This window comes from Macaca thibetana, chromosome 3, assembly GCF_024542745.1.
Source record: "Macaca thibetana thibetana isolate TM-01 chromosome 3, ASM2454274v1, whole genome shotgun sequence".
Classification (NCBI taxonomy): Eukaryota; Metazoa; Chordata; class Mammalia; order Primates; family Cercopithecidae; genus Macaca; species Macaca thibetana.
This window is the reverse complement of record NC_065580.1, coordinates 173,738,253-173,810,341: the sequence shown is the minus strand read 5'-3', so window position 1 is coordinate 173,810,341 and position 72,089 is coordinate 173,738,253. Positions and strand designations below refer to the sequence as shown.

Here is a 72,089-nt window from a genome sequence, read left to right as displayed (position 1 = left end):
ATTTTATTATAGATTTTGCTCTTGCATTGGATAATTCAGTTTTCTTATTTCTGAAATGCATAAACTAACCCCAACTTTATTAGGTGCATATAATTCTATGAAAATCAAACAAGATTAAGAAGACTTGTAATTCTGCATTCAAAAGTTAAAAGTATCTAATCCCAGCACTTTGGGAGGCCGAGCTGGGTGGATCACGAGGTCAGGAGATCGATACCATCCTGGCTAACATGGTGAAACCCCATCTCTACTAAAAAAAATACAAAAAAAATTAGCTAGGCGTGGTGGTGGGCATCTGTAGCCCAAGCTACTCGGGTGGCTGAGGCAGGAGACTGGCGTGAACCTGGGAGGCGGAGCTTGCAGTGAGTCCAGATGGCGCCACTGCACTCCAGCCTGGGCGACAGAGTGAGACTCAGTCTCAAAAAACAAAAAACAAAAACAAACAAACAAAAAAGTTAAAAGTATCTCTAAAAGGTATTTTTAAAATCTATTTTTATTTTTCCATAATGAAAAGAAAATGAATTCTCAGAAAATTTAGTCATAAACTTTTCACAGTATAATACTAGCTATATTCATTCTGTATTCCCATTACAATATAAAACTTTCTCTGGAATATGGATACCTCACAGTTTTTTGTTGAGCGTCAACATGAGTTTTTCTAACCACAGATTTCTAGATACATACCTGATATACCAAAGTTCACAAGAAATGGGCAATCATTAGTGATCCAGCTAAAGCATGTGATTAAATTCCTATGGGAAAATATAACTCTTTTAAAAATTGAATTTAGTTAGCTGAAAAATGTCAAGTGCGATTAAAATTGACATTTTATTTTCTTGAGGATCATATATTGTAATGAGCTTGGGTTCTAAAATGGTTTTATCGTCTCCTCTAGTTCTTTAATTCTAGCATTCACATTTATCTAAAACACAAATCAACAAGCATGATAAAAATGAAACAAAACTCTGCACTTGTTACTCAGATCAGCTAAACAAATATGGTAAAGTAATCGATTTGAGATTTGCAAAAACTATTCAAGTTCTTTGAGGTAGGTAAAATTTTAAATCTAATTACTAAAAGGGTCATATCTGGAGAATAATCTATTTTCATTTATCTAAACATCATCTACTGTTATCATTATTATTATTATTATATTTAGTTTGTCATTCCCTGTCCTCCTTGCTGTCAACCACAGAAACCAAATATTAAAATGCACCTCTTACCCTAAATAGGCAACCTAATATTTTTATTATTACCATCGTTAAATTTTAGTTTAGCTTTCCCTGGTCTCCTTGCTGTCGACCACAGAAACCAAATATTAAACTCAACCTAATAACTTAAATGGGCAGTCTATTATCCCTAAATACAACCTAAATTACCCCTACATGCTTTTGAAGAGTATATAATGTTGCTAGTTCTTATATTTAACATTTTACAACAAAAGAGTGAAGATAAAAATCTTGATAAACGTTCTTCATCTCAGCCTCACCTGCTTTCACTGGGACCTGGTTGTCTCCAACTCCTCACGCCCATAACTTTCACATTTTTGTCAGCTACTCCTTTATTTTAAACAGTATACTCAGGACTGCCGGGCGCGGTGGCTCAGCATTTGGGAGGCTGAGGTGGGGAGATGACAAGGTCAGAAGATCGAGACCATCGTGGCTAACATGATGAAACCCCGTCTCTGCTAAAAAATACAAAAAATTAGCCGGGTGTGGTGCTGGCGCCTGTAGTCCCAGCTACTCAGGAGGCTGAGGCAGGAGAATGGCATGAACCCGAGAGGCGGAGGTTGCAGTGAGCAGAGATCGCGCCACTGCACTCCAGCCTGGGCAACAGAGCCAGACTCTGTCTCAAAAAAAAAAAAAAAAAAAAAAAAAAAAAAAAAAAAAAAAAAACAGGATTTATCCTTAAGAAAATATATCACTTCCCAAGCTCACATCTTCTCATAAAGACACAGATCCACCTCTCATTTTCCCTTTTAGACTTAGCAGGCCTCTACAGTCATGGTTTTAAGGATTATCAATGCCTCCTAATAATCACATCTATATTCAAAACACTGATACTCCTCTAATGTCCTGTCCCATTAATCACATTATAAGCCGCTTCCATTTTATCCTCAGAACAGGGTTTCAGATAACCTAGATTCTCCTTTCTGACTCCTGTACTATCTAATCATAAGTCCCAGGACTTATCAGTTAGTGACTTTTGTCTTCAATTTTCTCAGTAGTGAATTGAAGGATAGGTTTCATTTCCCATTTTTCTTGGGTAACAAAGTTACATAATGGGAAAATTACTGACACTGGAGCCACTCTGAAGTGGGGACAAATTCTTCCAGACAATTTATCGCTATGTGAACATGATGAATTTACAGAATCACTCAGAAGCTGAGATTTCTCACTCATGGTAAAAGAATATCAGTTCCCCAGTTTTTACAGCATACACTTTCTACAGTTGTGCTATGAGGCAAAAATAAAAGATCAGAATGTTTTATAGTCTTAACCTTCCTCTCTTAGATGAACATCATCTAATCATAACTGTGCATCAGGCCTTTATTTTCAGCCGAGTGCTTGATCACCCAGGATGTCCAGTGTAGTAGACACACCAAAGTTTATCTATATCCGTTTGTCCTTTTCTCCAGGTATGAAAAAGTTGTACATGCTGCCCTCCTGGTGTAGAAAGGGTCATGTGGCTAATTTGAACGAGCAATTGCAAATGCAAGCAACATACATGACTCACAGTTTGAAGAACCAAGCTGCCATTGTGAGTCTCCAGCACTTTGAGTGGGTGTGTGCCGTCCAGAAAAGGCAGTACCAGATGATACATGGTTATGGCATGGTACAACCTTTCTCATGTGATTCCTAAGTTGTCCTGTAGAACACAGTTGCTTGAAGAATGGCTCAACTCCCTGTAGACTTTCTATGAGAAACAGAGAGAGATATATATATATACTTGTATGAAGGCAAGATTGAAACTCACACACACACAAAAATTCTAAGATATTCATTTTATTCAGTCAGCAGGATGATGCCCCATTATTAGATAGCAGATTTTGTTTGAGAATCTCAGTACCAAACACCTACTGAAATGTAATTTGAAAATGTCTTAAAACTAGAGAAACAATCATATTTCAAATAAATAAAATGACTGCATTTCTTGAGAGAATGTTATTGTTTGCCATATTCTCTCAGGCATCACATTCAGATAAAAACACAAATTTTTCATGCCTTAGCCAACTTCCCACTATGATCCCAGGACCTCCTCCCTCCAAGACCTTTCTAAGTGTGCTGTCTTCTTCTCTTTCTCAGGTACAAAATGGTATTTTTAAATAAACAACAGAGTTTTTAACCACTTAGTTCTACTTTCAGTGTGTACTCAACGAATCAATAAAAATTGCTTGAATTTTTATTTTAGGGGAACTGTAAGCAACAAGTAACCAATTTGGATTTTCACAGAGTCAAAACTCTGACTTCTACTTCTACCTATATTTTGTTACAACAATTTTTGTATTTCACAGACATGTAAATAAAATTGAAAATTTCAATCAATTTACCTCTCTGAAAATATTGACTTCTATTTATATGTGCATATATGTATGCATAAGTATATCTGATACATACATTATTAGATATTTTAATATACATTATCTCATTTGATAGCAAATGTATTTTTATGGTGACAAATGATTATAAAATGATATTTAACCCATGCACTTAAATACAGCTCTGCTTAATTTTATAATCAAACAGGTCTTATAATATAGAAGATGATATTTTAGAAATCCTTAAAGAAATCGATAGACATTTGTATTTCCTGTGTGCTTTGAAGGAGAGATTTACACAACATTTTTAAAAGCTCCAGGGCTTATAAATATCCCCTGTAAAACAAATTATAGTTTAAAACCATTATTGTTTCTATGTAAAAGGAACTCAATATGGTTAAAAAAAATAACATTTTCTTCATTTATGTAAATTCTGAATTTTATATTTTATTAACATAATTAAGCATTAGGGGGTGACAATATCCTTTAATGAAATTCAACATTTAATATGTTGCTCTTTATTTTCAGAGAAGAATAAAGTAGGAAATTATGATGAATACATGAATTACTGACAACAACCCAGTTTAAAGTGATTTTACCCTCAGAGATCTGAACCATTCTAATGCTAAGGTGGAAGAAAGACCAAACATAAAAGATTTTCACATTCTTTTTAAAAAACCTCCACTGTAGACCATTGTATGTAATGATTCTTCAGCCAAAGGCAATTTTCTTCTCAAGGTATAAAGTCTAATTAGGTATTAAGTCATAACCATGTGTTTTCAGGGTTTATTCTCATAAATTAAGCCTTTTCTAGACTCCAGACTAGGCAGGAGGAAATAAGTTCATGCAGGAGAAAGAAGGAAAGGAGAGAAAAATAAATGTATATACAGGATGCAATTATTTCTCTTTACAATATGGACATTCGTTACCAACAGAATTAAAATAGTGAACTTGGATATACTGGGGAACCCAATATGACGGTCATTGCCCACTTCTTCAGGAATTACTAATCAATAGTTTCCAGGTGGTAACCTTTGGAATGTAACAAATTCACCTGATGTTATTACTTTTGTGTAATTTCCTTACCAATCATATTTCTTTTCTGGAGTGTCTGAAGTAAAAATTCTGTTCAGCTCCTACTTATAGTTTGCTCTAATAATTTTCATACTCCATAGACAGGTTAATGGAACTGCAAGTTTAAATCAGTTTGTCTCTCTGAAAATAGTGACTTACATTAATTCATATACATATATACATATATGTATGTCTAGTGCATACTCATATACATTATCTCAGTTGAGAGCAAATGTATTTGTATTTGCTGGTGGCAAATGATTCTAAAATGACATTTGACCCATATACTCAAAAACAGTTTTGCACAATTTTGTAACCAAATAGTAATCATAGTACAGAAAGTGGTGGAATTCTCAACAACACAAAAGCTAACACTGTCAGGCAATGCATTGGCAGAACTGTTGAAAATCTATCATTAAATTAAATAACACTGACATTATGTCGAGAAATGTTGCCATGCACATCCTTAACTCATTAAACAATGCATTGTTGGAAAGAATAGACAATAATATATCCCTTTCCTACTGTCACCCTCATTACAGAGAAAAACTTAGAGATGTTATTTATCAGAAAAATAATTATCTTCTATGATGAAATTGGCTGTTTTTGAAATCATTCTGTAAGTGAAATGTGAAGAGAGGGTCTCATACAATGCTTTGGAATAATGTTATATGGATAGCTATGTATTTTTAAATATATCATTGTGTCAAAAGATTAGCATGGAATATTAAAACTATTGTGATCTTACATGACGATCATAGGAACATAAGGAAAAAATAGTGAAGAGTTGGAGGAATTGACCAGCAACTAAGGAGAAAATAGCTGAGCAAATAGAAGCGTATACACCCATATACAGTTTTAATAATTGCAAATGTACTTCTTAAATAAGAAATATATATTTAAAAAACCACCAGAATAATGAAGGTCTTGTAGAAGACTGCCAAAAATAACTTTCTAAAATACATACTAAGAGAAACAAAAAATAATTTAGGAAAACTTCTGGCTAGCCATAATAATATTTATCTTCTGAGAAACAGAAAGTCACAAAAACAGCATAAAATAAAATAGAAACAATAATGAAAAAAGTTAAATGAAATGAAATAAAAATAATTACCAATGTTTGAGAAAAGACAAAATTGAGAATAACAAATTTTTTATGAAACTACTATGCTAAAGTAAACAATTCTATGATTAGAGACAAATCTATGACCTAATGTCATCAAACATTAATGGATATAGACTTCGGTAACTTGCCTGTTAGAGACCATGAACACTGCTGAAATAAAAACACATTTAGAATGCCAGATGAACTGTTATATAGGTAATTGTTAACTCATAGTTGGCTTTAGATATGTACAAGGTAACATCACTAACAGTCATTTCAGAATATTACATAATATTGAAAATGAGAAACAACCTAATTTGTACTCTAACGCAAGAGAATAGAAACCAAAATAAAGTATGCCTAAAGACTGGAGTAGTATGAGTATATAAATGACAAATTAAATTAAATACATAAATATATATATATAAATATAACACACATAGATACACAATGCTATATCAATTTATTATAGTTATAAGAGCATAAATAGTATTATATACTGCTTAGCAATACTAAGTATGTAAAAAGGCAAAGGGATGATATAATTGTGATTAATTTGGGGAAATAATGAGAGAAAGGGAAAGCTATTGAGAGGTGTGGATAAACATGTCACGTGCAATGTTCCTTTTCTCAACCTTTTTAAATATTAAATACTTATAATGATGAAAGTTTATTTCTGGATTCTCTGTTCTGTTCCATTGGTCTATGTGCCGATTTTTATACCAGTACCACACTGAAATTGGAAAAAAAAAAAAAAAAAAAAAAAAAAAAAGGTAAGTGGCTAAGAGAAATCTGTAACAGAGAAAGCTAACAAAATTGATATTTGACATATTTGAAAATACAAAAAAATTAGTGATATGGTTATGCTTTGTGTACCCACCCAAAACTCCTCTTGAATTGCAATCCCCATAATCCCCTCGTATCAAGATAGAGACCAGGTGGAGATAATTGACTCATGGGAGTGGCCCAAACCGCCTCTCGAATTGCAATCCCCGTAATGCCCCTGATTCAAGAGAGAGAACAGGTGGAGATAATTGATTCATCATGGGTGTGGTTTCCTACCTGCTGTTCTCAGGATAGGGAGTGAGTTCTCACAAGGTCTGATGGTTTTATAGGGGGTTCTTCCCAGCTTCACTGCGCACTTCTCCTTCCTGCTGCCCTGTGAAGAAGATGCCTTGCATCCTCTTTGCCTTCTACCATGACTGTAAATCTCCTGAAGCCTCACCAGCCATGCTGAACTGTGAGTAAATTAAAACTCTTTCCCTTATAGATTACCCCGTCTCCGGCAGTTCTTTATTAGAAGTATGAAAATGGACTAGTAAAATTATCAATTTATTTTTGTTTACATATTTATAATTCTACTATTATTTAAAAGCACTATGTCAACAGAAGCTTTTTCAGCCAACAGAAATAGAAACTAATGCACTACTAATTTTACAGATTCATATAAATGAATCTGAAAGACAAAAGTCATTTTTAAACAAACCTATAAGATTATTGATGCCCAGGTATAGGATTTCCTTCCATAAGTTTTGGCAAGGAAAAATTTTTTACTGAGTTCATTTTTTGGTTTATTTCTTTGTCTTGTCAGCTAAGCCATAAGCCATAAATGTTTTTGTGCTTTACTTCCAACAGTACATAGTTATGCAAGCTACAGCATGAATATTCTGTTTATGTATGGATATGAGAAGGTAAAATAACTTTTGTTTCAAGAAAATTTCTGCTTAAATTACATAAGCCTGAGACTTATGTCTTTCTTTCAGCACCATAGCACTCTAGCTTAAATGATAAAAACAATTTCTGTACCACAGAACATGTGATTTGCTTAAAGAAGATGTATAACAAAATGGGAGATCTTGCATTTAATTCTTATTTGTATTAATCTTAATGAAAACAGAGCGACTGCTTTGCTGCATGGTAAATTTGGGGAAGCTGAGGCAAGGAGATCATTTGAGTCCAGGAGTTTGCCATCAGCCTGAGCAATATGGTGAAAACCCATCTCTACTGAAAACACAATTAGCCAGGCCAAGTGGTGCGGACTTGTAGTTCCAGCTCTTCTGGAGACTGAGGTGGAGGGATCAGTGGGAGGTAGAGGTTGCAGTAGGCTGAGATTGTGCCACTGCCCTCCAGCCTAGGCAACAGAGAGATCTTGTCACAATTACAATAATAAATTAATAAATACTAATTAAAAGATGAAAATACATGAAAGAAAAAACTTACCTGCAAAGGTAAATATATTATTAAATTCACGGTGCTCTAATACCGTAATAGGAGTACGTAATCATGTATCTCTAGTATAAAGGTTAAAAGACAAAACACTGTTACAAATAACTGTAGCTATGATAATTTGCTGAGATATACAAGGTAAAATGTGTACAAGATATATAAGATGTAGATTGTGACATCAAAAACATAAAATGGGGGGATGTCTTTAATAAAGGTTAGTTGTTGTAGCCTAAAACGGACTGTGATCTGTGATCACCAAGAAAAAAACCTATAATAGATACACAAAAGATAAAGAGAAGGGAATCAAAGCATGCCACTAATATAAATCATCAAATCACAAAGGAAGACAGCAAGCATGGAAAAAAGGAATAATGGATCTAAAAAACAACCAGGGAACATATAATAAAATGACAGTGATAAGTCCTTACCAATTAATAATTACTGTGAATATAAATGTATTAAATTCACTAATTAAAAGACATAGAATGGCTTAATAGATAAAAGACTCAGCTATATGCTGCCTGAAAATAAAATATAAAAATATAAACATGAATATATTTTTTCTGCAGATACTCCTACTGGCCCAACAATAATCAGAATGGCCAAAATATCACAAAGAAAGCTCGCAGTTAAAAACCACAAAAATAAAACATTATTAGATCGTGAAAACAGACCACAACCCCACAGCACACTTCATGATTTAAGATTAGATTCAGCAATAGTATTGAGGTTTAATATGTTCTACACTTTGCTCTGTTAGTGTAGTGTAACACTAGTCATTTGTGTGTGGTGTGTGTGTGTGTGTGTGTGTGTGTGAGCATGATGACGGACAAAATTACTTATTGCAAAGCCCTCATCTCTAAGAAGTCTATTATCTCAATCTCATTGCTAACTTGTGATGAGAGCATTTAAAATGTGAATATTAGGATCAACTCATTCCATTTAGTCCATGAAATGACAGCAAGTCATATTTCAAGAGTAGAATTTTGAAGTATTTCAGTAATGAAACAAATATCCATAAGCTAAACTACCCATTTACTTCAGAAGTTAAACCTCATGTAAAATAGATGAACATATGCACATGTAAGTACATTAATGCTTTTTCATACTTTCATACTGTTAATTGCCCCATAACCATAATTTATATAATAAAATTCAGTGTAGAGTTACTGGAGGTGGCTGAAGGAGTGAAAGTGTTTAAAATTACCTTTAAAAACTCTGCACATGGTATTGGGCTCAACAGTATACAGATCACATTCAAGGGAAATGATCTCTACATCTTGACAATGTATGATGTAAATCATGTTCTGTTATAAAAGCTGTGCCATAAGAGATTAATATTGTCTAAAAAATGGTACTTGTGACTTTCCCGTTTAACACTGTTCAAAGTTACCTACAGTAAGATCTACACTTCTTACTAGAGCATTTGGAAGCAAGTAAGCCCAGTTGGCTAATATAGCTTGGTTAATTTCCTGAGTTGTTTACTGGGTTTCAGCAACACAGATCCTTCTTCATGATATCAAAGTTTAGTTTATATCTTTCTTCCAGTGTATCAAACATACTGCTTAACTTGCAAGAAAACACTTTTCCATCTCCTTCCCTTTGATTTTTCTCTCCTGATTCTTCAAAATAACTTCCAGCCTCAAATTACATTAGAAACTAACATTGCTTCACTGTCCAGACCAATCTCTTTAGTTTTTTTGTACAGGCCTTTTATTTTTATTTTTTTTTTTCATTTGTTTCTTTGGAACTTTTACTTGCAGACAAGAATATAAACTGCATGAAGGCAAGCATCATGTAAAAATAACTCATTCTTGATTTTCCAAATCCCAACATGCTATTTGATATATAGTAGTAACTCACTAAGTATCTTTTGATTTAGTGAATAAATAAATGAACACAAGTTAACATAAAATGTACAACAATAATAATACTGTGGAGATAGTCTTCTAAGATAGGCTTCTGTGATTTTCACCTCCTAAGATTCATGACCTTGTGTATTTACCACTCTCCTTCAAGCTGGCTGCACCTATTGAGTTACTTCGAATGAATAGAATATGGCAAAGATGATGGTGTTTTACTTCCATGTTCAAGCTATACATACATATATAGAGAGAGAAAGTTTAAATACAGTATTTATATGTAAAATGTAGATATATTGTTTTGTATACACGCACATATATACACACAATATATATACAAATATGTGTCTATAGAGTGTATATATATATACACACACAATATACAAAACAATATATAAATGCTCTGACACATAACTGTGTCAACACAGTGTATGTGTGTGCATATATATATAACCCTATATATATAGCCCTATATATATATATCATGCTGTATATATATTTGTGTGTATATATATATTTATATATGCACACCCCTTTATGTGTGTGTGTGTATACACAGGACTGACAAACTCTTTTGCTGTTTTGTTGAAGCAAACTGTCATGTTAAAACAAGCTGCTCATGTAACATAAATAAGGCTGACCTACGTTCAGCAGCCAAAAATGTTATAAATATTATTAAAAAATCAAAACTCTGATGTCCTCAGTCCAACACCTCCTGAGTAAATAAATCCTGCCAACAGACACATATGCGAACTTAGGGGTTACTTCCTCCCTAGTTGCACCTTCAGATGCAACTCCAGCCCTGACTCCCACCTTGATTGCAGCCTTGAAACAGAGGAACAGTTAAGCCACAACTGAACTCATAACCTACAGAAACTCTGAGATAATAAAAGTGTGTTATTTTTAGTCTTTAGATTTGGGGGTATTATTCTGTGCCATTTTAGATAACAGATTTTGACTGTTGGAGAGTCTGCAAGGGAGCAAGTTTCACTATTATGAAGAAGGAAATATTACAGTAGAAAAGGTATGGAAAGAAAAATGAAGATTGGAGACAATGAATCTGTGCAAAAAAGGCCAGGTAATTTTTGCTTGTGATTATCCATTCCCTATATCATGCAGCTTTATATTTCTGTAACTTGAAGATCAATAACATTTTCTAGTCTGTGACATATAAATTTCTGCTTTCTTCAGCTAGTCTTACTAGGTTATTATTTATTTAAATCAAATTTAAAAATTACAACAATGGGCATCATTATACAATTGAAAAAACAGGCAATATTTAAGTAATTAATTAAGGGAAAGAATGTAAAACGTGGATACTTAGGATGTGTGATCCTTGAGGGTTAAGATATAAGTCTGGAGAGATCCAGAAGCAGAAGATGTATTTAAGGGGAAAAAAGAAGCATGATATTGAACACACGAAATTTAGAGTGATGAGGGAGTGGTTCTTGGGGAGGAGACAAGGAAGCGAGTCTAATTATTTAACTTACAGGATAAATAAATCAATGCAGTGGTAATTTGGTTGATTAAGCATCATTTTCCATTTTAATGCTCTATGGATCTCAAATTAGCTGTGTATTAGTTAGACTCATTTGCATGAATGGGAAGAAATCTCAAATTGACTTAGCTTAAAAATAAAGGAACAAGATGTTCTAAGACATTGAACTTAGTATCAAACAATTTTACTAAAATGAAGCTGAGGGACAGAAGTGGGCATCAGGGGCACAGTAACTCGAGGCTTGAATAATCAGAACTGTATCTCAGGCATCTGTCTCTGAGTTTCTTCTCATATTAGTTTGATTTTAACTGCAGATATTCTCAATGGGGTAGGAAATGCATCTACCAACAAGATTATAATTTTGTATTCCATACCTTCTGGCATTGCTAGTAAGAATGTTATGTACTCAAATTCAAGTCAAAACACCGTGAAAGACACATATTGACCCAGACTGAGGTATATATATATATACACACACACACACTTAATATAAATATATATTTATAATTATATAAATATATCTAATATATAATATAAATATATATCTATAATTATATAGATATATAATATATTTATATTGTATAATATATTATATATAATATAGATTATATATTACACATAAATATATTATATATAATTATATATGATTAATATTTTATATTTTATATAATATATTATATATAAATAATTAATATTTTATATTATATACAATACAAAAATATAAAATATATATAATATAATATATAATATATATCATATAGTATGCAATTATATATTATATAAATATATGATATATAAATATATAATATATAATTATATATAAAATATACAATATATAATATATAAATATATAATATGAAATTATATAAATATATATATATTTTTGGGGGACAGAGTCTCACTCTGTCACTAGGCTGGAGTGCAGTGGCAATCTCGGCTCACGGCAACCTCTGCCTCCCAGGTTCAAGTGATTCTCCTGCCTCAGCCTCCTGAGTAGCTGAGACTACAGCCTCAAGCCACCATGCCCAGCTGATTTTTGTATTTTTACTAGAGATGGGGTTTCACCATGTTGGCCAAGATGGTCTCTATCTCTTGATCTCGTGATCTGTCCACCTTGACCTCCCAAAGTGCTGGGATTATAGGCGTGAGCCACCACGCCTGGCCGGTTTATATATTTTGACCAGTTATCTGTCCCATTATATGAACACAACACTGGTGATGGCCATGTGAACTGAGGACATGAGTGTTCATATAAATAGGGAGTTCTGTGTTAGAAATAACACTAAAAGCATAGGCAACAAAAGGTAAAACGTAGATGCACTGGACTTCACGAAACTTTAAACTTTTATGTTTCAAGAAACATTATCAAGAAGGAGAAAAGACAACCTATACAGTGGAAGAAAATATTTGTTAATCATATTAGACTCATATATGATAAGGGTCCAGTATCTAGTATATAAAGAACTCTTACAACTCAACAACAAAAATGCAAAAATCCCAATGAAAATATGGTCTAAGGACTAGAATTAATGGTTTTCTAGAAATATACAAATAGCCAAGAAGCACATGCAAAGGTGTTCAACATCATCAGTCAGAAGAGAAATACAAACGCAAATCAAAATCTTCATGAGATACCACTACACAATGGGATAGCAATAATAATTATTATTATCATTAAAAAAATAACCAGTGTTGGCAGGAATGTGAGAAATTGGAATCCTGACATCTTCCTGATTGGAATGTAAAGTTGTTCAGCAGCTACAGAAAACAGTTTAGCAGTTTCTCTAAATGTTAGATATAGAACTGCCATGTGACTCATTAACTGTACTACTAAATATATGCACAAAATAATTAAAGCAAGTATTCAAATACTTCTATATGAAAATTCATAGTAACACTAATTACAATAGCCAGCATCCCAATCCAAGTGTTTATTTACTTTATATTTTAAGTGTGTGCTAGGATTTTTTTGAAGAAAAGATTCTAGACAAGGATCAAATTTTAAAACTGATGCACTGATTCAATAATTCAGACCATATCTGACACATTTTTTCTGTATATTTTCAAAACTGTAATAATAATTTGGGTACCACTAAGAAAGAATATTTTCTCCAAAATGAAACACAGATATTGAAGGCAATTATTACAACTTGTTTTACAAACTATTTTGAGTTATATCATTATGATTATAATAAAATAATTACATACAACTTCACATGTAAAAGTTATTGTTAGCCAATGTTGGTGTGTCTGTATATGTGATGTTGCATTATTTGATAATCTTACCTTGTATTCAGCAATAGTAGTTTGATAATGTAGTCTAAAACTAATATGATAATTCATTTTTAATAGTATATGGGTGTGTGTACACACTCACAGTTATTGCATTCGGGGGCCTAAGAATCAGCATTTTTAACAAATATATTCTCATTGAAGAGTCTGTCTCCAGGCCAAAATCTTATGTGTGACTTTTCATGCCTGATGATAGGCAGTTACAAATGCTTTATCTCACAAGTCTCATGGGCAAAACTGTCCTCCCATCCCACGCCTGATGCACAGCCGGTGTCTGGTAGTCTCTAAAGGGAATTGCAGTCAAGAACTCAGGCCACTTTGGTAGGCCATGCTCTTTGCATATCTGCATTCCTAGCCTAGGTGTCTCTATTCCTATGTCCATTCAGAGGCTTCTTTATTTGGAGTCTAGGGCCAAAAACTTCCCCAAGTGCCTGTACTAAGATCTTTTCATGAAACAGTGGGAAGGGACTTGAAAATACATTTCTTCACTTCCACTTAATACTCCGTACTTTGCCACACCTAACCCTTCTCCTTCTCTCTCCCTCTCAGATTCCAAGGTCCATAAAACAAAAGCCATTTGTTTTGAAGTCTTCCTTGACAGTGAGACAATTCCCCTATCGATGCTGACACATCTGACCCTAAATGATTTTGTAGGAGAAGGGGAACATTCGGGGATCTGATAACTTCTCTTCTTGCTTATACTATCACAATGATTGAAGGTTCAACTGTTACTTTCGTTTGGTTTGTGGTTTCATTCAACTACTCTTGACACAGGGCAGTTGTCCTCCATCTCAACTCAGCTCTTAATCCTCATTCCATCAGTAATTCTCATATATAATAGATGTGACACAGGACTTTCAAAAATGCAACAGATTAGCGGAACTTTGTGAAGTCATGATTAAAGTATGTAGTTATAGCAGCCACACTGTGTTTCCCAAACACCCTCTGATTATCTGTGCTGGGTACATGCTAAATACTTCAGCTGCGATGTCTTCCAGAAAATTTCTCAAACACTTAGATATGCTTGGGGTTTATGAAGGCTTCTCCTCCCAACTGTGCCTCCTCACCTATCCTCCGTGGTAGTTTTGACCAAGGATAGAGTGGTATAGAAGTAAGAAAAGACCTTGCTTGCCTGGCACTGGGACAATCTCAGGTATAGCTCATGCTGCAGAGCTCTCTATGAGAAGGATGCCAGCAGACATTTCAAGATATGCCCTTACTCAGCTCCTTTCCTCTTCCTCTGTCCTGGTTTACTCCCTTTAGAATTACTCTTGAGAACAGTTCTTTGATAAATCATTTGCACAGGAATTCTCCCCTTACCTTCTGCTCCTGAGAAATTTGACATAAGTGTATAAAGTATGGATAGAAAATTGAAGAGAATTGTTTCACAGCTTTTTCTTATTATCAAACTAAAACTACAGAATAAACAGAAACAAATCTGAAGAAAGGTTTAAAGAAAAAATAGGAATAAATTCTTATTAACCAATAAACAGTATCACTTCAGAAAGTAGATTTTCTCTAAAACGTCTTCTCTATTTTCTCTAAAATGATTTTCTCTATTTTCCTCTAAAATGTCACCAGTCCAAAATGTTTTACACAAGTATTTTATGAAACATATGAGATATATATTAAGTTACTTAAATCAGAGGTCCCCAGTCCCCAGGACCATGGACCAGTACTGGTCTATGGCCTCTTAAGAACTGGCTGCAAAGCAGGAGGTGAGTGGCAGGCAAGCTAAGAAGCTTCATCGGTATTTACAGTCTCTCCCCATTGCCACTGGCATTACCAAACTCCGCCCCCTGTCACATCAGTGGTGGCATTAGATTCTCATATGAGTGTAAACCCTCTTCTCAACTGCACATGCAAAGGATCTAGGTTGCGCGCTTCTTATGAGAATCTAATTTCTGATGCCATTGTCTCACATCACCCCTAAATGGTACCATCTAGTTGCAGGAACACAGGCTCCAGGTTCCCACTGATTTTACATTATGGAGAGTTGTATAATTATTTGGTTATATATTACAATGTAGTAATAAGAGAAATAAGATGAGCAATAAGTGTACTATGCTTGAATCATCCCAAAACTATCCCCCCAACATCCATGGAAACGTTGTCTTCCAGGAAACTGGTCTCTGATGCCAAAACACATGGAGACTGCTGACTTAAACTATTAATTATACAAAAACCAATATCTCTTACAAATATTTTGAGGGGAAAAATATTCTAGTGATATCAAAATAGGATATCACAAAACACAACAGATCAATTGTATTAGGTTGATGCAAAAGTAATTGCAGTTTTTGCCGTTACTTACACTAGGCAAAGTAGAAGCCAAAATTTTAAATTAAATATTATCAAGCATATACATCTCCTTATTTCAAAAATTAGGACACTTAATAAAGTCAGGTAGTTTTTATTGTGAGAAGAAGTTATACTTATTCCATAGAAAATATATTACTGTATTTCACCAAATTAAAGGACTAAAGGAGAAATTCCTGGTCACATACATATATGAATTTAATAAATTTTACACTGATTTTAAAGAAAAACAAATATATTTTATATAACTGGAATGAACACATTTCTTAAGACTACCTGAAATTAAGAATAAATATATCATGTAGATTGGCAATTAAAACCTTCACCTAAAGTGAAAAAAACAGACAGTTATTTTTAATATATTATTATATATTAAATATAAATATATATTTTATTATATATTAATAAATTATTATATAATATAGTTCCGGGAGAAAGAGGTTGAGTAATGTGAATATATCATAAATGAGGAAAAAGTACTCCAAATAAGAAAAGTAAATTAAAATTATTTGCAAATAATTTCTACCCAGAAAATCGAAGAGAAACATCTGAAAAATATCATTCGAACTAATGAAGGAAGTTAATAATAGGAATAATAACTTTAATAAAAAATAGGAAAAAAGATGCACCAGCTTCGAAAACTGTTATGAAAAGATCAGTACATATTAGGTAGAAGCCATTAAATATTCATAATAAGAAACATGGATAATATGACAAAATTTCAATTCACTAAACTTACAGTAGGTTTGCATATTGGAAAGAGAATATCAAATTCTTTACATTATATTTACACACTATTTCTCCAGATTAAATTTTTAAAGGATCAAATCCCAAAACTAAATATACTGGGAATTTGATTGGAAGATCACTGTAATAAAAGTTTCACTTGAAGAGAATTGATACCTTAATATATTGTCATTCAATGAATGACTCTCATGAATGAGTGTCAGGTAATATGTTCTCACTCATTCCGATTGTTTTATCTGTTTCATTTCCTAATTCATTCTTCAATAATTTTTTGTTCCATAGAGAACTTTTTCTTTTTCTTTTTCTTTTCTTTCTGAGACGGAGTCTTGCTCTGTGTCCCAGGCTGGAGTGCAGTGGCGCGATCTCAGCTCACTCCAAGCTCCGCGTCCCGGGTTCAGGCCATTCTCTGGCCTCAGCCTCCGAAGTAGCTGGGACCACAGGCGCCGCCACCACGCCAGGCTAATTTTTATATTTTTAGTAGAGACCTGGTTTCACTGTGTTAGCCAGGATGGTCTCCATCTGACCTCGTGATCTGCCCGCCTCAGCCTCCCAAAGTGCTGGAATTACAGGCGTGAGCCACCGCACCAGGCCTCCATAGAGAACTTTTATAAGACATGTAGCACTAAAACAGAATGGAAAATTGACCAATAGATGTAATAGAAAGTTTAAACAGAGGAGTTTGTATTTATTCATTCAATAACTATACTAAGCATATGACAAGTATTTTTCTAAGTATATGGAATCCTATTATTTGCCCATATAAAGTTTAAAGAAGAATTTCATAACATTATACAGATGATATACCTATCTGTGTGTGTTTTAGTATAAATTATTCACTTTACCTAAAATATATGTAATACTCTATAATATAACATTCATGATAAAAAAATTCTTAAATGATCTCAACTATATAAAAATCATAATTTAAAAAGCATAAGAAAAAAATTTTGACAAAAGTGGGGTTAGGAATAAAATTCCAAATGAGCTAGGAACCAAGATATGATATTAAAACTACTCTGTCAGCTGGTCATGGTGGCTCATGCCTGTAGTCCCAGCACTTCGGGAGAATCAGGCAGGAAGGCTGCTTGAGGTCAGGAGTTAGAGACTATCCTGGGCAACATAGTGAGACCCTGTCTCTAAAAAAATAAAAATAAAAATAAAATTAAAAAAATTTAAAAACCACATTGTCATTTAGTGACTTAATATGACAAATGTATACTTATTTTTTGTTGTAGCACTCCCTTTCATTTTCAATTATACCCTCTCATTAACATTAAATTGTATTATTACCTAACAATAATTAAGACTGAGGTTACACACACTTATTGGCAATTAATATTGAATATCAAGCCACAGGTGTGCTTGAAAAAATATATATTGCTTTCAAATTCATCAATAATAATATGTCTTATATGTTCAGGTGTTCCAGTTTTAGTTTACACTTTTATTGTTGAATATGTGTCAACAAATACCTGGTGAGAATATACTTAAATTTTCTAGTTATCCAATTTTGAAATTATTGTTTATTTCGCCTCATTACTCTAAATACAGAGTAAAAACAAAATAGGAAGTGTCACATTAAATAGTTCTAAGAAATAACTATCATTTTGATTTGCTTCTTTTTTATCCCCTTAGGATAAAACAGAAAGGACAATTTATATCTTGAATTGCCCTCAAAATAATCCTAATCTGAGAAGTAAAATGACTAAATGTTTAAGAAAAAACAAAAAGTATTGTATAGAATATTTAATTTGACCTGATAAACACTATGAAGAACATTCATATACTTTAAACTAATAAGTAATGCTTATTTGAAGCTTATAGAATCAGTAGTATTAGTGTGAGAATTGTAATGGTCATCAAAAATCTGACAAAATGTTTTATCCCTCTTTTGTAGGGTAAATAACCAAGTATATTTTAAGAATCTGAAAAAAAAGGAATGGAATCTGTGTAAAATGGCTTATGAATTGGTCTTGTACATTAAATGCCACCCAATTGCTTGCACTTCTCATTCCAAAGGCATTGAATAGTTTCATTCCTATCAGAAATAATAGAAGTTGGTGTAGCCAGGGAAGAAAATGAAACCCCAGATGATTGAGTCGGCTACAGAATAAAAGTTACAATCTGATTCTTCTTATTGTTTTCCTAGGAAGAAATTGCCACAAGTAAATTTCCAGAAATTTCTAGAAAAAGTTGGATATTTGGAGTGAAAATATATAAATGAATGCAAGTCATGATTATTTGGAGAGGAAAATAAACTATTATAAAAAATTGCAATTAAATAAATTCATATTATACATATCACAGCCTTATAATTTTGGTTCTTTATTCCTACGCTCCATACATAAAGTGTTTTAAGATGCAGAAATAATTGTTACATTACTTTTTATTTAATAACATATTGTTTTTCACTAAGATATAAATATAATCCTATTTTTGTTATGAAAGTAATTAAAATATATTTTTTTGTTTTGCTTTTTAATTTTCTCCTCTGACAAAATTAAATACTGTGGGGAAAGAAGTAATTGTTCTCCATTTTTCCATTGTGCTTAGATATGGAGCTGGACATTATATTTCTTTGCAGTTAATAGGATGAGAAAATGTTATGGCAGTGACAACTTTTTATTTTGCCACCAAAAATTACCTACCAGCAGAAAGCTATACTGTGTCCCTAAATTATAATTTATTTTAGGAATAGGAGGATGTTGGTATGAAAAGAAATTCTAATTAGTGAATGTAATTGAATGTGATTAATCTATATTAATTTCAGCATCCAGAATAAGCTATTGTTTAATTAACTTCTTATACATATAAATTAAATTTTATTACATTAATTGTAATTACTAAAAATATACATGTAAATAACTATATAGGAATAAATTGCAATCAAAACAAAGTTTTTTTTTTCAAAACTTGCTTTTATGAGTCACAGAAAGTCAAGACAAGCCAGTAAGATTTAAAGAAAGTCTCATGTTGAAATTGTTATTAAAAATTGACATATGGAAAGGTTGTATCTCATCACTGGTATGCTAGTAAAATTTAACTGTCTTTCTGAGGAAACAAAACCTATTATTGTAATGTTTGCTGATTTTGTAATACAGCTATTTCCACTGTTGACAATTTCAAACTCGTCACATGGCACCACTGATAAGGGAGTTGGGAAAGAATGTCTATGGAGGTCTCTTGTAAGCCAATGCACGCCAGTAGCTCCAGCACACCCTGTTACTGATGATTATTTTATTATGATGAAATGGCAGCAATTGATTCAATTAGGGATTGGCTGCATAGAGTTGTTAAATACAAGATGACCGCAAAGTAAAATAAGAATAAATCTCTGATGACCCAAGCATAACGCTAATACATAGAAAATCAGAAACACAGTATCATTAATTCCAAAGATCACTCAGAAAACAAAATGTCACTCACTGGCTTTGATTCCCAATGTATATACAGATAATTGGAGCTCAGCGTACAATTATTTGTAAAGTTGGGTACAACAATTAAATAGTCCACTGTGTACAAATAAAATACATCATCAAAATTAACTGAAGATTAGTTAGAAAAATAAGTATATTAGCAGAGTTTGAAAACACTGAACAATCTACAGAAATTATCTCTCAAAAATGGTCAATGCCTTTAAAATTATAACAAATAGATTATTTAAGTAGTTGAGAGTTTCAAAATGGAGAAATGAATGACTGCCATGATCTTTCGTTATCTGACCCTTTCCTTCCTGTCCAGACTCTCCCCTAGCAGACTCCCTTATGATCCCTCTAGCCATGTACGCTCTTGGTTTTGCCATGTACCTTTCTGGCTCTTTTTATAATGTGTTGACTTCCCTTGAATTTCAGCAACTTGAGGCTTCTTGCAGTTGTTACCAAAGTACCAGGAATTCAGTCTAGATCCTGCTGCTCACTGCACAGAAAACCAATGACTGAGAGGATGAACATTGCCAAAAAAGGAGCCTTTAATCGGGTGCTGCAGCTGAGGAGATGAGAGATCAGTCTCAAACCCATCTTCCTGACTGAATACAATTAGGGGTTTATATAGTAAGGAAGAAATGTGACTGTGTGGGGAACTCGGGGAGGATAAGGAACAATCATGATGAATGAGGGGCCTGGCATCTCATCATCTGAATGCAATAATCTGGCTAGTTTCAGGTTTTTAAATACTTTTTTAGAGGCCTGGGGAATCCTTTCCTGGGGAAGGAACTCAGATAAAACAAATGTAAGTTTCAAGCTTAAAGCCCAGAAGGGTCAATTTCTATGTTCATCCAACAGAACTGCGTATGAAAAAAATTGGGTGGGTTTAATGGTGTTCTGGTATCCACACTTCTATCATTGAGACACTATTCACCTTCTCTTACATGTCACCTATATTAATGTACTCCAAAGCACTTATGTTTCTGAAATTATATAATTAACTTTTTGCACAGATATTCATAATGTGTCTCACTTAATACATTGTAAGTTCCATGAAAGCAAATGAATTATTTTTTTATTGTTGTATAAGGAACTATTACAGTGGCTTAAAAAAATGAAAATTTATTATCTCACAGTTTGCTTAAGTGAGGATTCTGAACAAGATTCTCTGCTTATAGTCTCAACCAAGCTAAAATAAAAGTGACAGGCGAGCTCTGATCTCATCAGAGAGTCTCAGCATTCAGTTCTAAGCTCAGTATGTTTTAGCAGAATTCACTTCCTTATGTTAGTGAATGAACCAAGCATAGGTCGGCTTCCTTGGTGCAGCAAAACAAAATGCTGACATCCAAATTGCACCACCACAGTCAGGCATTTATTGCAGGGCACCAAGCAAGGAGAATCAGGCAGCTCATGTTTAAGACCCAGACTCCTGGCGGCTTACAAGCAAGGGTCTTCAAAGCCAGGGGAAATTTTCAGGAGTGCAGAAGTTATAGTCTAAATCAATACATGGAGTTTATACATTGGTTTGGCCTAACAAAAAAGGTGTGATCTATTGAAGGAGAAGCTTACAGGTCTTAGGCAAATTCGAAGATTTTCTGATTTGCAATTGGTTAAGGAAGAGAAGCTCTGTTTAAAACTTTGGGGTCAGCAGAGAAAGGGTTAGCTCTGGCTTGTGGATGTGATTTCTTCCAGGTTCACAAATCTCAATTCTTGTGTTCTGCACACCTACAGGATCAATAACATGTGGAAGCTGCTAAGGCTTGGGGTTGCACCCTCTGTGCAACAGCCTGAGGTGTACCTTGGCCCCTTTTAGTCATGGCTGGAGCTAAAGCCGTAGGGATGCAGGGCACCATATCTTGAGGCTGCATAGAGAAGGGGGGCCCTGGGCCTTGCCCCAAAAACCATTTTTCTCTCTAGGTCTCTGGGCTTGTGATGGAGGGGCTGCCGTAAAGTTTTCTTACACACCCTGAAAACATTTTCCCCATTGTCTTGGTGATTAACATTTGGCTCCTAGTTACTTATGCGGATTTCTGCAGCAGGCTTGAATTTCTCTCCAGAAAAGTGGGTTTTTCTTTTCTATCACATTGTCAGGCTGCGAATTTTTCAAACTCTTATGCTCTGCTTTCTCTTGAATACTTTGCTGCTTAGAAACTTATTCCACCGGAAAGCCTAAATAATCTCTCTCAAGTTCAAAGTTCCACAGATCTCCGGGGAAGGGGCAAAATGCCACCAGTCCCTTTGCATAGCAAGAGTGACTTTTACTCCAGTTCCCAACAAGTTCCCCATCTCCATCTGAGACCACCTCAGCCTGGACTTCATCGTCCATATCACTATCACGTTTTGGTCAAAGTCATTCAACAAGTCTTTAGGAAATTCCAAAGTTTCCCGCATCTTCCTGTCTTCTGAGCCCTCCAAGTCTCTGAGAATTTCCGTACATCCCCACATTTTCCTGTATTTTTCTGGGACCTCCAAACTTTTCCAGCCTCTGCCTATTACCCAGTTCCAAATTTACTTCCACATTTTTGGGTATCTTTATAGTAGCACCCCATTCTTGGTACCAGTTTACTGTATTAGGCCATTCTGTTGGTGTTAATAAAGACATATTTGAGACTGGGCAATTTATAAAGGAAAGAGGTTTAATTGACTCACACTTCCACATGGTTAGGGAAGCCTCAGAAAACTTAGACTCATGGTGGATGGGGAAGCAAACATGTCCTTCTTCACAAAGTGGCAGGAGAGAGAAGAATGAGTACCCAGTGAAGCGGGAAGCCCCTTATAAAACCATCAGATCTTGTGAGAACTAACTCGCTATTATGAGAATAGGATGGGGGAAACTGCTACAATGATTTAATTATTTTCACCTGGTCCTTCCCATGACACATGGGGATAATACAAACTACAATTAAAGATGAGATTTGGGTGGGGACACAGCCAAACCATATCACCATACTATGAAAATTATCCTTTTCTAGTTATTGTTGCACTTCAAAGACCTGATAAAGTCTATGGGTTGGAGGATGTGTCATTTTGTTTTCCTTTATAAGGTAAATCAAACAGCTACTGAGACACTATTTACCTGAAAAGGAACAGCCTTTGCATGCAGCAAGTCTCAACTTCAAAGTTAACAAATAAATATAGATAAATTTAAAAAGCCGTCAGAGATGGTTATTTAAGTATTAACTAAACATGTTTAATAGTTATCATGGGGGAGAATTAACATTATGTATTATATGTGTAATACATAAACACACACACATTATATGTAATTTCCTTTTATCATTATTTTCTGGTCAAGTAATCTACTACCCCATTTTTAAGACACCACAAGTTAATGATTGATAATTTGGGAGAGACAATACAGCTGAGTGTTTTTCGGCTTTAAACCTAAGGTATTGCTCTGAACATGTGGCCACTGACCCTGGGGCTTAACTATAACTCAAATTTTGCTGAGCTTCAAACACTAGTTCCAGTGACAAATGGAGCAAATTCTACAAACTGCTTCACACAAATAATGCTTTTGGATGCTTGTTGTACTCACTTGCAGAGCTGAGAGAACCATTTTTCTTCTAATCCTTATGGACAAAAAATGCATTAGTCTTTCCACTTCTAATCCAATCCATGACATTTTCCTCTCACGAGTAAATGGTTTTGTGGAGTCTCTGTTGGTCAATATAACCCCTGGCTTATGAAAACTTCTGTGCTATTCAGAGCTTCTATATTCTTCTGTAACCTTCAATACAGCACTTTGTCTGTCTGTAAATAAGAGTTAGATAGTTCAGGATAAAGGTATCTTAATCTTATCACTACTCAACTGTATACAGCTATTTAAACATAATGTAATATGTGCATAGCTCTATAAAAAATGTCAAGGATGTTAATAACAGATATAATATGTAAATAAATATCATTTTTAAAGAAGAAATTTAGTATATGCTTTAAAGATGGACTACTTGGCAATTTGACTCCTGCCTGTGTCCATATGCTTAACAATTATAAGATGTATACTCATTGAAAACCTTCACTCAGTACTGTATATATCAAACCCTATGTACTTTCAAAATTTATACAAATTAACACCCTACAAAATAGTTATTACTATTAATGTCATTTTACAGATGAAAAAGCTGAGGTACTGAGTGACTTTAAACATAACCTATAACCTCATAAAATTTCAATTTCTACATTTGCATAGAATATGTGTTTAACAAAACTTTTCAATATATCTATGTTTTACATGACATTTTAAAATTTGTGGAGAGCAAGTTCTAATAAATTACAGTGTGCATAATATTGCCTTGATCATGGTTTGTGCTCAAAGTAAGTGGCTGATTATTTAAGGATTTCAAGTAGAAAATGTATAGCTATTTTTAAGGACTGTGAAAGATTAGAAAGTTTTTACGCTACCAGAAATCTAAGTAGGTATCTTTTCAAAATTGTATGAATTACAGTAGAAGATACAAGACTCCTGAATCGGATACAAAGAAGAGTTTATTATTATCAACAATCACCATAGCTAGAGTATTGGCATTTCTGCACCAGTTCCTGAGACCCAGTTTTCAAAGGGTAATGTGAAGAGGGATAGTTAACAACCTGTGTAAGCGGTAGGCTTCCTTACTGCAAAAAAATCCCGAGTATATATATGCCCATTATTTTTAACTGTGCAGTTAGAATGTTTATTTTTTGCCCTTCAGAAGTGGATACTCTCTGTATCTTCCAAGGCTGTTATACAAACATTTTTAAAAACGTAATTTGGAAAAAGGTACAAATGTGTCCTCATTTGTAAGATAATGTATAAATGTAAGAAACAACCAAGAATTTTCTCCCTAACATTTTTAAAAAAAATTATTGGCCCTACACTGCACTGATTCGGGTAGTGTATATTTTTTAGATAGTCAAATATTTTTATTAGTTTTCAAAGTAGATGTCTCCTAGTTACTATCTGCCTGTGAACCTGTCTCTAGAGCAGTAGAAGAATGAATGGTACATCTGTTCAAACAAGAGAAATGACATAAGAAACTACATTGGTTGGATATCTTGTGTGTCATTCTCCAGGTCCCATGCTTGTTTTAAGCATAACCATATCAGCTTAATATAAAACCATGGACTTCCTAAAATTAGAGAACTTAAAACAATGGAGACGAAGCTACACGAAAGAGACCCTGGATTATTAACTATGTGTAGCTTTAATGAAGGTTGGGTAGATAACAACTATTGCTAAAGGCTAAGTCAACAAGATTGATACACAGGTTGTTTACAGAAGCTATGTATACTGTATATCAATCCATTGTCTTGAAAACATTATACTCAAATGCATTTAGTTGAACAAATATAAGTATGTCACCATTAAGGAAACCAACAACAGATGGCACGACACCCAGAGACTAGTACCGGTGTTAAGCCATTACTCCCCTTAGGTCTAGAGTATCAAAATAAACGAGGTAGATAACATTGCAGCCCTATATTTTTCATCTTTCATGGTTTTACCGCCTTTTTCTATGTTACTAGGCAGTTCATCTTACTAGAAAAAATGGGGTCTACCTTCCAGGTCTTTGATTTTTGGTTTGACTATGTGATTTGCTTTGACCAGTTGTTAGCCCATGTGATGCAAGCAGAAATCTGAAAACACATTTGAGTGTTTGAACTTTCAGATTTGCTCTCCTGCCATCACTGTGAGGGTACTCCTGAGCCAGCCAGCTGGAGGGAAAAACAGGAGGAGCAGGGCTGAGCCGTGCCAGTCATATATGTGTGGCCATCTTGTATCATCTTTAATGCTATTTCATCTAAGCCTGAAAGTGGAGAAGTCTTGAGCAAAGGGAATTGTGCAAAGAGAGATAAGAAACATGGAAACTGAGGGAATCTAAAAAGGTAAACAGGAATTTTATCCCAATAGAGATTCTTAGTTAAAGACAATTTGTATATTTTTGTCCAATATTTTCTCCCATACCATCGTTCGTGAAAAGTTCTGTATCATGTCTTAGGAATACTCAACTGTTTTTGCTTCAATCTTTCAAAAATGGCATGCCTTTAATTAGTCAATTCAAATTCTTCATTTAAGGAAAGTAGAAAACAGAGAAAGTGATTTACAACTTAGTCACAATCACGATCACCAGATGACCGAATCAATCAGCTCATTCTGTCATCTCCTCCTGGGTGGTAGCACTTTTACTGTGAGGTCACTATCTTTGAATCAACAGTATCTATTTCTGAATTTCAGAGAATAAGATAATTAAATGTACCTTCAATTCAAATAAAAGGCAAACTGCTTTTCAATCATTGTTTAGTAAACTAAGTTTCTTGAAATGAACTATGGTTTATTTTTATTGAAATATGTACAAAGGTTAAATATGTGATGTTTATATGTTAATCATCTATTATTTTGTAGCTTTTCTATTATAAGAAATAAGGTCTTGCTCTTAGTTGTCTATGCATTTGAAGTCTGTGCAACTTGCTTCCTTAATATTGGACAGGCCGGGCGCTGTGGCTCACGTCTGTAATCCCAGCACTTTGGGAGGCCGAGGCGGGTGGATCTCAAGGTCAGGAGTTCAAGACTAGCCTGGCCAAGATAGTGAAACCCCATCTCTACTAAAAATACAAAAAAATTAGCTGGACATGGTAGTGAGTATCTGTAATCCCAGGTAGCTGGGAGGCTGAGGCAGGAGAATAGCTTGCACTGAGAGGCGGAGGTTGCAGTGAGCAGAGATCGCACCACTGCACTCCAGCCTCGGCAACAGTGCCAGACTCTGTCTCAAAAAACAAACGAACAAACAAAAATACTGGATAAAAGATAATGTACAATAGCAGTCCCTTGACCTTATTTTTTAAATAAAAAAATGGAAGATTGTAGCTTAGCTAGAGAAGCAGTGTAAATGCAAGGTAGCAAGTGTGTCAGCTCAGCCTTCACATTCTCTGGTTATAGAATACCGATTGCCAAATTTTACTTTAATCTGGGAATGCACCTTGAACAACTGTCAATTACTATCTGGGAATGTGCCTTGCAGATAAACCCCGTTATTCAAGGGACGCTAGTCTACTGGCCTACATTGGTAATTTGATTGATTTTGCTCCTGTGTTTCTCCAGACCCACACAGATGTTCTGTTTCTTCACTATTTAAAAGTCTTTTTTGTTCGACTCCACATTTCTGTGATTGTAGTGGGAAATCTAACTGTCTTCTGGTTCAACCCCTCAGACTCTAATCATAGTTTTAATAACCGAAATATATGTAACCAAATTACATATATAGGTAACCAATGGTTACCGATATGTAACCATTATTGGTGCTACTGTGAAAATCACATGTCAAAATAATTTACTATCACTTCAAATTACTCCATAGGCAGAGTAATCTGAAAAGTAAGTCTATTTTGTTATAATGAGTCGGTCGCAAATACTGAGTTAGCTTAGTACTAAAAAATGGAATAGTCTGGATTACATTCCTTCCATAGTGTAGTGTATGCATCTGTATGTATATTGTCTGTTTTCTTCATACCTTTTTTGGTCACAAGCACAAGGGACAAGAGGAATTTGATGATTTCATGACCTGATCTAAGCCATTATGATTATATTGAGCTATGCCTTGCAAAAATTAATGTTGAAAAATGAGATCATTTATGAGATGAAACTACGATGCAGCTTTGAAAATATAAAGCAATTTTATAAGTTCAGTATAGTTTTTAAAAAGTAATTTTACACTCAAGGGATCTGAATCTTTCTAATTGTAAAGCGGGTAAAGGAGGAAAAATAAAACATGTTCACATTCTTTTGAAAAAACCTCCGCCATAGACCATTGTATGTAATGATTCCATAGCCAAAGGCAAATTTCTTCAAATTTCTTCCTTTGGCCTCTACAATACACATAACACATACACATTGCCAGATTTTGAAAAAATTAGAACGGATTAAAGGAATTAAATAAGTAAGTTATTTAAATACTAAGTGTATATATATATATGTGTGTGTGTATATATATAGCAACAAAGGCTATCATATCATAAACTGAATATCATAAAATGAATATTAAAAGTTAACACAATTCCTTTTTATTTTAAAGCCATAAGACATATACCTAGACAACATGTGCATCAAAAGAAATTCAAGATCAAGTTTACAACTCTCGGAAGCGATGAAAAACATGATGGTTTATGATAAAACTATTGGCAAAAGCCAAGTTTTACTCAGTTTATAAACTAAAGTGTCTTCATAATCAAACAGAAAAATTAAAGTAGTTTTATATTCAAATTAAGATGTTAGATTTAAAAAGTCCCAATTAGCTAAAAGTAATTTAGAAAATTTAAGTGAAGATTTAAAATAAAATTAATAGATTAGAGAAATGAAGGTTAAAATATATATGGATGCCATATTTGCCATATTTTGAGCACCCAGTAATTGTTTCTGGTTCCTAATGAAACAGGAGTGTTCCCTGACGACCTTGCGGGACTTGTGACAAAGGTGTGGCTCCTTTGCTTGGCTGTCATTTACTCAAACCCCTTACAGAAGAGGGAGCTTGCAGATGGGCAGTTCCCTAGCCTCTGGGCTCTGGCCCCACTATAGCATCTAGGGGTGTGTTACAGTTAATGCCCTTTTAGCAGTTGCTGTCCGAGGATGGCTAGGTATTAAACCAGCTCAGTGGAGAGTCAGGGTGACAGCCTTAACACCCTGCCCTCTTGGTACCAGAGTCCTTGCCTGGCATCCAGGAAGAATCAGATCACTTGGACTTGAAAGATGGTGAATGTGGGGATTTTATTGAGTGGTGGAGGTGGCTCTCAGTGGGATGGATGGAGAGCTGGAGAGAGGATGGAGAGCTGGAGAGAGGATGGAGAGCTGGAGAGAGGATGGAGTGGGAATGTGATCTTCCCTGGAATTCAGTCATCCCACAGCTGATCTCCTCTCCAACTGTCCCCAGCCGAATTCCTCCTGACGTTCAGATGCTCCTCCTCTTCTCTCCTGTGATGTGCTGCTCTGCGTTCTGCCGCTGCTCCTCTACTCCTCTGTTTGCGGAGCTTGGGGTTTATATAGGCAGAGGATAAGGACGTGGCAGGCTGGAATGGTCTTGGAAAAGGCAATATTTGAGCATGAAAACAGTAATGTCTGTTCCCATTTAGCGCCACAGGTTTCCAAGCTTGATGATGGGGTTTTTCCTGAGTACCACCCTTTTCTACCCAGTATTTTTCTGCTTCCTGTCTGTACCACTACCATTTCCTTTTTGTTTTCTCCTTTGTGTGAGTGTCCATATTTATTCTTTCCTTTTGTCCTAAATTTTTTCCTTTGTCTAATCATGCAAACTCCTGGAAAATTACTTAAACTTGTAATTCAAGGATGTGTCAAAATGAAAAAAAATTAACAATGTAGTTTGAGAATAAAAGTGTCAGTGATGAGAATGAAAGTTCTGTAAGCACGGAAATTATTTAAAATGAATGAGGAAATTCAAGTATAGTATGTAATTAAGATTATTGCCACCTCACTGAAAGCGTTTGTAATATGTAATTATCAAAAAATTAAGAATAGTTACTGAGAAAAAATATAGAGCATTGCAGAGAAAAAAAATACAAGATGCACATACCCTAAACTTACACAATAGAAAAATTAAAAGAAGAAATCTACAAAATCTAAAAAGGAAAAAAAAGTTTGTGCTTTTATTTATGGAAACAAAAGTAAATAAAAACACTTTCATGTTGTATTAGTCTTCTAGTGTTTCATAACAGCTTGTCACAAAGCTAATGACTTAAAACAACGCATAGTTTTTTAAACTTTCATTTCCATTTCATGATCAAAAACAAGAAGTGCTCTCTGCAGCCCTCTAAATAGACTATTACATCATGGTGAGCTTACTTCCGCAAAGGTAAAAAGGAAGGGTGTCTCTGGTACAAGAGGCAGCTCTGTGTGTAGATACTGTAACCTAAGCACAGGAGTGACACCAATCTCCACAATATTCTATTGTTAGAAACAAGTCACAGATTCCTTCTACATTCGAGGGCAAGGATTTATACAGGACTCGAATACGGGGACCACTCTAAGGTCTATCAAATATACCTATTAAATAAATACCCTTGGTTTGGGTTAAACAATCCAATACTATAAAATTTTCTAAAGCTTGACAAAGAAGTAATATTTAAATAAAAGAAGAAAAACATGTTCTGATCGTATGTTGGTAAAACAGCATTAAACACAAAAAGCATAAAAAGGGGGAAAAATCATGAAGCTGGCTACACACTGTGAGACTGAACTGGTTGTTAGAAAAATAGAAGTTTTTCAGAAATAAAATAGGGTTCATTTGAACTCATGAATTTGAATCTCCATTTATATGTCACTTCCTGAATATTGTATCTTGTATCGCTTGATCCCCTAGCTTTTCTATGCTTTTTAGTTCTTCTTTTTGATATCTCCATTATACATATAATTAGTTGATTAATATTTGTATTCTAGCCTTAACTGCAGTTCCATGACAGGAGGTTCAAACAGTCACTATTATACAGAAATATATCTAGTATGTAACAAAAGCTTAATAAGTCTTTAGCAAATTAAATTAAAATAGGCTGGGAGCGGTGGCTCATGCCTATAATCCTAGCAGTTTGGGAGGCCAAGGAGGGCGGATCACAAGGTCAGGAGTTCAAGACAAGCCTGGCCAATATGGTGAAACCCTGTCTCTACTAAAAATACAAAAATTAGCTAGACGTGGTGGCTGGTGCCTGTAGTCCCAGCTACTTGGGAGACTGAGGGAGGAGAATCGCTTGAACCCGGGAGGCGGAGGTTGTAGCGGGCCAAGATTGTGCCACTGCGCTCCAGCCTGGGTGACAGAGGGAGACTCCATCTTGGGAAAAAAAAAAATTAAAACAGATTACAGAATGAAATACAGTGAGAGGAAATAATTAGAATATTAAAAAGTAAGCTATTGAGACACTTTCTCTTAATAAACAGTACTAATGAAAATAAATACAGTTGCTATACATAGAATTTCAGACTTTTTAGTTTAATAAATATAAGAAAACAAAATAATTTGAAGTAATATACTTCAGGAGAGTTTGAGTAAAGCTATTATATTAAAGTTAGGCTGGAAATTTCAGATGTTCAAACATGTATTTTTTCTTTAATCAAGGCTTTCTATCTGTATCTACTCTAGTTATTCAATATATATTTGCACATTCTCAAGATATCTTCAATTAAGCTTATAAAAATATGAATTTACATTTGCAGCATGACTTACTTTTCACGATTGATCTTTTAAAATTTGTACAAATTTAATATCTTATAACCATTGCAATTTTTCTAACACTGCCAAAATATAATTGATATCATTAAACAGTCATTTAAATTACTCAAATATGTCAGCAGTCAAAAATACATTTAGTAACAACTACATGTATGGTGAATAAAAATTCCAGTTTAGATGTGATGTTGTACGTCAGTATGTAAACCCTTGCTTTAAACAGACCATTTTGTTGTTTAAAAAAATTATCTGTAATTTTCTCTATGGAACCTATAATATTAGAGAGAATTTCTCATAAAAGAAAAAAGGGGAGGAAGTAAAAAGGAAGAAGTGAAAGAAGGAAGAAATTAAGGAAACAAAAGGGGAAAAAGAGATAATGAAAGAAAGAAAAAACACAAGTATCCTATACAGGTATACAGCTCCTTGTACTCTAGAGAGATGACTGAATTATAGAGACAATAACATAATAATAATTTTTGCTGATTATTTGAAAAGCAAATGCTACCTTTCTGTATATTGGCTTATGTTGGATATCTTATTCTCCTAATCAAAAGTCAGTATAACAGAAGAGTAGAAAGGAGTACTGAAATGTGACTGAGATAAAAATTATTTAAATATAAGTAAATAATAATTAGGGTGTAGTGAATGAAGAATGAGGTGAATGAAGAAAGGAGCATTAAAAAGAATAACATATTATGGATGTAACTCGATGAAATATAACTCGATGGAATTCTCAAATAGCATTAATATAGCAAAAAAGTCAAAATACAATAGAATACATGATAATAGCTTCAAATTAAGACTAAGTTGATTGAAGACAGTGAAAGAAATGTGGAGAGCAGTAAGAGAAATTAAAGAATAAGAGAAATAAAGGATGAAGGAAATGAAAGCACAGATCATGAAGGAAGAAATGAAAAGGGAAGTAAAATACAGCAATGAAAATACAAATATTAATGAAGAAAATATGGGTATGTCATGATGGAGAAAATATTAGAAAAAACAATCTAAAAAATATTGATGCCTCTGTAAGGAAGCATGAAATGGGGAGTTAGAATAGTGTAAAGGTCTTTTTATCTCCTTCTTGTTACCTAGACTGAGTGTTGCAGAATCCTAACCAAAGGCAATTGGCTCCCAGGACAGTGAGCCATCTTGGAAAGGCTGAGTCTGACCAGCAATGACCATATATCAGTTCCATATGACAGGATGTCTCCTTCCAGTGGATGTTGATCACCTTGTCACCTGCTGCCTAAATGACCTTGTCTGTTGTTCATTATGTTGATGTATCCAGAGGGGCAACAAATCACTCTCCTAGATGCACAATCATTCTCCTGGTAACTTTATTAGGCTTACCAAAAAAAAAGTACACAATCACATCTGAGAATGGTCAGTTTTCCAAGCTGAATTACATCGTGAAGTAAACTTCAGGATCAAAAAAGTGATCGAAATTACTTTTTTTTTTTGAGACAGAGTCTTGCTCTGTCGCCCAGGCTGGAGTACAGTGGTGGGATCTCCGCTCACTGCAAGCTCCGCCTCCCGGGTTCACACCATTCTCCTGCCTCAGCCTCCCAACTCAGCTGATATTACCACAGGTCTTGATATAACTCAGCCTTTGGAGGCATCTCTCAGGGTGGTAATAGACATGGCTAGCCTTGGAGATATTTCTCATTTTAAAATCGCTTGCCTCTATATATTTAAATGTCTCTGAAAATTGTACTGTTAGGTCTTTCGTACATCACATATAAGATATGAAAATAACAAAAAGAACAGATATTCACATGCAACACAGCTTAATTAATTGCTTATTATCAATAACTGTGAAAAACTATGTGTGCTTGTATTGATTACTTTATTTCTCTATTTCTCTTCAGGTTAACCGTTCTTGAAAATTTATTTATTATGTTTTAGGGTTTTGTTCCTTCCTTTTTTTTTGAGACAGGATCTTGCTCTGTCACCTAGCTGTAGGGCACCTACTGGAGTGTAGTGGCACAATCATGACTTATAGTAGCCTCCAATTCCTGGGCTCAAGTGATCTTCCTCCCCCGGTCTGCTAAATAGCTGAGCCTACAGGTGCATTCCCCCATGCTTGTCATTTTTTTTTTTTTCGATTTTTTTTTTGTAGAGATGGAGGGGTCTCACTATGTTGCCTAGGCTGGTCTTGAACTCCTGGGCTCAAGCAATCCTCTGTCTTGGTCTCCCAAAGTGCTGCGTTTTTCTTATAGCTTTAACACATAGAGATGTTTCATTAAAAGCATATAATATTTGGGTGTGCTTTCTATGGATAGCATTATAGTGTTTGGATACCTCTCCAACTTGGATTTTCTCGTCCTCAAAAATATTGTGAAATTAAGGAAGCTTACATTTGTAGCTATAGTGGATTCACTTTTCTTGCTGCATTGTACTCCATTTTTTGACAAGTTTGTATTTATATAATTTATTGACTGCCATCACCAAATATCGATAGCTATCTTATTTATTTTATTTTATTTTATTTTATTTTAGGCTAAGAGGGTACATGTACAGGTTTGTTATATGGATAAATTGCATATTGCTGAGGCTTGGTGTATGAATGATCCCATTACCATTGTCGTGAGCATAGTGCCTGACTGGCAGCCTTCCAACCCATGCCACCCTCCCAACCTTCCCCGTCAAGCATTCCCCGGTTGTTCCCATCTTTGTGTCTATGTGTATTCAAAGTTAAGTTCCCACTTATAAGTGAGAACATGTGGTATTTGGTTTTCTATTTCTGCATTATTTCACTTACCGTAATGGCCTCCAGCTACATTCATGTTGCTGCAAAGGATACGATTTTATTCTTTTACATGGCTGCATAGTGTTCCATGGTGTACATGTACACCATCTTATTAATATACTATAATTTTCAACCTTTTGATAAAGATTAGGTTTTCATTTTTTATGGCTGTTAACACCACAATAAACATTTTTTAATTGTTTATGTTTTAATCTAGCAGGGCCATCAATATACCTTTACTGTTCTATCTCAGAGGTATATTGATTCTCCATCCCTATATCATAACTCAGTTTGCAGAGGTATTGATCTCCTTTTTCCTCTACCAGATATCATACTGTTCCATTACATTGTTGATGTTATTCTGATTGGAACTAATGAGTAAGATGTAGTGTTAACTCCTCTAGGTATATTAGTAGGACATGTATGTATTAGAGGGTAGAAAGTAAATCTGATAAAACCTCAGGGGCCTCCTACCTCAGTAATATATTTCCAGGGGTCCAGTGGTATAAGGCATGGTGACATATTTCTTCTAAAGTGAAGGATACATTGTTGCATTTGGCCCTCCCCACAATGAAAGAAAGAGATAACAATGCCTGGTGGGCCTCTTTGGTTTTAATAAGCAAAATATTCCCCATTTGGGCTGTTCCAAGAGAACCAAAGAGTTGCCAGTTTTGATTAGCGAAAAGAGAAGGTTCTAGGAGTCTAGGTTACTCTGCCACTCGGGACACGTGATTCAGCAGGTCCAGGGCTGCTTGAAGGATAAGTGGCAGATAGGGATGTGGTTTGGCTGATAACTAGAGATGAATTATAGTCAGCCCTTAAAATTTTAAAGCAGCCTACCGTCCTCTGCAGATAACTACTCTCCTTTTTTGAAACAGCTTTTGCCCCTATACTATGACTTAATAGAGACTGAACACTTAAACCATGGGCCACCAAGTTACCATCATGAACTGGGTGTTATATGGCCTACCAACCCATAGAGCTAATGTACTCAGCATCCCAGTATCAGATGGAGCATAGAAGGAGTATATATTTCATCAGCCCAGAGGAAGCTCTGAAAGCACAAGTTAAATGAAGAAACGGCCCAAATGCCTATGGCTCTCATTCCTGCTACACTACATTCTCTCTCAGCCCACACTTAAGAAGAGAAGATTCAGGCCTGCCTTACTTATAGTTCAGCCTCATATTCAGGAACCACTCAAAATTGGACAGCTGTAGCACTACAGGCCCTTTATGGGACATTCCTGAAGGACAGTGGTGAAGGAGGACTCCCCCAGTGAGCAGAACTTTAAACAGTGTACTTGATTGTTTAATTTGTTTGAGAGGAGAAATGGCCAGATGTGCAATTATATATTGATTAATGGGATGTGGTCAGAAGTTTGACCGGATAGTCAGGGACTGTGAAGAAACCTGATAGAAAAATTGATGACAAGGAAATCTGAAGAGGTAGGTTTTTCTCTGTATGGGAAAAGCCACAAATATATTTGTGCAAAATATAAATGCTCACCTAAGGGTGATTTTAGCATAGGAGGATTTTTTTTTTTTTTTTTTTTTTTTGAGGCGGAGTCTCGCTCTGTCGCCCAGGCTGGAGTGCTGTGGCCGGATCTCAGCTCACTGCAAGCTCCGCCTCCCGGGTTCCCGCCATTCTCCTGCCTCAGCCTCCCGAGTAGCTGGGACTATAGGCGCCGCCACTACGCCTGGCTAGTTTTTGTATTTTTAGTAGAGACAGGGTTTCACCGTGTTAGCCAGGATGGTCTCGATCACCTGACCTCGTGATCCGCCCGTCTCAGCCTCCCAAAGTGCTGGGATTACAGGCCTGTAGTTTTTTGTATTTTTTAGTAGAGGTGGGGTTTCACCGAGTTAGCATAGGAGGATTTTAATAATTAAATAGGATGACCAGCTCCGTGGATACCAGTCAACCTTTTCCCCTAGCCACCCAGTTATCACCTAATTGTCTCATAAACAAAGTGGTTATGATAGGAGGAATGGAGGTTATGCACAGGCTCAGTATCATGGATTTCTACTCAACAAAGACAACCTATCTGCAGCCACTGCTCTGGACCTAATATACAAACAGGAGAGACCAGCAGTAATTCCAGATATGGCATAATTTTCAAGGGGTGGTCAGCCAGCTACTGACTGACAGGTTGAGTACACTGGACTGATTCTATAATGGGGCAGGGGGAGCAGCATTTTATTATTATTGGAATAGACACTTACTCTGAATACACATTTGTCTTCCTTAAACAATGATTCTGACAAAGTTACTATCAATGTGCTTACAGAATGCCTTAGTTCAAGTCATGGTCCCAACAGCACTACCTGTGATCAAGCAGCTCACTGCACAGCAAATAAACTGTGGTCATATGCTCATGCTCATGGAATATACTAGTCTTATGTTTCTTACTATCTTGAATAAGCCAGCTTGAGAGGATGGTGAAATAGACTTTTAAAGACTTAGCTACAGCGTCAAGACTTAGTTACAGTGTAAATTGCCAGGCAGCAATTTCTTGCAGGTTTGGGGCAAGATTTCAAGTAGGTTGCATATGTTCTGAATTTTAATTTAATTTTTATATATATATATGAATTAAAGATATTTATATATCTCCTCCACAAAGGAACTAACATATGGTGTATATACATGTATGTGTATATGTATGTATACATATGTGTGTGTGTACATGTATTATATATATTATGCATACACACATTTATACATAAACTCTATATATAGATGTAGATGTGTATATATAGATGTGTGTGTATATACCATCTATATATAGAGAGATGAAATATATAGGGGTCTGTGTATATATATATGGGTGTGTCTGAATGTATCTGTGTGTATATATGTACACACACACCCATATATACACACACACCTATATATATATATACACCTGTATATACACACACACACCCATGTGTATATATGTATGCATATATATACACACACATCTATATACAACTATATATCTATATATCCCTATATATATATATATAGGGTGTGTGTGTGTGGATATGTGTATGGATATCAAGATATCTTGATATCTTGCCCCAAACCTGCAAGGTATTGCTGCCTGACAATTGACACTGTAACTAAGTCCTGATGCTGTAGCTAAGTTTTTAAAAGTCTATTTCACCATCCTCTCAAGACGACTCATTCAAGATGGTGAGAAACATAAGACTAGTATATTCCATGAGCATGAGCATATGACCACAGTTTCTTTGCTGTGCAGTGAGCTGCTTGATCACAAGCAGTGCTGTTGGGACCATGACTTGAACTAAGGCATTCTGTAAGTACATTGATAGTAACTTTGTCAGAATCATTGTTTAAGGAAGACAGTTGTGTATCCAGAGTAAGCGTCTGTTCTAGTAATAATAAAATGCTGCCCCCTCCATTATAGAATCAGTCCAATGTCATCAACCAGTCAGCAGGTAGCTGGCTGACCACCCCTTGAAAATTGTACCATATCTGGAGTTAATGCTGGTCTCTCCTGTTTGTATATTGGGTCCAGAGCAGTGTGTGTGTGTGTGTGTGTGTGAAAGAATGTATGTGTCTGTGTGTACACACACACACATCCATCTATCTATCTATCTATCTATCTATCTATCTATCTATCTATCTATCTATCTATCTATCTAGAGAGGTATTTCTCCCATAGTTGGGATTTATGGTCCCAGAATCAAGCAGTGGAAATGGAGGTAGCACCAGTCACTGTTAGTAGTAACCCACGAACAAAAGTATTGCTTCCTGTTTCTACAACTTTATTCTCTGCTAGCCTAGAAGTCTTAGTTCCAAAGGGAGGTATGCTTCAACCAGGAGTCGCAATAATGATTCTATTAAACTAGAAGTTATGATTTCCACTTAGCTGCTTTGCACTTCTCATGCCTGTGAGTTAACAGGCAAAGCAGGAAGTTACAGTTCTGGCTGGGTGATTGATATTAACTACCAGTGGGAAATTGGATGACTACTCCACAGAGAAGATAAGAAAAAGTATATTGGAAATACAAGACATCCCTCAGGGCACCGCTTAATGTTGTCATGCCTTGTGATTAATATCAATGGAAAATTACAAGGACCCTATCCAGGAAAAATTACTACTGGTCCCCACCTTTCAACAATTAAGATTTGAGTCGGTACATCAGGTAAAAGGCCATAACCACCAAAGGTGCTTGCTGAAGGCAAAAGAAATACAATATGGGTAGTGGAAAAGGCAATTGCAAATGCCAACTATGATTGCGTAATCAGTTATAGTAATAAAGACTATCATTGTCAAGGATATTTCTCTCCTTATTTTGTTATGAATATTTTTGTGTGTATATAACAAACATCTTTGTTGTCTTCCCCTCTTATTCCCTTACCTTGTAGTGTAAGATTAATGATGTTATAGCATTGTATCTAAGTATCGCTAGCTTTACATCATAGTACTTAACTTCCAGGGTATTAAGGAAAGGCATAAACATCATTCAAGGACTTTACCTCCTTCTCTGTGGAAGGGGTTAGTGTGTTTTCAGTTATAGGCAGGATAGTTCTCTTGTGTCAGATAGAATTAAGATCTTCTTATTGACATTATTTGAAGAATAAATACAGTTTAAGGAGTTGGATACAGATGCCAAGTTGGTAATGGGTCAACTTGTCATGTTAAATTTTGAGTGTCAAGTTGACTGGACCACACAGTGCCTGAACGTTTGTTCAAACATTATTCTGGGTGTATCTGCAGGGGTGTTTCAGAAAAACATTAACATTTGACTTGGTAGACTAAGCCAAACAGATTGCCCTCCCTAACATGGGTAGGCCTCATCCAATTAGCTGAAAACCTAAATGGAACAAAAATTCTAAATAAGGGTGAGGCATGGTGGCTCATGCCTGTAATCCCAGCACTTTGGGAGGCCGAGGCTGGTGGATCACCTGAGGTCAGGAGTTCGAGACCAGTCTGATCAACATGGTGAAACCCTGTCTCTACTAAAAATAAAAAATAAAAATAAAATAAAAAAGTTAGTGACACCTGCCTGTAATCCCAGCTACTTGGGAGGCTGAGGCAGGAGAATCGTTTGAACCCAGGAGGCAGAGGTTGCAGTGAGCTGAAATCACACCACCGCACTCCAGCCTGGGCAACAAGAGCAAAACTCCATCTCAAAAACAAACAAAGAAACAAAAATGCTGAATAACAGAAAATTCTTTCTCTCTGACTCCATGAGCCCAGACATTGGTGTCTTCCTACCTTTAGACTGAGACTAAAACATAGGCTTTTTTTTTTTTTTTTAGATTTTAGGTCTCCCAGCTTTTGCAGTGGAACTTATACCATCAGTTCTCCTGACTCTCAAGGTCTTCAGACACAGACTGGAACAATATATTGTTTCTCTAGTTTATCAAGTGCAGATTCTGGGACTTCTCAGCCTCCACAGTCATATGAGCCAATGCTTTATCCCAAATATAGGCATGTGTGTGTTTGTATGTATATATATTTATTTATTTATATCCTACTAGGTATATTTCTTTGGAGAACCCTCATATATGCTAATATATTATGGATCCAAAAGACTTCTTTCAAGGCATGTTGTATTCAAATATAAATAAAAATCTTTAAATATACCTTTACCTTTGATATTTGGGAAAGTTCCTTAGATCAGAAGACGTTTTCTTGAAAGTCAAAGTAATTACACATCTTGCAAATGCTAGATCATGGTTAACACGTCAGTCTGGATAAAGAAACTTGCTTGTCTGTTATTACCAAAACTAAATACATAAAAAAAACCCTCAGCATCTTCTGTCAGGTTATAAATGTCACCTTGTGATAATATTTTATACTGTATATAGTTAATATAATATATTAATAACTAGCATTTCTTTTGTTTCTTTTTTCTTTGTCCCATTAATGTGCTGAATGATTAAAAATATTATTATTATGTGTCATCAACTTTATAAGAATTACTTATAAGCCTAGGCCTCAAATGATCATTTTCTGTGTCACAATTTCCATGTAAAAATCCCAAATATAATTGTAGGACTAACTTCATTAAACAATACAATACATATTCATAGTAAATTAACAGTCAAATATCATAAAAACACAGAAACTTTATCATATATTTTACCTCTGACTTACATAATTCACATTGATAACACCACCACATATCATTGGAACAGCTGAACTAGAACACAGAAAATGCTTCTTTTAGTGTAAAAATGCCCTTTGGGTTTTCTCTTGCACCATTTTAATCTGTTCGGTTCATTAAGTTAGTTAGAAGCTTATAAAAAGAGGTTGGGGTAAGTTATTCCAGAAGGAGGGAGTAACATCAGTTCCCTGCAATCTCACATTCACTAATTATCAATGGTCACTACTATCTAATGTAGAACTGACTCAATAAAGTAAATATGGTCATAATGAGTGCTGATATAAAGGGCTGGAAAACCATGAATGAAATTGCTAATGGGATTTCTCAATTGCTGTAATTGTGCCCTAACGTAGAAATCAATAATTGATTTATTGTATCATCTTACTTTTTATAACCTTTAGTGATACCTCACAGAATTCTGGTTAGATAAATCTTATTCTAGACTTAAATAACGTATCTGAAATTTGAGTAAGATTTTAAATGTTCTTTCTAATTTTCATTTCACATATAGAACATAAATTTAACAATTTCTCAAAATCCTTAAGAAAATTTTAACACATCATAATATTAGTTATAATAAATTATGTAATTACTTCTAATATCTCATTTATTCAAATGAAAAGTTTACCCTAAATGTGGTCAGTAGGATCATGGTTCTGTGATTACGCATTTCTGAAAAGGAAAAAAAAAGTTTTTCTAATTCCATGTTTTGAAGAATTATTCATGGATGCCACAATATAATATTTGAAATTTGATTTGAAATAATCATTGAGGCATTGAAGTGATATAAAGCCCAATTTCAATAAGTTGATACTTTCTTTTTTTATTATTATTATTATACTTTAAGTTCTAGGGTACATGTGCATCACCTGCAGGTTTGTTACATATGTATACTTGTGCCATTTTGGTGTGCTGCACCCATCAACTCGTCATTTACATCAGGTATAACTCCCAATGCAATCCCTCCCCCCTCCCCCCTCCCCCCTCCCCATGATAGGCCCCGGTGTGTGATGTTCCCCTTCCCGAGTCCAAGTGATCTCCTTGTTCAGTTCCCACCTATGAGTGAGAACATGCAGTGTTTGGTTTTCTGTTCTTGCGATAGTTTGCTAAGAATGATGGTTTCCAGCTGCATCCATGTCCCTACAAAGGACACAAACTCATCCTTTTTTATGGCTGCATAGTATTCCATGGTGTATATATGCCACATTTTCTTAATCCAGTCTGTCACTGATGCACATTTGGGTTGATTCCAAGTCTTTGCTATTGAGAATAGTGCTGCAATAAACATACGTGTGCATGTGTCTTTATAGCAGCATGATTTAAAATCCTTTGGGTATATACCCAGTAATGGGATGGCTGGGTCATATGGTACATCTAGTTCTAGATCCTTGAGGAATCGCCATACTGTTTTCCATAATGGTTGAACTAGTTTACAATCCCACCGACAGTGTAAAAGTGTTCCTATTTCTCCACATCCTCTCCAGCACCTGTTGTTTCCTGACTTTTTAATGGTGTGAGATGGTATCTCATTGTGGTTTTGATTTGCATTTCTCTGATGGCCAGTGATGATGAGCATTTTTTCATGTGTTTGTTGGCTGTATGAATGTCCTCTTTTGAGAAATGTCTGTTCATATCCTTTGCCCACTTTTTGATGGGGTTGTTTGTTTTATTCTTGTAAATTTGTTTGAGTTATTTGTAGGTTCTGGATATTAGTCCTTTGTCTAATGAGTAGATTGCAAAAATGTTCTCCCATTCTGTAGGTTGCCTGTTCACTCTGATGGTAGTTTCTTTGCTGTGCAGAAGCTCTTTAGTTTAATGAGATCCCATTTGTCAATTTTGGCTTTTGTTGCCGTTGCTTTTGGTGTTTTAGACATGAAGTCCTTGCCCATGCCTATGTCCTGAATGGTATTACCTAGGTTTTCTTCTAGGGTTTTTATGGTATTAGGTCTAACATTTAAGTCTCTAATCCATCTTGAATTAATTTTCATATAAGGAGTAAGGAAAGGATCCAGTTTCAGCTTTCTACTTATGGCTAGCCAATTTTCCCAGCACCATTTATTAAATAGGGAATCCTTTCCCCATTTCTTGTTTTTCTCAGGTTTATCCAAGATCAGATGGCTGTAGATGTGTGGTATTATTTCTGAGGACTCTGTTCTGTTCCATTGATCTATATCTCTGTTTTGGTACCAGTACCATGCTGTTTTGGTTACTGTAGCCTTGTAGTATAGTTTGAAGTCAGGTAGCGTGATGCCTCCAGCTTTGTTCTTTTGACTTAGGATTGTCTTGGCAATGTGGGCTCTTTTTTGGTTCCATATGAACTTTAAAGCAGTTTTTTCCAATTCTGTGAAGAAACTCATTGGTAGCTTGATGGGGATGGCATTGAATCTATAAATTACCTTGGGCAGTATGACCATTTTCACGATGTTGAGTCTTCCTATCCATGAGCATGGTATGTTCTTCCATTTGTTTATGTCCTCTTTTATTTCACTGAGCAGTGGTTTGTAGTTCTTGAAGAGGTCCTTTACATCCCTTGTAAGTTAGATTCCTAGGTATTTTATTCTCTTTGAAGCAATTGTGAATGGAAGTTCATTCATGATTTGGCTCTCTGTTTGTCTGTTACTGGTGTATACGAATGCTTGTGATTTTTGCACATTAATTTTGTATCCTGAGACTTTGCTGATACTTTCTGAAGGAGATAAAGAGGTTCACATATAATTTACCTGTTTTATAGATATTTTGCCATCACTTCTTCTTCATAATAAAAGCAAAAACAAACAAAACAAAAATGATGTGGTTAGTTTACTATTCAGTAAAGAAACATTAATTCTCACCTAATGTCTCAAACTATAAAATATTGACATTAAATAATAAAATTGTATACATCTATTTTTCCATTTTATTAGTAGCAAACTTTGTGTTAAAAATCTTAAACAAAGCAAGGTAAGCAAGTACATAAATATATATGTTCTCCATGTAGCTATTTGCCACTAACATGTATCTTAGTAGATTATATGTTCAAAATTAGAATACTCTTTTGATTTTACCTTTTTAACCCTGTTTTGAAAATGAGTTATATAAAGGTAACTGAAATGACTAAACTGTGTCCCCCAGCATTTATATGTTGAGGTCCTCACCTCTAGTATGTTAGAATGTGACTATATTTGAAGATATGGCCTGTAAAGAAGTAATTAAGTTATAATAGAGTCATTAGCGTGGGCTCTAATGTAGTAAGTCCAGTTTCCATACAAGAGGAGGAGATGAGGACACAGAGAAATATCAGAAGTGCACACACAGATTATCTGATTACACAGTGAAGTCTGCCTTCTGCAAGCCATGGAGAGTGGTCTCAGGTAAAACCAAATCTGTCACCATCTTGGTCTTAGACTTGCAGCCTCCAGAACAATGAGAAAATCAATTTCTATTGTTTAAGCCACACTACCTGGGGTATTTTATTATGACATTTTTAGCAAACAAATACAGTAACTTTTCCTAATTTTTTTTTCTCCTTCACGTAATCACCTTTTCTTTTAATATGTGTAGTAGTCTGCTAGGACTGCCATAACAAAATACCTGAGACTACATGAAGTAAATAACAGAAATCTATTTTTTTACAGTTCTTGAGGCTGGAAGTCAAAGTTAAGGTCTTGGCAGGTTTATTTTCTCCTGAGGTCTCTCTCCTTGACTTGCAGAAAGCATCTGCTAGATGTGTCCTCAGAGGGTCTTTTGTTTGTATGCACATCCCTGGTGTCTCTTTCTCTTATAAAAAGACTAGTAATATTGAATTAGGGCCTCACCCTTAGGACCTCATTTAAGTTTAGTTACCTTGTTAAAGGCCACATATCTAAATATAGTCACTTTAGGTTAGGGCTTCAACTTATGAATTTGGGAGTCAGCACAATTGAATCCATAAAATATGCATATGAAATGGGCACTTTATATGTTTATTTGATTATAGACATGCATTTTTGTATTCAGGAAATGAGAGACGGTTAAAGATTTGCATAAAAATGCCTGATTATCACTATTCCTCCAAAATCTTTTTACTGTGTTATGAATAACCATTCTGTAGATAGGCTTCATTCTACTGTCATTTCAAAATGCAGTGCCGGCTTTTTTAACTCTCAACATAATATCTGCCTTTTATAAAATTCAAGACCATTAATCTCATGTCTTTATTATATGATGGATTATTCTGTAGCCCCTCTTTCTGAAATACCCCTCCACCCCCTATCGACATTTTTGTTTTTTAACTGTAAAAAAAAGAAAATCAAGCATGAATTTTATTGAAAAGTGCCTCCCATTTGAGTCTCATGAGCTGTGAAATATAGTTTGGATACAAGGACGAAGATAAATAGTTTTCATTTTTAGCCTACAGAAAATAATTTGTTCTGCTCTGGGAACTAGTAAATCTAAAAACCACCCTGACATAAATTCTCTCTTCTTTTAATAACAACGAGCATTTAAGTGGATGGGTGAATTCCTTTGGACTCCATGTGATTTATCAGAACAAATCTTATTAAAACTGTAATGCTTCAGACAATATTTAATATTAGTCATTCATTTAGGATTAAGCACTGTATCTAGGACAGACTTTTAAAACTAAAACGAAATTTAAAGATCATTCACAAAAAATTGCTGAATCTTGAAAATCTTGAAAATCTTGAAAATTTATTCTCTCAATTATTATTATGTATATTTCTTTGTTCTTTAATTTGAAACTGAGAGAACATGTTTAATTACTCTGTGGAAAAGTAGGCCTATAAAGTTTTAGTGTTGAACGTTTCTTATTATACCCTATAATTGGCTTGTTTACCTTAAAATTGATGTGAAAATTAAGATGTTGCCATGACAGGTGTGTAGAAATGACTAGTATCCTTGCATTATTAACATTAACTATACTGATATAATCATACTACTAATTCTTACACATATTTTTACTTATTTATTTTACAACAATATGTTCAAATCATAAAGATGTAGTTAATATGACTATATTTAGGAAAGTATAGTAATATACCTTTTAATCATAAAGTTTTGAATTTTTAATGACTTTAGTTAATGCTTCCATCATCTCTCAATTTGGCCACTGCAAAACTTTATGAGATCCACATATATGTCAGTAACCAACTTTGCAGCCAGAACATATTTTTACATAAACATCTGATTATGTTGCTTTCTAATTTAAAACATACTTTTTACTATTCTTAAAATAATAAAAATGAGCTTGATCTGCCTACCCTTCATCAGGCATTCCCTCTGCCTTTCTACACTTCTCTTTAACCTGCCTGTTTAAGTTACTCCCATTAACCTCAGTGCCTTTGCACAGCTGATTACTAACAGAACATCTACATGTACTTTTTCCATTCATATCTTAATATTTTCATCCCAGATATAATCTGTACAGATTGTATATTGTAATTTAAATGTCAATTATTCAGAGACATTTTGTTTCTTTCCCCCAAACTTCCAAGAACCTCATAGTTCTCTCTTCCTTTATAATAATATATTCAAATAAATGCTTAATGTCTATATCTTCCCTAGCTTTTAATTGTTATGAACATAAGGAGTTAGTCTTTTTGTTCATATTATATTCCACATACATAAAACTTCTAAAAATGGAAGGTCAAGGCAGGTGGATCGTTTGAGCTCAGGAGTCCCAGACCAGTCTGGGCAACATAATAAAACCCTGTCTCTGCAAAAATACAAAAGAAATTAGCCAGGCTTGTTGGTGTGCACCTGTAATCCCACCTACTTTAGGAGCTGAGTTGGGAGCCTGGGAGCTCAAGGCTGAGGTGAGCTGAGCCATAATCATGTCACTAAGATCTTGTCTAAAAAAAAATCTTAAAATGTTAGTTACTCAGTGAATGTTTATTAAACAAATGAATAAAAGCAAGAGAAGAGGATACTTTGGGAACAGTAGACTAAGTGTTTCCAAGATCAGCTGCTCCATTAAAATAATGTAATGAGAACATTAGCAAAACATTGAAAACAAATTTAAAATAAACTGTTTTCAAGACTCTAAAATTAACCAAAAATTTGCAAAATTTCAGGAACATTTATTCAAGAAAAATAGTGAATCTCAATGAAAACAGTGAGCGTTTTGTACCTTACATTGCCTCATTTCCATCCCACTTTTCATAGTGGTACCCTCAAAAATCAATAACTTCACCCTGGCGCAGAGGCTCATGCCTGTAATCCCAACACTCTGGGAGGTAGAGGCGGGAGAATCACGAGGTGAGGACATGGATACCATCCTGGCTAACATGGTGAAACCTTGTCTCTACTAAAAACACAAAAATTAGCTGGGTGTGGGGGCGCACACCTGTAATCTCAGCTACTCAGGAAGCTGCGACAGGAGAATCTCTTGAACACAGGAGGCAGAGGTTGCAGTGAGCTAAGATCATGCTTCTGCAATCCAGCCTGGCATCAGAGTGAGACTCCATATCAAAAAAAATTAATTACCTCACAACCAATGTACCTGTAAAAACCGCCACTGTAGTACCACTTAGAGGGGTCTGACAAGTTTGGAGCTCCTAAAAGTCCCATGTCCAGAAAATTCTCGTTATCTGACTAGACTCACAGTCCTATCAATACAAATATCCATAAACCCAGACTGATGTGGTTTGGCTTTGTGTCCCCACCCAAATCTCACCTTGAATTGTAATAATCCCCATGTGGCAAGTGCAGGACCAGGTTGAGATAATTGAATCATGGGGGCCGTTTCCCCCATGCTGATCTCATGATAGTGCATGAGTTCCCATGAGATCTGATGGTTTTATAAGGGGCTAGCCCCCTCACTCAGCATTCATTCTCTCTCCTGCCTCCCTGTGAAGAGGTGCCTTCTGCCATGATTATAAGTCTCCTGAGACCTTCCCAGCCATGCAAAGCTGTGAGTCAATTAAATCTCATTTCTTTGTAAATTACCCAGTCTTGGGCAATTCTTTATAGCAGTGTGAGCACAGACTAATACAGTAAATTGGTACCAAGGGAGTAGGGCACTATTATAAGGATACCTGAAAATGAGGAACCAACTTTGCAACTACACAACGGACAGAGGCTGGAACAATTTGGAGGGCTCAGAAGAAGACAAGAAAATGTGGGAAGATTTGGAACGTTTTGAACATTTGAAGAACATTTGAAGAAATATTGATTGAAAACTTTCTAATCTTGATGAAAATGTTAATTTATAAGTACATGAAGCTTAAGAAATTTTAAGTAGTATAAACTTAAAGATATGTAACACCTATTATCCACACCTATTAAATAAGTGAAAGCCAAGAAAGAGAGAATCTTGGAAGTATTAAGTGGGTAGTGACTTATCCTACACAATTTTCCCTTGACAATATTTGTAGCAGACCTCGCGAAAGAAATCAAGAAAGCCAGAAGATTATATTCAAAGTGATAAAAAAACAAGACTGCCAATCAAGAGTTCTATATGCAACACATAACCCTTCCTAAGTGAATAGGTAATAAAAAAACAGAGAATCTGTCATTAGGACACCTGACCTGCAAGGAGTACTAAAAGAAGTCTTTCAGTATGAAATAAAAGGTACTAGACAGCAACTCAAATTTGTATAAAAAACAGTAAGAACTGATAAAGATATCATTTTTATGGGGTTGTATACAAATGAAATTTTCTTGATAAATCACAAAGGAGAGGGTGATAATGATATTATATTGGAATACAATTTAGTATACTATTACAATTAAGTTGATATTTATCCAAGCTAGATTGCTTTAAATTAAGATGTTAATCCCCAGGATCACATCTAAGAAAATTACTAAAACAAATATAGTAAACAACATCCTAATAAAATTTAAGTGATACCTTAGAAAATAACTATTTAATCCAAAGAAGGCAATGACAGAGAAATACAGGAATATAAAACACCTAAGTCATATAAGAATCTAATAGCAAAATGTCAGGCATAAATTTTGCATTATTGGTAATTATGTTACATGTAAACAAAGTGAATGTACATATTGTCTGCAAGACAAACACTTTAGATTTAAAGACACAATAAGTAGAAGGTACTTATGTACTTTCTAATGGAAAAAAAAAACAACTTGTCATGTAACCAGTAATCAGAACAGTGATTGAGTAGTTACAACAATGAGAAAAAGACTTTCAGACAAAAATTGTTGTCAGAGAAAAAAATTGGACATTGTTTACTTATAAAAGTGTACAACTATTAGAAGAATGTAACAATTATAAACATATATGCAACTAACAACAGTGTTCCAAATTACATTTAAAAACCTACAGAATTAATGAGAGAAATATACTATCTCAACCATAATATTGAGACTTAAATATCCTACTATTGACAATACATAGAACAAGGAAACAGAAAATCAACAAAAATTGGAGGCTTGAATGACACAAAAAAATCTACCAATTCTAACCAATATCTATGGAATATACTATGCAACAACAGCAGAATACACATTTTGTTCCATTGCATATAAAATATTTTCTTGGAGAGACTATATGTTCAGCTATAAAATAACCTCAAAATATTTGAATGGCTTAAATCATACAAAATATATTATCTATACATAATGGAATAAAATTAACAATAACAAAAGTACATTTGGAAAATTGAACAATATGTGCAAATAGTGTGGTGCGCTCCTAAATAACCAATTTAAAAAAGAAATAAATCACAAGGGAGATCATCAGATGAATAAATACAAAATCACAATATACCAAAAGTGAAGGGATGCAGCTATAGGAGTACCAATGGAAAAAAATATATTGCTGTAAATAACCATATTAAATGAAAGAAAAGATCTCAAATCAATAACCTGAATGGCCACCTTAATAAACTAGAAAAAGTACAAACAATGTAACCCAAAGCAGGCTGAAGAGGAAAATAATAAAGCTTACAGTGGAAATACATTATTGATAAAGGATAGGAGAAATTAGCAATATCAAAAGTTTGTTTCCTGAAAAGGTCAACCGGGATGACAAGACTTTATCTGGACTGATCAGATAGAGTGTATGATGGAGAAAGTACACAAAACATTTAAATAAGCAATAAGAAAATTATAAGAAAATACTATTAAAAAACTATATCCCACTATATTAAAGTAGACAAATTCCTAATAAAACATAAACTATCAAAAGTCATTTAAGAAGTAATAGAAAATCCAAATAAATATGCAATAAGTAAGAATACTGAATTAGTAATCAATTTTCAACCAGTGGGATCCCATGCCTAGCCAGCTTCAAAGATGAATTCTATTGAACTTTTAAACAGAAATAAACATCAATTCTTCACAAACCTAACTGAATATAGAAGAGAATTGACTACTTTCTAACTCATTTTATGAGGCCAAAATTACTCTGTTGCCTAAACCAGACAGGCTTCACAAGAAATGAAAATTTTACAATATATTTATGGATACACACTCCCAAATTATCAAGAAAATACCAGCATTGTGATATCATCCAGACCCAAGTAGAATATTGGGAAGGTTCTGTCTCAGAACTAATTTTCTGAGGAGTTTTATTGACTAACTGTATCATCCATTGCTTTGTTCCCTTACTGGAATGGACAAAAAGGTATAAAGCATCATTTTCCTAGGAAATTGTTGGAAATGAATTGATCTGTTGCTTCTAGACAAGAAAATCATGTTAATCTAAACCAAAATGTGCTTTTCAATGGAGATGATCCAAAGAGAAATTAAGATGATTAATTCAAGACAAGAACAAGTCTGATGGCTGATTAAACTCATGGCTGAGTGTAATGAAAACCTTCTTGATGATAATCATTAAGTGATAGGAGCCACAAGGACCATATTTGGTCACAGAAATATAAAAGAAGGCATCAGAAGCTACCAGGATACTTACTATCCTTTGTTCACTCCAGTATCTGGCTTGTCTATCAAGATTTTGTACAAATGTTCTGTTAGAGTACCTACTTAAACACTTATAAAATGGCAAGAGTCATCACTAGCAACTAGAATCTAGATAGTTTCATTTGGTAATTTATTTATAAGGATTTCAGAATCAGTTCATTCTAACCTTTGTACTGACGAATTGGAGTGATTCTCAAACCAAGTACCAGGAAACTGAGACGACATAAAATGTTTCTAGAAAGTGAAAGTTACTGCTGATTCTAAAAATTTCACCTATTCCAATTCTGAGCATATATGGCAGCCACAGTTTCCAGTTTTTTCTAGATCAGGTGAGATACGTTTTACTCTCAGCAACTTCAGAACAGAAAACTTCCTATGATTCATCACATAGGTAATATACATTAGCACTGTTTCATCTGACCATATCATACATCAACTAAAATAATAGGCAAAATTACATACTGAATGATTTAAATGATAGTCTTTTTTTATGTTTTATGTTCATGTTTTTATGTTGATATTTTCATTTTGTATTGTAATATTTTTCCTAGTTAGAAACAATGGTTTTAACTTTTATTTTTAAAAATTCAAATTTTCAATCAATAGTAGGTAAATTCCAATTGAAAAGCCAAGCAATTAATGCCTAACCTTTATTTCATGTATATTCCTAATAGAATATTAAGTATTGATAATTAGTATCAATAAGTATTGATAACTAGGAGCTGTGGTATTAACATGGCCACAACGATGCCGTTGTCCTGCATGTTAATTTATTCGTGAAGAAACAAAACCTGCTAGTAATGTCAAAAATTTTCAGCTTTTTTCCCCCTGTGGTCATGGGGCAATCTACATTCTTGAGTTTGGTGATATGACTTCTCAAACGAAAGCTAGTTGAATAAAAGTTTATTTCAAATGAAAATTTTCTAATAAATATGGCTGATGGGACAATGGAAGTAAAGAACATTCTCACAAAGAGAGATGAGAACTGCTCCATAACTTGTAATGAGAACTATGTGGGTGTTATAAATTGAATTCGAGTCATGGGAATTTTTGTCTGACATTGAAAATAATCTGAAGTTAAACAGGAGAATAAAAATATGCAATATCCCTACAAAATCATGCATATCATAAATATATACTATAAGCCAGTATGTTGTCTAAGCAGATTTTGGCAACTATTTCAGCAGCGCTTATTTCTGGGCAGCATTTGTGGGTCATTTGGCAATAACATTCTCTATAGGTTTTCAATGAATTGCTCTTAGTAAATTAGATGTCAGTGATTTTATTTTGGAAAACTTCTTTATAATTCAATTGTGCTTTGAACTTTTAATTTATGACCCTAATTGTATAATAGGAGGTAGTCAAAGCAGAGTATTACTAGGAAAAGCTATTTCCAATAATACAGTTGAGAAGATATTCTGAAAAAATCCTTCTGTTATGAAACATTACAAATTTGCTATTAAATAATGATTTACACCATGTTAAATATATGTCCTTGATGGAAGCAAACTAAACAGAATATTCAAAGCTAAAAATAAAACAGGCAAAATCAAGGAAGCTAAGCAGTCTCTGATGCTAATAAATGCCCTGAGAATCCAAAGACCTTAAAATGTTTAAGGCAGGCTTAAGAAGATAAGGGAAAGCCTTGCATAAACACACAATGAGGAGTAGAGTCTAAAACTTCTACATATATTCTGCCTAAAATGGTTTACGTATTCACTGAGATAAAGAACTAGGAAAATAAAATTCACCTCCTAAAAGATAATAACAAGGAAATGTCTCTGCTGCTCCACGGTTTAAAGTGTCGGAAAAAACTCTCTCCAAAATCTCACAAGTATAATGAGCTCCTCAGGGAGTGCTGTGGCCACTAGTTACATCATTATATACTCCCCAAATAAAAGATACATATTTAATTCTCTATCATTAAAAACTTTATAATTTAAACTCTCTCCAGATAAATTTGTATTTCTATATGCTTTCACCATTAAATTCTGCCCAAATTTGAAAAAACAATAAACATTACAGGAACTTCTCCCAAAAACCAGGAAAAAGAACTCTTCCCAACTTATTACTGTATAAAGCCTTAATACCAAAATTTAATAAGGAACAGAAAGTAAAGTGATAATCCATTTTTTTCAATGAACATAAAAGCAAAATCCTAAACAAAAATTTTTAGAAAATCAACTCCTACGACATACAAAACCTACAGAGAAACCAAACAAAAATATTATATTCACCAAGATTTATGTAGGACTGCAGTGGTAGATAAACTTTCAATACATTATCAAAAAAGTAACAAAAAAAGTATGATCTTGATAGATGCAGAAAATAATCTAAAATATAAAATATAAGAATGTAGCATCTGTCCATTAATATAAATCTTCTGAAACAGGAAAAGAGCAGGGATACTTTGTCCTAACAAAGGCTATTTACAGACGGGGAGACACAGTGTGTGGAGTAAATAAAACACATTAATAAAAAATATTGAATGCTTATCTTTTGAGATCCTAGCTTAAACAAAGATGACTGCTAAACACTTTTATTTATTATTGTACTGAAACTCAAAACCATTGCATTATATCAAGAAAATGTAAAGTTAAGTATTATTATATAAGGAGGAAATATTAAAATTTTGATAGAAAAAAAAAACTTTTATTTTTCGAAATAATTCTATTACCTGCATAGAGCACAAAAGGTTTTCTGTAAAACAGCAATGCAAATAAACAAGATATTTAAGTTCAATTCGCTTAGTTTAGGCCTGAAAAAAGAACCTCAATTACATTTTTATGTCTATCAGTAAAATGAAAAAGTATAATTAAAATATATTAAAGTAAACCATATAAATAAAAGCAAGGATATTTAGATAGGAATACAACAATGATGTAAAATTTACCCAGAGAAAATTTTAATTCTCAATGAAGATTATTAGAAAAGACCTAATTATGTAAAGATAATTTGCTTATGGGTATGAAAGACGCATTACTGTAAAGGTAACAATTGGCTGTTAATTGATAAATTGAATGCAATTTAAAAATTTTTACATGGTGTTTTCTTACAAAGAACATTGACAAGCTGAACCTGAATGTTATAGAAAAGCAAAATAGTATTACTCCCAAGACACTCCTGAGGAAGAGTAAGCAGGGTGACTGTCATTCGAGTTATCAATCCATTATAAAAACTACACTGATTAAAATATTGTGTCATGGACATCATCATTTTAAAAAAGATCTATGATAGCTATTAGTGAACCCAGAAATTCAATATTACTTAGGTTATGTAAGAAGTAGAGTGTGTTTCAAAAGTCTAATTCTAACACTGGCATAATAAATTCATATTCCAATGTGGCAGTAAGGAGTTGATGCCATCTTTCCGCTGCTGGAACAATGTCAGAGGATGCCTGCTAAAATGCAAATCTTAAATAAGGTCAAATGTCTCACCACATACTATCAAAATGTCAAGATTTTAATTGAAAGTCACTCGTTATAGCAAGAATCTATAAGATCTCATGTTCAATAAAATGAGAAAATCAGCAGATACTAAAACTAAGATGACAGAAACATTTAAATGATCACAAAAGAAATTTAACACAGCTACCATTAACTGTTTCAACAAGTAATTAAAAATACATTTGAGACAAGTAGAAAGAAAAAGTATAACACAGAAATAGAAAGGCACATGAAAAAACTAGAAGATTAAAAATGTGGAAACTTTAAAACCGAAAAATTCAATAGACAAAATAAAAATATATGTAAGTGTGCTTTTATACTGAATATTGCAATATTAAAGAAAATCTAAATAAATAGCACCACAGAGTTTATACATTGGAAGGATTATGGTGAAGATGTAAATTCTCCCCAAATTGAGAGAAATGTTCATTGCAATTCCTCTGAAAATCCCCATAAGACTTTTCTAGACAAGTGTATTCTAAAAGTTGTATTGTAAAATTTATATAGAAATAAGAGGAAATAGGCAGGGCGTGGTGGCTCAAGCCTGTAATGCCAGCACTTTGGGAGGCCGGGACGGGTGGATCACGAGGTCAGGAGATCGAGACCTTCCTGGCTAACACGGTGAAAACCCGTCTCTACTAAAAAATACAAAAAACTAGCCCGGCGAGGTGGCGGCGCCTGTAGTCCCAGCTACTCGGGAGGCTGAGGCAGGAGAATGGCGGGAACCCGGGAGGTGGAGCTTGCAGTAAGCTGAGATCACAACACTGCACTCCAGCCTGGGCGACAGAGCGAGACTCCGTCTCAACAACAACAACAACAAAAAGAAATAAGAGGAAATAAAAGTAGCTAAAGCAATACTTCAGATAATAAAATGGGTACACTCACTCTAGTCAATAAGAAAACTTAACTATATAGCTACTGTATTCATGACATTATGATTTTGAGAGGTAGAGATACAACAAAGATAAACAAAACAGAATGGAGTACCCAGAAATAACTTCCAAGCAAGGATGGCCAACTGAGTTTTCACAAAGGTACAAAGCAATTCCTGGAGTAAGGATGGTACTTTTAATAAATGATGCTGAAGTCATTGGCTATTCGTAAGGGAAATTAAAAAAACACATCCTACATTAATATTAAATAAAAATCAACCATAGACTTAAATATTAAATATGCCTTGGTTCAAGGGATGGAAAGTCACCAGTAAGGATGGCAATGCCAGTGGAACCATGTTGCTTGAGGCTCTGGACTGCATCCTACCACGAACTTGTCCAACTGACAAGCCCTTGGTGATATTGGTACTTTTCCTGTTGGCCAAGTGGAGACTGGTGTTCTCAAACCTGGTATGGTGGTCACCTTTGCTCTGGTCAATGTTACAACTGAAGTAAAATCTGTTGAAATGCACCATGAAGCTTTGAGTGAAGCTCTTCCTAGGGACAATGTGGGCCTCAATGTCAAGAACGTGTCTGTCAAGGATGCTCGTCATCGCAACGTTGCTGGTGACAACAAAAACGACCCACCAATGGAAGCAGCTGGCTTCACTGCTCTGATGATTATCCTGAACAATCCAGGTCAAATCAGCGCTGGCTATGCCCCTGTACTGGATTGCCACATGGCTCACATTGCATGCAAGTTTGCTGAGCTGAAGGAAAAGACTGATATCTGTTCTGGTAAAAAACTGGAAGATGGCCCTAAATTCCTGATATCTGGTGATGCTGCCATCGTTGATATGGTTCCTGGTGAGCGCATGTGTGTTGAGAGCTTCTCAGACTATCCACCTCTAGGTCACTTTGCTGTTCGTGATATGAGACAGACAGTTGCCGTGGGTGTCATCAAAGCATTGGACAAGAAGGCTGCTGGAGCTGGCAAGGTCACCAAGTCTGCACAGAAAGCTCAGAAGGATAAATGAATATTATGCCTAATACTGCCACCCTGGTCTTAATCGGTGGTGGAAGAATGGCCTGAGAACTGTTTCAACTGGCCATTTAAGTTTAGTAGTAAAAGACTGGTTAATGATAACAATGCATCGTGAAACTTTCAGAAGGAAAGGAGAATGTTTTGTGGACCACTTTGGTTTTCTTTTTGGAGTGTGGCAGTTTTAAATTATTAGTTTTTAAAATCAGTACTTTTTAATGGAAACAACATGACCAAAAATTTGTCACAGAATTTTGAGACCCATTGAAAAAGTTTAATGAGAAAAAATTTACTATTAGACTTTTAGGATATCACATAGGGAAAAACTTTTACAATCTACGGTTTATAAAAGTTTTTATATATAACACCAGGAACAAGATCAATTAATAAAAAGAGATAAATTGACTTCATCAAAATTAAAATTATTTTGTGTGTGCATTATTTTGTAGACAGAATGAAACAGCTTTCTCAAGCTACAGACAGAGAGAAAGTATTATAAAAGCACATATCTGAAAAAGGACTTATATCTGGAATACATAAAGAACTCTCAAAATGCAACAATAAAAAATCCAATTATAAAATGTCAAAAGATACATAGAGACAATTCACTGAAAACCACATTCTGATGATAAATAAGCACACCAAAAGATATCCAACATCACTAGCCACTAGGGATATGCAAATTAAGACTACAAAGTGATATTACTACACAACCATTAGAACAGCAAAAATTTTAAAAATGTGAAGTGACAGTACCAAAAGTTGGTGAGGATACAAAGAAACTGAATCTCTCCTACACTGTTGGTAGAAATGTAAAATGGAACAGCCACTTTTAGAAGTAGCTTAAAAAGTGGTTTGGAAATTTTGTAAAAAAAAACCTAAACATATGCTTATCATATGATCCAGCAATTGCACTCCTAGCCATTTAAGCCAGGGAGCTGGAAATGTGTGTCTATGCAAATATCTCTACACAAATATTTATAGCACCTTTATTTATAACATCCCCAAACTGGAAACAACCAAAGTGCTCCCTTATGGACAAGTGGTTAAATAAACTTGGTACATCCAGATAATAGAGTATGATTTAGCAATAAATAGTAACAGATGGCTGATGCAATCGGCAGCTTGAATGAATCTTGAGGCCATCAGGCCGACTGAAAACAGCTAATCTTAAAAAGGTCACATAGTATGTGAAACTTTTTACATAACAATAAAAAGTGGCCAAATTATAGAAGAGAAAAAACAAATTAGTGGTTGCTGAAAGATAGAGTTAGGGACTATGAGAAGATGGTGAACGGCACTGTAAAGGAATAGCACAAGGGGGATATTTATGATAATGAAAGAGTTCTATGGCTTGATCGTGGTCATGCTGACACCAACCTACACGTGTGATTGCACAACGTAGAGCTACACTCATACGTTGTACCAATGTTCGCTGATAGCCATGGTTGATTTTATTATTTTTTATACTTGAGATGCCATCTATACATTATTTTGTTTGCCTTCCAAGCAACAACATGGTCAAATAAACGTTGTGGATACAATTTATAGAAATATAATTTAGGTTACTACTTTTACAATTCTATAGTTACCACTGCTATTGGACCAAAGGCCTAGTAAAAAAAAATAAATAAATAAGGTGAAGAATTATACAACTATGATATACGAAGAACCTTCTTAACTGGTAGAAGGTGGGCTGTTGATTGCTGACATGGTCTTCTACAAGTCTAATGTAACTTAAGGCAGCAGCTCCTTCTCTGATTGCGTATTCTTCGCTGTCTGAACTAATTCTGTTCAAATGTGGGCAGGTTTGTATAAGAATGGCAACAGAAATCCAGATAAAGTCACATGTTGTGTTTTAAGTTGTATGTCCTCCTTTGCACTGCTTTTTGGCTAATGAGGCTATAAACCAAATGAGAGTAACCTTGAAATATGTCTTCATCATCCTTGCCAGTTTTAACCTTTGGAATCTAGTCTATCTATCTACATGGAAAGATTTAGCTAAAGGTACAGTCTGGCTAAAAACATTCTGAGATGCATATTTTCTTGGCAATTTTTTATTTAGGTGAAACTGACAATATAAAATTTAACCACGTCAAGTGAACAATTAAATGGCATTTAGTACCAATCAAATTAAACAATTAAATGGCATTTGCTCTGTTGTAAAACTACCTCTTCTATCTGGTTTCAAAAAAATCTTCATCATTACAAAATAAACCTTCATATTCATGAAATAGTTGCTTCCCCGCCTCCTCCAGCTCCTTTAAACCACCAATCTGCATTTTGTGCTGTTGTAAACATATCTGTAAAGGTATTTGTTTGAATACCTGATTTTAATTTTGTGGGGATATATATGAAGGCTTGGAATTTGGTGGTTATTTAGTAATTCGGTGTTCAACATTTTGTTTCGTTTTGTTTGATTTTAGAGAGGAGGTCTTGATCTGTCACCCAGGCTGGAGCAAGCTCTACAGTGTAATCATAGCTCACTGCACCCTCAAACTTCCGGGCTCAAGTGATCCTCCCATTTCAGCCTTCCAAATAGCTGGGACTAAAGGCATGTGCCACCATGGCCAACTAATTTTTGTTTTTGATTATGTTTTGTAGAGACGAAGCTCTTGCTTTGTTGCCCAGGCTGGTCTCTAACTCCTGGGCTCAAGTGATCCTTCTGCCTGGGACTCCCAAAGTGTTGTAATTACAGGTGTAAGCCACTGCTCCCAGCTGTGTTTAACTTTTTGAGGACCAACTTTATCAAATAAGGGTGGCACCATTTTACATTCCCATCAGCAATGCATAAGATGTCCAACTGTTCCATATCCTCCTCAGACTATTATTCTGAGGGTTTTTTTTGTTTGTCTCTTTTTTTTTTTTTTTTGATAGTTATCTCAGTGGATTGAAGTGACACCTTATTTTAGTTCTGATTTACATTTCCCTAATGTCTAATGATGCTGAACATCTTTTTATGTGCTTGTTGGTCATTTGTACAGCTTCTTTGGAGAGATACTTATTCAAATTCTTTGCCTTTTTTTTAAATGGACTTTTTGTGAGTTGTTATGAGTTCTATATATACGCCGAATACCTTATCAGATATAAGTTTTTCTAAAGTTTTTTCCATAATACAGCTTTTCTTTGTACTTTCTTGTTTCTTTAAATGAACAACAGTTTTCAAATTTCATGAAGTCTAAATTTTCTTTTTTTTTTATTGTTGTTTGTGCTTTTGTTGTCTGAGTTCTAATTGTGAAATAACTGCTTTAAAGAAATCTCTTCCTGCTGTCATGAAATAATTAAGAGTTCAATATATTTTAAGGTTCAATTTCATGTGAGCTTCTGTAATTTTACAGGTAAAATTTTAGCTACCTTTTTGTATCATAAACATGTCATGGTCCATTTTCAAATATAATATGTCAAAAGGTTTATGAGTGCAAATAAATTATTAATACAATTCTTATGCTCATTAAGTATGGTTACTTTGTACCTAGAATATTCTGGAATATTTCCATTTAGACCATCAATCTGTGGTTTTGAGAATTAATTTAAAGTATTTTCAAAAGCCTTTGAATCTATAAAAGGAAACTTCAAATTGGAAGGTGCATGAGGTAGCTGAAAGATCGAGGAGCAGATGATCAGAATTCTTCATTCGAAGCGTCTTTCAGTGATTTGCTATTTGATCTCAGGCAATTTACTTATTTACACTGAGTTATTTTTCTAAATCGATAACTGCTATTTGGAAATTTTACCTAATTATCTTAAAGAGAGCTTTTTTCACAATAAGAAGACACATTAAAAAGTTTAAAAAGAGTAATAATTAGCATTGGTTAAATCAACGGAAGGTTTGCTGTCATTTGTTTGATATTGAAACGGCACAAGATAAAAAGTGGGTATCAAAATACAAAGAAAAAAATTAATACCAATAATTTTGAGTTATCTTTTCAAATTTGGTTAATTCGAAAGGAAGAATTATAACGGTATCTTGATTATTTCGTTAATTTTACAAACAAATTCAACTTGCTCCCATTATCAGTTGCTATTTATGGTCCTAGACAAAAGTGTGAAATATTATTTTGCAGGTGAAGAAAGGAGCACTTTAATGTGGTTCCATGACATTGTATTCTCATTGCTGAAAGCCTGCATGACAATTTGATGATGTTAAATTGTTACCTTCTTATTCTAGCTATTAACTTGAATTGATATTTGATCTCTTTATAAAGAAGAAAATAAAGTATAACTTTAAAATCTTATTTTGTTTTGAAATCTAACACACTCATTGAAATCTAGCACACTCACACAACAGAACTAAATAGATTAATCAGTGACATGCATTATTCAGCTATCAAATAATCACCAACAATCATCTCACGGTAAGCTTCATAGGTCATTGCAGTTACCTTTATAGTATTAGAAACATTTAGTAAAGAATATTAACTAGGTTACCCAAAATATACTGTCTTTTTTGGTTTCTTTCTTCTGCAATAGATGACTAATTCATTGTAACGTTATCATGGCAATAATTTTTTATGCATGCCCCTTAGTCATATTCCTGATACTATTTAAAATTAATACTTTTCTTTCTTGTCTATAGAATATTCAGTTTTTCATTGTTCACTTAAAATTTAATTTCGTTTTTCTCCAGAAGAACCGGAAACCTATTTTGGGAAAATACATATTTCTTATTGCATTTGATTTAGCTTCAGAATTAAAGAATATGTTATAATCAAAGTGATTTCAAAGGCTAAGGAGGTATTATGGAAAGTGCTCAGGAAAGCTTACTAGGAACAAATGTTCTCAATGAACTAAAGATGAAGAGGATGGATGATCCCATACCAGCACACTGTGGTAATTTATAATGTACTTTGGGAGCATTCTGACCCACACATAAAAGAAAAAAAATACAGCATTTTGTTCCCTACTTTTGCCATTCCTCAGTTAATGCTTTTTACAGAGAGAAAACACAAATCAAGGTTATTAAAGTTTTTTTGTATTAAAGCTGTCTTTAAATTAATTTTTTAAAGTATCTTCACACACTTACCTATAAAACCATAGAAAAATAATAGGGTTAGATGGATAATGGGTAAATGAGATAATTATAAATTATTTGTAATAATGAACCAATACTGCCATCTATCGCTTCCAACACAAGTCCATCACACATAAAATTAATGTGCAATGAAATGAGGATATATGCCTCTGAGTCATTTTATATCGCTGAAATACCACAAATTTAATAGGCTAATGTTACACTTCAGAATGTATTAGGTTATATACAGCAGATATTTGTTACATTACATTGATTATATTTATTATCTTTTAGGAGATAGTTTCCATTTATCAGAATTTATACCCTTTCTACAAAGTTTTATATCCTCTGCGCAAGGTGTGAATGTAGAGTCATACTAAGTGTCAGATGTTTGAATCCTGAGTAGAAACCATGGATGTTGCATGTAAATGGTATTCACCTAAAAAATTAAAACAATCTGCAGATATGTAATTTATGCAACCATACTGAGAATTTCCATGCTCAGTTTTATACAAAACTTGCTGTAGGAAATAAAGGAGAAAAAAAAAGTCCAAAATCCTTCTGCCAAGAAGATATCCTTTCAGCAGTTCTCAAACTTGCAGTATTGTGCTGAGCTTCATTTTGCCTTATATTTTAGTTAACCAGAAGCAAGTGATTATATGTAAAGTGAATCTGGCTTTCAGATATCTCATTACCTGCCTGGACCCATTCATAGTAAAGTCATAGATACAGGAAAATAATCGAATAACATCCTGAATATGTTAAAATAAACAACAACAAAAATCAATGAAAACATCAATCCAGAATTCTATACCAGCAAAAATCTTTTTTTTTAAAAAAAAAGTGAATTTGAGACATTTTTGAAAAATGTGGTGGCTCACACCTATAATCCCAGCACTTTGGAAGGTCAAGGCAAGAGGATCATTCGAGGTCAGGAGCACAAGACCAGCCTGGGCAACAATGGGAGAATTAATCTCTATAATTAAATGTTAAAAATAGCCAGGTGTGGTGATGCACACTTGTGATCCTACTATTGGAGATGCTGAGGCAGGAGAATCACCTGAACCAGGGAGTTTGAGGCTGCAGTGAACCATGATTGCACCACTGCACTCCAGCCTGGCTAACAGGGTAAGACCTCATCTCAAAGACAAGAAGAAAAACAAAAAGAAACACGTAGAAGATTTACTCTACAGGAAATACTAAGGAAGGAAAATGATCTAGATTGAAATATGTTACAGCAAGAAGGATGTGCATCTGAAAGGAAAATTTTAACAGATGACTGTTTATATACCAATTGTAACTATATCATGTAGGAATTTTTCCAGTGGTGTTATTATGGTATAATTTATATCCAATAAATTTCACCAGTTTTAGTTTACAGTTTCACGAGTTTTAGCAAATGAGTACAGTCAGATAATCGCCACGAAAATTAACATATACACCAATTCCATCATTGGAGAGATTTCTCTAAATGTCCTTTGTGGCTGTAGCCAGCCTTTTCATTAACCGAGCATTCACTGTTTCAGGCCCCAATAATTTTACAGAGACCATATAAATAAAGCCACATGCTATAAACGATTTGGGTATCACTTATTTCATGTGGCATAATGCATTTAAAATACATTTAAAATGCATTATGATGTTGTGTATATCAATAATTTTTGTCATTTAGTAATATTCTGTTGTAAGCAAATACCATTTTTTTGTTTGTCTTTTTATTTATCAGTTGAGGTACATTTGTTTTGCTTCCAGTTTTGGTATATTAAAAATAAAGCTGGTATAAATATTCTTATATAGGTTTCTCAGTAAACTTAGCATTTTGTTTCACTTGGAGAGGTATCTAGGGTGGGATTACAGAGTCATATCGCAAGTGTATGCTTGATGCTCTAAGAAGACTCCCAAATTACTTTCCAAAATAACTGTAACATTTTGCATATTCAGTAATAGTGCATGAGAATTTCTTAACTTGTGTTCTTATCAACACTTCACGTTGTCTGTTTGTTTAGATGTTTTAATAGGGGTCTTTTGATACATTTGTCCAGTTTTTCATTTGCGATACCTTATGACGAATGATGTTGAACATCTGTTCTTGTGCTTATTTGTCATCTGTGTATCTTATCGGATGAAGTACTTGTTCAGATTTTTTTTTTTTTGAGACGGAGTCTCACACTGTCCCCCAGGCTGGAGTGCAATGCCGTGATCTCAGCTCACTGCAACCTCTGTCTTCCAGGTTCAAGTGATCCTCTTGCCTCAGCCTTCTGAGTAGCTGGGACTACAGGCATGTGCTCCCAACCCTAGTTATTTTTTTGTATTTTTAGTAGAGATGGAGTTTCACTATGTTGGCCAGACTGGTCTCAAACTCCTGACCTTGTGATCCACATGCCTCAGCCTCCCAAAGTGCCGGGATAACAGGTGTGAGTCACTGTGTCAGGCCCAGATTTTTATCCATTTTTTAAACAGGTTGTTTGTTTTTACATTGCTTGCAGTTTTTAGTTTTTGTTTTTTATTCTGGATGCAGATCCTTTATATAATTTGCAAATACTTCCTCCCAAAATGTAACTTCCCCCTCCTTTCTCTTAATACTATATTTCAGATAGCAGAAGTTTTAAATTTTTATAAAGACCAATTTATCTATTATTTTATCTTAAAATATGTGTTTTTGGTATCATGTCTAAGAAATCATTGCTTATGTTAAGGTCCCAAAGACTTTCTTGTATGCTTAATTCTACAAGATTTTAAGTTGAAAAATATTGTCTTACATTAGATCTAAAATTGGTTTTCAGTTTTTTATAGGAAGTGAGGTATAAATGGGGTATACATGGGGTATAAAAAGCTGTTATATATATGTATATATATTAATATATATATTTATGTATACAAATATAAAAACATTTGTGTGTATATAAGTTGCATATGAATATATAACTATATATACAAATATGTATAATCAATATATATTTATTATAGAATATGTTATATATGACTTATTGTATATGTTGTATATTTATATAACTTTTATAATATATTTAAATAACTTTTATGTAATTATATGTTATTTGTTTATATAGTTATATATAATTATATAAAAGTTATATAAATATGTAACTATTCATATATATACAACATATGCAATATGTCAAATATAACATATATTCTATAATAAAAATATCCCTTTTTATAAATGGTTATCCAATAGTTCCAGCACAGTTTATTGATGTATTTTGTTTTTTATACTTAATTATTTTTGTGTATTTGTTGAAAATCACTGACTATATTTAGCGTTTCCATTGCTTGACTCTCTATTTTCTTCTACAAATTTACATGTCCATAAATATGTCTTGGTTTAAATTTACATGTCTTGGTTACTGTAGTTTTGAAATCTGATAATGATTTGTCTTGAAGTCAGAAAAGATAAGAAATCTAACTTTGTTCTCATTTATTGTCAAAATAGGTTGGCTATTCTAATTCATCTGTATTTGTACCTGAAATTTAAAATCGGCTTCTCCAACACTAAAAATATCCTTCTAGTACTTTTTTTGTTGGTTTTGTAGTTGTGGTGATTTTGTAGATGACATTGAGAATTGACATCTTAATAGTAATGATGTCTGCTAATCAATAAACATGAAATATTTTGTTTTATAGTTTATAACATAGACATTGCACATATGTTGGAAGACTTACACCTAAAACTATTTTATGAGTTTTGTAGTGCAATTGTTATGTGCTACTTAATTTTTCAATTTGTTCAAGCTTCTCCTCCTGAAAATGGTCTCTGTTTTTCTGTCTCTTTCTGTGTTATTTGTCATAAAGAGGAGAACTATAAAACACAGACCTAAAACCCTTAGAAGCACATTGCTCAAGTTGGGCCTAGGGACTGGTGAGTTTTGGATTCACATCACACAGGTGTTGGTTTTGACAAACTGTGCCATGAGTCCCTGAGAAACAATAGTGGATGAAGTTCCTTGTCCTGTTGTATGCCTTGAGAGCCTGGATTTTGTGACTAAGTGAGAACACCTTCTCTTAGTCCCTGCCAGTAAGACGGGTTATTGTCAGATTACATGATATGGCCAGTCTAAAAGGACTGAGAATTCAAGACACACAGATTATTAAGACCCACTCTCTTTGCTCCAAATATGCCAAATTCTCAGGGGAGTTTGTCTTAATAAGAAGTCCCCTCCTTCTTGAGGGGATGAGGTGCTTTTGTCATCTCAACCTCTGCTGCCTGGTTAGTGCTGGGAAAGCCAGTCCCACAAGTGCCTGCCTGGTGTCTCAGGTTGATGGGCCTGGGACTGGCAGCAACTCCGTGTGTCCACATACTCATGTGTTCACAATTTCATGAGGAGGTAGGAGACACCACTCAAAAACATCATCCTTAATGGCCCTTGGCAGCAAAAATCTTTTGCTATCGTAGCCTATCTCTGGGAGTAAATTTTGGAGGGATAATTCAGGCGGCATCTTCTGCTGTCATTTTAAAAACATCAATTACATCCGTGGTATTCCACACCTGGAAAGTTATCTTTGAGACTTTCTAGGAAGAAAGTTTTTTGCCTTGAGTCACCTATGCAATAAATAATTTGGCAGTATTTAAAAAGAAAACTTCTCAAAAAGCTCTTGTCTTAAACAGCTATCTTATTGATAACTATGAAAAGATACAAACTAAGTATAGCAACCAATCTCAGAGACTCCTTTAACAAGATTAAAAGGCAGAAATCAAATTTAAAACTAAATTATAATCCTATAAACCAGAAGACTTTTTGAATCTCTGGACCTCTAATATAAAACCATCTTCTGAGTTCAGCTCCATTTCCTCAATCTAAAAATTTAGTTTTATACTCAGAAAGAAAAACTGAAAATCCATCACCTGATATAAAAAAGGAAATTGAAGATAATGCAGTTGAACGAATGGGTCATTTTCTTGATATCATTCACGCTGTAACCCCATTTAAAAGGGAGTTAAAAGCAACGATCATTGTCTTCCAAATTGAACCTCTACAAAACCAGGGATGTACATCTGAAAGCAACTCAAAGGCCTGCCATTGTTTTTGCCAACCTTAGAACCTTCCCAGTTTGCCTCTGGGTGTTTACGGATACTGTGTAAAGTCCAGACGTTGGAAACTGAACTGTTAATAAAAGCTGTATCATATGCTTTCTGTACCTCAATCAAGCATCCTATACGAAACTGCTAGGGGTACATACAACCCATTCTGGAGACTACTGTCATATATGTCATATAAAAATATTTTCAACCTATATTCATTCTCATCTTATACCAGCAACATGAAGATAGAAATAAATGTTTTTTCTAGACATTATATATATTTTATATTACACATTTATTATATTTACTTATGTATGTTATATGTTATGAAGGGGTGGCCTGCCCCTCCACACCTGTGGGCGTTTCTTGTTAGGTGGAACGAGAGACTCGAGAAAAGAAATGAGACACAGAGACAAAGAATAGAGAAAGAAAAAGTGGGCCCAGGGGACCAGCGCTCAGCATACAGAGGACCCACGCCGGGACCGGTCTCTGAGTTCCATTAGTATTTATTGATAATTATCTTTACCATCTTAAAGATAAGGGAGTGGCAGGACAATAGGATCATTGTAGGGAGAAAATTAGCAGTAAGACATATGGATAAAGATCTCTGTGACATGGATAAGTTCAAAGGAAAATGCTGTGCCTAGATAGGCATATGCAAACATCTCCATAAACCTTTTAGCAGCATTGTTTCAGCAAGTCCCACCTTTTGCCCTAAGGCGGTTTTCTCCTGTCTCCGTAAACAAAGCATACAATCGGGTCTCACACCGAGATGTTCCATTGCCCAGGGACGGGCGGGAGACAGATGCTTTTCTCTATCCCAACTGCCAACATCGGCCAAAAGGCCTTCTTTCTTCTTGTACTAGTCCTCCTCAGCACAGACCCTTCACGGGTGTCAGGCTGGGGGACGATCAGGTCCTTCTCTTCCCACGAGGCCATATTTCATACTGTCACATGGGGAGAAACCTTTGACAATACCTAGCTTTCCTAGGCAGAGGTCCCTGCGACCTTTGGCCGTGTACGTGTCCCTGGGTACTTGAGATTAAGAGAATGGTGATGACCTTTAACCAGCAAGCTGCCTTCAGGCATTTGTTTAACAAAGCACACCCTGCACAGCCCAAAATCCATTAAGCCTTGAGTCACCACAGCACATGTCTCTTGCAAGGACAAGGTTGGGGGTAGGGTCACAGATTAACAGCATCTCAAATACAGAACAAAATGGAATCTCTTATGTCTACTTCTTTCTATATAGACACAGTAACAGTCTGATCTCTCTTTCTTTTCCCCACAATATTATATGAATGGATAATAGATAATATATTTATGTACTACATATAATTATATATAATATAGAGAGTTTAACATATACTATACTGTATGTAATATATATACTATATATTATATATGATTTCTAGAAAAAACAAAGTACATTTATATATAATATATAATGTACATAAATATATAATATACATGTACATATATAATGTATATATAATTTTATAACATATATAATATATAATAAAATACATATACTGTATATAACTATACATTATATTACATGTTATACTAAATATAATAGTATATACTATATACTATATAACAGTATATATTTTATATTATTGTATATTTCGTTTATATAATTTCTAGAAGAAACATTTCTATCTTCACATTTGCTGGGGCAAGATGAGAATGAATATAGGCTGGGCATATTTTTATTTATGCCATATTTATTTCTATCTCCACATATATATATATTTATTCATTAGGGAAAGAATGTGACAGGAAAAATCCTTGAGATATTCATTTGAGTTTTGGTCTTTCTATGGTGGACTACTCCGTCTGCTTAAGAGCCAGTACGCAAAACATATTTATATTCCCTTGTGTTAGAAAAGGTTTAGGTTGCAAGATGCAAAGAAGAATGCATCGGAAGAAAATTTCTTTATTCCTTTCTTTGAATGCATGGACTTGGAAACTTCATAATAGATTATGCCATAAAGGGAGGTTGAGGAAACGTCCTGGAGTCCTACAAGTCTAGAAATGAGTGTATCACAACAGGTTCCTTGGGCGATGTATTTTATTACATGCAGAATGCGACTATGTCTCGTCAGCTCAATAGCTATAACCCTGAAGTCAGATTTACTCCACTCAATCTTGTTTATTGCAGGACCTCCCTACATGCTCTCATTGTTTGCTCCTGGATCTGACAGTCTACTTGAACCGTAGGCAGGGGTGGGTCTTCTGAAACATAAGGTAGTGAAACAGAGTGTTTCCCTGATCCCTTCTCAGGACTCACAACAGGGATGCCTTGCTTACTGGACCTGCTGCTCTCAACTCCCAACAGGAGGGAGTGTGTGAGCGAAAGAGGTGGGAACTGGTGTGCAGGAGCGCTGGAACAGGCTGGCTGCCTCTGCACCAGTGGGATCAAACTCCACTCACTCGGACCCGCTATGTTCCACCCATCGTGGGAGGGAGTGTGCAGGTGAGTGGGTGCAGGAGCCGGAGTGAGTGCTTGTGGGTGCAGGCAGGAGCAAACTCTGCCAAGCAGCAGCATTGGGCGGGGTGCCTGTTACTCCCAAAGCCCCGGGGGCCTGTTACAGTGCTGTTTTAGCTCTGTCTGGGAGTAACAGTGCTGTTTTAGCTCTGTCGTCCGCAGATGGCTTAAGTGTTCAGTGGGTCTCTGCCTTTTCGCGTTCAGTGGCTGCCTTCTTCCAGCAAGGAAAAAGGGCCGGTGTGACAGCCTTTTGCATCCACACCCATGACTCTTCAGCTCTTGTCTGGCATCCAGGAAAAATGAGGTCGCACAAAACGAATTGAAGGATGGTGAATGTGGGGGTGTTATTGCCAAGGAAAGTGGATATCAGCAGGAAGGGGAGCTGAAAAGGGGAGGAGGAGGGGGTGTAGGTAATCTTCCCCCAAAGTCCAGCATCTCTGGTCAGACTTTTCTCCGAAGTTACATCATCAAGCTGTCCCTCTGAGGTCAAGCCTTTTCTCTCCATCATCCGGCCATATTCCCCAGTGTCCAATTGCTTCTGCCCTGTGCCAGCTGAGTCTGTGGTCTTTATAGGCACAACATAGGGTGGGGTGGGGCCATAGGTGGGTTAGGAAAAGGCAACATTTGAGCAGGAAAACAGGGATAGAAGTTCTCACTTTGGGCTGTGGTCTCAGACTTTTTAGCTTGAGTGTGGGGCTTTGTCAGGGAACTGTCCCTGTTTGCCTAGAACTTCTCTGCCCCCTATCCCTATCAGCAGGTTATAAATTACTTCGTTAAAAACCTTCCAAAAATGTTATACCTAATTCAGAGCAAAATTATCCCCCTGGTTCCCTTTCTGATTTCATTTCCCATCACTGTCACCCCCTGCTCTTTCCACACCTCCCATGCTGGCCTCATCCTTTTGGCTTTTCCACAATAAGGGTAATTAGTTTTAGGTGCTTCCACCTCCTCATCTGTCTGGCTCCAACATTCTCCCCTTAGATCCTGTACCATATGCTGTCTTATTTCCTCATGGCCACTATTCAAATGTCACCGCATCAGATAATCTTTCCTTGATTACTCCACTTGAAGCACATTCTCACCCCAGTGGCTCTGTTTCCTGCTTTAAAGCACCCATCCAAGATGACATAGATATTTAACAACTGCAACCTACTTCTAGAATACAAGTCCCATGAAGAAATAATTTTGTTTTGTTCATCAATTTACCTCCAACACCAATGTCTTGTACATTTGTGGTCCAGGTAAAGACTTAAGCATTCAGTTAGACTAATTCAGCTGTAAAATAGTTTCAGTGGTAATATGTAATGATTTACTATGCACTTCTAAAATCTATAGTGATAGCAAAATACTATTTTGACAATCCAACATTAAAATTTTGCAAGACTATTCAGAACATATTAATTGCATAAACATGAGAATTAATTTACTTATTACATTTAATATTTTATACTTTTAGTTGCAGTACTGTTTCAGTGTCTTTTTTGCTTACAATATATTAATACATAATTTTAAGTAGGATTTTCATAATATATTTTTAAACACATATTTTGTTTTACTATTTAAGAGAAAAATTAAAAAAAAAAGACAAAACAAAACAAGCCTAGCATATATTTACTATTTGTTTTCTTTCAACTCCCTAATACATTTGCATTGTATTAAATGAAACACATGATTTCTAGAAAACCATCTGATATATTATAGGGGGGAGCTAGATGATAAGAGACAAGTACTTAATGTTTTACAATCATGCAAAATATTCATTCAATGACCATTATGTATAACACTATCGACCTGGATATTTAGAGCATTCGCCCCACATACCCTGTTTATCTCTGCTTAGTGTCTTGTTCCCTAAACTGAGATAGTTAAGTGCTACATAATAAGTACACCTTTGCAAGAGCTGTTAAAAGGAGCATAAAACCAAAATCAAACCCCAAATTTAGTGGGAGACACTAGTATTGGAAAAGCAGAAAACATGGATTCTATTATTGAATACACAGAGACCTATTAGGACTACATCAGAACTTTGAATTTCAAGAGGAGAGAAATTGCCTTCTTTTGCGTAATTTGTTTCTGCATATATTAGGTTGTTATCATGCTGTTAATAAAGACATATCCTGAGACTGAGTAATTTACAGAGGAAAAAGGTTTAATTGACTAAGTTCCACAAAGCTAGGGAGGCCTTACAATTATGACAGAAGATAATTGAGGAGCAAAGTCACATCTTACATGGTGGCAGGCAAGAGAGCTTGTGTAGGAGAACACTCCTTTATGAAACCACCAGATTTCATAACACTTATTCACTATCATGAGAACAGCACAGGAAAGACCCAACCCCATGATTCAGTTACCGCCCACAGCATCCCTCCATGACACCTGGGAATTACAGGAGCTACAATTCAAGATGAGATTTGGATTGAGGACACAGTCAAACCATATCACTGCAGAAATCCAATTTCTATTTTTTTCCATGTATTCTATTTTTCTCATATGGTTGGGTTTGGAATAGTAATAAAAACTATATATATGTCTGGATCATAAAATATCTATATAAAATTATTTATAGACTCATAAGGCATGCAAAAATTTTAACCCACATACAAAAGACACAAATATGGTGATTCAGTCACCACTAGAAATATATTTATGTAAGCATGGTTATGATAGATATGTAGATAGAATAATAAAAGGTAAATTGGAGTATAGAAATCATTAACAGAGGCCAGGCTTGGTGGCTCATGCTTGTAATCCCAGCATTTTGGGAGGCTGAGGCAGGCAGATCATGATGAGGTCAGGAGACTGCAACCATCCTGGCTAACGTGGTAAAACCCAGTCTCTACTAAAATTACAAAAAATTAGCCGGATGTGGTGGCACGTGCCTGTAGTCCCAGCTACTTGGGAGGCTGACGCAGGAGAATTGCTTGAACCTGAGAGGTGGAGGTTGCAGTGAGCCAAGATCACGCCACTGCACTCCAGCCTGGGTGACAGATCATGACTCTGTCTCAAAAAAGAAAAGAAAACAAAAGAACGAAAAGAAAGGAAAAGAAAATATAACTTATTAGACAAATATAGGAAAATTATAATTAATAAAATGTACTTTTTATTTACAGGGTTTTAGAATTCATTGCCTGAGAGTTTAGTATTTGTTAATCTGGTAAAATAAATAATTGGGTATGGGTGAAGAAGCTCTAAAAGAGACTCCCCAAACACAGTATTTTAAAGTAGTTTTATCTCTCACGTAACAATATGGCTGATCTGGTGGGCTGGATGGTGTCAGAAACCAAGTCTCCAACCATTTTTGAAACCAAGTTACCATTCATTTTTTAGTTTTGCCATTCCCACATGCTGTTGCTTGGTGATATCCAGCCAGCAGGTTAAAAAAAAAAAAAAAAAAAAAAAAAAAAAAAAAAAAAAAGGAAAGGAAAGAGAGGGAAAGCTCCTCGTATTCTTTGAAGTAAATTATTCTGCAAATATTCTGCTTATATTTCATTGGCCCAAACTTAGTCACATCATACCACGTTGAGGTCATCTGAAGTACTAGGCTGAGAAGAAAATAATTTGCATGACATAGTATTGGTTGGCTCCCACACCTGACCCAGAAATCTTAATACAAGGTGTTGGGGAAAGGATCAGAGAGCCAACCTTGGCTTCCATTCGTCTATAGAGCATCATTTTTATAACCAGTGTGAATGCATCTATGGCAGAACATTGATTACAGAAGCAATGAACACAATCACACAATATTTGTTCTCGTGTTGTTGCCTTTTCCATCCAGTTCTAGTAAATTTTCAAGCTCAATTTGCACATGATTTGTCTCTCAAAATATCCCAGGGAACATTCTTATCATAATTTAACAAGGGTCTGAGTAGTATCTATGTCCTTTTTCCTACCTAATCTTTAATCTACTAGTGGGGATGTCGTTTAGATTTTGGATTGTTGATTGTTTTTTGGTTTTGTTTTTGTAGTATGTTAACACATGTTTATACCAATATTTCTCTTGGATATAACAAATAATAGGTGACTTTAGCAAGGAACTCCAAAATTAGAGTTCATGTTTTTCCTTCTGTAATAATCTAAATAGTTTTTTTAAGGGAAACATCAACATTTTATGGTGTTGAAGACCCAGGTTTCCCCTATGTCGTGCTGTACTATCCCTCGTATGGATTACCTGTTTA

The 72,089-nt window shown here is 34.8% G+C and overlaps 1 long non-coding RNA gene and 1 pseudogene across 1 annotated transcript; one reads left to right on the top strand and one right to left on the bottom strand.

Moving 5' to 3' along the window:
• Window positions 1-22,702: 22,702 nt before the first annotated feature.
• On the bottom strand, window positions 22,703-40,285 carry LOC126951013 (uncharacterized). The gene is made up of 4 exons (XR_007724335.1): window positions 40,141-40,285; window positions 39,634-39,755; window positions 25,619-25,774; window positions 22,703-23,833 (listed from the first exon to the last, which is right to left on the bottom strand). It is a non-coding gene; the product is annotated as an uncharacterized LOC126951013 (long non-coding RNA).
• A 14,347-nt stretch (window positions 40,286-54,632) lies between these two features.
• On the top strand, window positions 54,633-55,662 carry LOC126950971 (putative elongation factor 1-alpha-like 3; annotated as a pseudogene).
• Window positions 55,663-72,089: the final 16,427 nt, after the last annotated feature.